General features: G+C 41.0%; 1 protein-coding gene across 1 annotated transcript; it reads right to left on the reverse strand.

Annotated features, from left to right (window-relative positions):
• Positions 1–601: 601 nt before the first annotated feature.
• LOC308370270 (MICAL-like protein 2) lies at positions 602–57,980 on the reverse strand (the record flags this gene model as incomplete). Its single annotated transcript, XM_080844928.1, has 17 exons — positions 602–681; positions 20,257–20,303; positions 20,537–20,651; positions 20,786–20,859; positions 22,516–22,618; positions 32,137–32,260; positions 32,514–32,557; positions 33,800–33,969; positions 38,534–38,594; positions 38,813–38,940; positions 41,677–42,247; positions 42,392–42,600; positions 51,686–51,816; positions 52,792–52,964; positions 53,367–53,508; positions 57,371–57,419; positions 57,838–57,980. 17 exons carry the CDS (start codon positions 57,978–57,980, stop codon positions 602–604), a joined length of 2,364 nt encoding a protein of 787 aa, XP_080701054.1.
• Positions 57,981–72,089: the final 14,109 nt, after the last annotated feature.

Genomic DNA, 72,089 nt, shown 5'->3' on the forward strand with positions numbered 1-72,089 from the left:
TTTGTTTGTCAACACATGTCCCTGAAGATCTGGAACACTCTGACCCTCTGATGTACTGATCACAGATAAAGAAGAGGAACTGTGTATGTGTCTGTGTGTGAGTTCATGCATGTGAGTGGTGTATGAGCTGGAGCTCAAGTACCTGTAACAGAATCAGTTACACAGCGCCCTCTGTTGCCCGCACATCTTAAGTGCACTGCTCTCGTCCTCTACCTTCAAAATGTCATAAAATACTTAGTACTAAGTATGCCAATAATGACACTTATAGCATCAAGGTGTAGTGTAAGGCACATGTGTGTAAAACGCTTCTAAGAGCAGCTGTTTAAGGGGGTTATATCTGTCTATTGTTAGCACAGACAGTTCACTGGGACTTATCCATTTGGTGGGCTCAGGGCAAAGTCCAATAGGGATTGGGATATGGGATTGCAGATCCAATATGGATAACCAGCTCTCAACCCATCTTATTTACATCATCCTACATAAGACGACAGGAAAAAAATTAAAAATAAACAGACAAACAAACACTCTGGGAGACAAAAACCAGCACCAGCACTCACACAAGTGCACACACACGCACAGACACAAATGGTACTCTCTGAGATCAAGACTCAATTCCATCCTTTTTGGACTTCCAGCTAAACCACTTCGACTTAGGAGACTTCTTCCTGTCCTTCTTTGAATCTGAGAGAAAGAAAACGGAAGATATTACACCTTAAATCTTAGATGTATTTTGCTAATGGAAAAACTATTTTGAAAAAAAATTTGATTCGAAGTGCCTAGGACCAAGAGAGATAGAGAGAGAAGACCGTGTGTATGTACAAAATATAAAGTGTTTGAATATGTCGCTTTATTTCTATACTGCATTTCTCCCCCTTTGACAAAATAGACGTTTTGCAAGCATTGCAAGTGGCCCTGTGGTCATCTTTTGCGTGAAATATAACCACACTTCTTAACGCCTCTGCCTAGATGCCATGTTGGCTGCGGTCTAAACTAAACAAGGCTGCGTTCTGGTGCAGCAATCCTTAAGTTCAATTTAATATCTTTTAATACCTTTTTTTACTACCTTCTGAATTTTTTTAAAACCATCATGACACTTAGTTGCAAGTGTTAATCAGCAATCTTTCTAACGTTTACGCAGATTTTGATATATAACACTATACACAACATAATAGATTTAGAGACTCACTGATGGTGACCACATATTGCACACATTTATTTCATTTTGTGAATACAAATAAAACAAACTATTAAATGTGCAATGGAGAGATAGTTCCAGCACACTGACTGACATTCACTGCATGAACTGTTGATGCATTATCAACTGGCAACTGCTACATGAATTTTTGCTGATATCACATCACAAACAGGCATCCACTGGTGAACTGCTATGATTAGATGTTCAACATAAACCTGTGCTATAGGCCTTATATGAGCTCATGTGTTATAGGCCTTATATGAACTCATGGGCAAACATCAACACGAATGGCCCAGCCTTATTGAAGCCATCAACAAGCTGTTTTTTGAAGAACGATGTTAATCCATATTTGATGATGTAGCCAGTTTTGTCTTTACCACACGAGACTTGGCGATGTCAGAGTCGGGAAATATTTCTTCGAACATTGCTCCGAAATTCCTTCGTTGGAGCTCAACTGCAGTGTGTTAACACCACAGAGCCTCAGCCCGCAGTGTTGGTGTGGCGCCCATAGTCAGTGTTGGGAAAGTTCACTTTCTACATGAACTAGTTCAGTTCATAGTTCACAATTTTTAAAATGAACTAATTCAGTTCATAATTCAAAATTAAAAAGTTCACAGCTCCAAGTTCAGTTCTTTTTTTCAATATGTTGCAAGATATATTTTTTTCTAACTTATTTCCACAGCCCATATAGAACCACAGACAGCAATTATTGTATTAGTTTATGTGTCTGCAATACCTCTCTCGGCCTCTACGCAACTTCGGCGCCCTCAAACTTGCCAGGCATAGACCGTAGAAGAAAATACACGCAGCGATTGACAACACTGGATATAGGACTGTTAACGATTATTGAACTAAATTAAAAAGAGTGAACATGCCGTTGACAGACACCAGAATGAACGGGTTCATAGTATCATTCATCAGGCAGTAATACAGTACGTCCAGTTCACCACCAAAATTATGAACAAGTTCATGAACTTTCGTAGAATGATCTGCTCTCGTCGACCACGCATTCCATGTTAAGTGGATTGCATATGCGACCGAAGTGCATTAGCTCCCATCCAGTTGACGTTGATGTTTTTAATTTTTTTTAAACAAACAATAAGCCTGCCGGTTATTCCCTACTACAGGCCTGAGCCAGTCCATAAACGCTGGGTCTTGTCAGAAAACTTGAATTTGCCCATTGACGACGTGTTGGCTGTCGGGACGTTGAAGATATGCCTAATTATAAAACAATTGGGTCCTAGCGCGTTATTGAGCTGTTTCTGATTGGACGAGAGACGTTCCATGCCATGGATTATCCCAGAACAACCCAACGGGGACTTTTCACAGCAAATAATAAATCACTTTGCGATGAAACATTCTATAGAGCATTGATGATAACCGTTAATTCCAAATTCTTATAATTCCAAACCACGACGTTGACAATGGAACTATTTTTTGTTGCGGAGAAACAATGGCGAAATACATTTTTTTTAAATCAATAACTTTGTGTTGAAATGTTAATGTTAATTGGTTGACTATAGAATTGTTTTATAAAAGCAATAAAGCACTCGTGGGAGTGGGGTAGGTAAGGGATAATCCCACGTGTGTTGTTGCCTACGCCACTTGGCCTCCGGCCTCGGTGGCTACGGCCAAACACCACCCGTGGGATTATCCCTTACCTACCCCACTCCCACGAGTGCTATATTGCTTAAGCAAGTCAAAAACGTAAACCAGCCAGTTGGCTACCCAGTTGAAGCGTGCAAAGTGTTTGAGATGTCGAACGAACACTGAATATGACGTCAGCATCAAACATACAACGTTTAGACTAATGCGGAAGATCTTTCATTATGTACCCAGCTTTGCTAAAGCCCGCATGTAAACGAACTAACGTGAATTTAAGCAGATATAATTCCAATCACAATAGGACACTTGATAGTCTGAAATAATAATACCTATTTACAAAAAAAAAATACCTCTAAAATAACATTTAACACTTTTAATGGCCTTACATTTGGCCATTTTGATTTATCACCTTTTAATACTTTTTAAAACCCGCGGACACCCTGCAGTGACATAATCGTGCATTGGAATCGATAGCGGAAGGACTTTAGCTAATGGTTCCAAGGATCCGATCTACTAGGAACCGGTTGTCAACAAGAACTGGTTCTCGATTTTAATCCCTAAGGAAGTAATTAGGAAAGGTTCCATGAAGCACTCTGTGTGTGTGTGTGTGTGTGTGTGTGTGTGTGTGTTTGTGCACGAAGGTTCATGCGCCTGTGTGTGTGTATGTATGTGTACGACTGTTCTGACCATTTGATTCAGATTCCATTGACCACCATTTGCTAATGAAAACACTCTTTGCCCTACATAGCTCTACCAAAACTATTCAAAGTAGTTCAAACCATTCAAACCATTACCAAATATAGCTGCAGGCAGCGATGTGGTGGCCAAGCAGGTCAGATGACCCAGAAGAAGCCTTTGATACACTCAGAAGAGGCTTTTGATATACTCAGCAGAGGCTGGATTCGAACCGATGAGGCTGCCAACTACAGGGCACCAATCACCAACCCACTTACCTAGTGAGCTATTGTCGGTGATGGAAATCACAGAGTTCAGTTACTGTGTCAAAATAGAAGCGGTTTTTCCTGTGGCAATTGTTGTCAAATTTGGACCAAGTTTAAACATTTGAACAGCTGTAATTCAATCCTATTTTGACAAGTCGAGGTGATTGTGGTCTGAAGATAATCTGTGCCGAATTTGGTGAATATTTGATATTCACTAAAAACGTTATATTCATTCATTCAAAATGGCGGCCACATCAATTCGGCCACATCAAATTGATTGACTGTAACTAACAAACGGTTGCGAAAATCAAAACGCCAGGGGATAACTTTTGTGAGGCTTGGTCTGAAGATCATGTGTGGCAATTTTGAAGAAGATTCGACAAGAATTGTAGGAGGAGTCGCGAAAAAACGCTTTTCCTTATCATTCAAACTAGCGGAAAATCTATATAATTGGGTATTATGTCATAGAGTGCGTTGAATTAGTCTCTATCCAGGGAATCCAATGATATCTCATTTTGGAAAATGGGGCATATGGTTCAAAAGTAACATGTGCAAACACATCTTTAACTTTGACCCATTGGTGGCGCTAAGGGGTTTAAGTGGGAGACATGAAAGTTGGTGAGATTGATGAGGGGACTAGTCCCAAAGAGTGTGCCAAATTTCGCAATCTTTGACCATGCGATTCAAAAGTAACGTGTGTAAACACATCTTCAACTTTGACCCATTGGTGGCGGAAGAGGGTTCAAATAGGAGACATGAAACTTGATGAAAATGATAAGGGGACTGGTACCAAAGAGTGTGCCAAATTTCACAACTTTTGACCATGCGCTTCAAAAGTAACGTGTGTAAACACATCTTCAACTTTGACCCATTGGTGGCGCTAGAGGGTTCAAATGGGAAACATGAAACTTGGTGAAATTGATGAGGGGACTGGTTCCAAAGAGTGTGCCAAATTTGGTGACTATTTGATATTCACCAAAAACTTAATGTTCATTTATTCAAAATGGCAGCCAAATCAATTCGGCCACATCAATTTGATTGACTGTAACTAACAAACGGTTGCGAAAATCAAAACGCCAGGGGTTAACTTTTGTGAGGCTTGGTCTAAAGATGATGTGTGGCAATTTTGAAGAAAATTCGACAAGAATTGTAGGAGGAGTTGCGAAAAAATGCTTTTCCTTAACATTGGAATTAGCAGAACATTTATATAACTGTTTATGATGTCATAGAGTGCGTTGAACTCGTCTTGATCCAGGGAATCCAACGATACCTCATTTTGGGAAATGTGGCAAATGGCTCAAAAGAAGCGTGTGTAAATACATCTTCAACTTTGACCCATTGGTGGCGCTAGAGGGTTGGAGTGGGAGACATGAAACTTGGTGAAATTGATGAGGGGACTGGTCCCAATAAGTGTGCCAAATTTCACAACTTTTGACCATGCAGTTTTAGGGGCTGCCATAGACTCCCATGGCAGGAGAAGATGATGCGTAATAATAATAAATAGAAAACCACTAGGTGGCTTCGCAGCTTCACTGCTTGGCCACCAAATATAGCTGCAAGCAGCGATGTGGTGGCCAAGCTGTTCAAGATGACCCAGAAGAATCCTTCGAAACACTCAGAAGAGGCTTTTGATATACACAGCAGAGGGTGGATTCGAACCGATAAGCTGCCTACGACAGGACACCAATCACCAACTCACTTACCTAGTGAGCTATTGTCGGTGAGGGAAATCACAGAGTTCATTTACTGTGTCAAAATAGAAGCGGGTTGCCTGTGGCAATGGTTGTCAAATTTGGACCAAGTTTGAACAGCTGTAACTCAGTCCTATTTTGACAAGTCGAGGTGATTGTGGTCTGAAGATAATCTGTGCCAAATTTGGTGAATATTTGATATTCACCAAAAACGTTATATTCATTCAGTCAAAATGGCAGCCACATCAATTCGGCCACATCAATTTGATTGACTGTAACTAACAAACGGTTGCGAAAATCAAAACGCCAGGGGATAACTTTTGTGAGGCTTGGTCTGAAGATCATGTGTGGCAATTTTGAAGAAGATTCGACCAAAATTGTAGGAGGATTCGCGAAAAAACGCTTTTCCTTAACATTCGAACTAGTGGAAAATCTATATAACTGGGTATTATGTCATAGAGTGCGTTGAATTAGTCTCTATCCAGGGAATCCAATGATATCTCATTTTGAAAAATGGGCTTATGGTTCAAAAGTAACGTGTGTAAACACATCTTCAACTTTGACCCATTGGTGGCGCTAGAGGGTTTGAGTGGGAGACATGAAAGTTGGTGAGATTGATGAGGGGACTAGTCCCAAAGAGTGTGCCAAATTTTGCAACCTTTGACAATGCGGTTCAAAAGTAACGTGTGTAAACATATCTTCAACTTTGACCCATTGGTAGCGCTAGAGCAGGGGTGGGGAACGTACGGCCCGCCAAAGCCTTTAGTCCGGACCGCGGAGGCAAGGCAAGGCAAAAAAAAAAAGCAGCGCAAGAAACCCATAAATAGGCTATATGTATGTATATTTTTATAATACCCTCTGTACCCCGTAGTGGCCGTGAACGGCCGCTCTCTATTCTCCTGTAATGGCCGTCGCCGGCCGGTATGTTATAATGACCAAACACAAGCGAACAAGTTATTTCTGAATGTTACCTTCAAGCCTAATACACACTTTTGACTCTTGACAACATATATTCATGATTATAACCATATGTTTGTATTGAGCGATTTTGGGATAATTTCGTTTTCTTATGAGTTATGTCAGTGTCCACCACGGAGGGAGCCGGAGTTCGCCTTAAGTCACTGGCTATCTTATATCTACCTACCCAATAAAAGTAATTTGTTCCAGCTAATTCTTTGAAACACAAGCTATATTATTTGTTACATATGACTCACTTTCCCGCTGCAAAGAATGTAACTTTGTAGCCTCTGATATCATTACCTCAGCTCAAGACTTCATCACATAATAAGTAATTTCGTCAATATGTCAGCACCAAAAAGATCGCGAATTTTCAGCCTTGAAGAAACCATAATGATGTGTACCAACGACAACTCACATGAGTTAGGACATGGATTTCCCATGTTGGATGACATAGATGTAAGTGCCTGGTAAACTAATCATTTTCAATAAATACACACTGAACAAATACATCGCTAGTCTCATCAGTGGCTGTCACCAACGAAAGTTGATAGGTTTAGCTATTTGTGCTAACTTTCGAGCACAGCTTATAAGTTTCAAGCAGTACGATGGGGTGGGCTAGCTAGCGGTGTATCGTACCTGCTCGCAATTGATGACTCAAAGATAACGTGTTAACTGTCTTTATACTGTAATCACATCCTCGGTTATCCATATATGATATTGGAATGAGTGTAGGGGCATATGTCCAGGTGTATAGCCAACTTCGTCAGTTAGGTTATCCAGTTGGGGCGACTAGCTCAAAAAAAAATGCGACGGTCTCACGATAACTCGGATTTGTTGAAACTTTTATTGGCCAACCGATGGGTACAGAAAGATAAACTTTACATTTTTGGTCAACAACCTGACAGTCATACAGGCCTTGGCTAGATTATCAACAGGTTACGTGATATCCTCCATCCGTCTTCCAGAATCACTGCGAGTGAACTAATGAGGGGTGAGGGAGGAACCTGACATTTTGTAGCTAACGTCACGTGATCCCACGGGCACATTATATTGGATGCGTGGATGGATGAATAGATATGAACACATCTATAAGTATATAGATAGATTCATGCTCCCTGTTATTGTAGGCCTACACATTATGTGATTAACAAGACTACAAGCCCATGTTGGATGCCACACCTTTTTTTGTTTTGTTTACTAAGTGTTGTTAATTATCATTAAGAAAATCTAAGCAATTATCACTGACATCTGCCCCTAGATTTAATAGGCCACTTTCACTTCTCTCACATCTGCCTCATTAGCAATAGTACCCTCCTTTTTATCATGTATTGCCATAATGTTTATACTATTTTGGTGAGGCTATCATTTCCTCATATTTCTGTATTTTTTTGTTCTTAGATTAATCTATCTGAAGTGTCAGATAGCTCAGGAGATGAGAGTGAAGTGGAAGGAGTGGAAATGAATGAGGAGGAAGAGGAAGTAGAGATGTTGGAAGTGGTAGGAGAGGTGGAGGAGGTTGAAGAGAAAATGGTGGAAATGACAGGGAGAGTTAGGAGGGGAAGAGGACAATGGCAAGGGAGGAGAGGGAGAAGAGGGGCAAGAGCAAGAGGGGGTGCATGGGCAAGAGGTGGGGTGGGCAGGGAGAGGAGAGGAAGAGGACCAAGAGCAGTGCAAGGAGAACTGGATGAAGAACTTTGGTCGCAAACTCTGACATCTCCCTCCATCGAGCCATGTGATGTCCAACCTGGCCCAAAATCTGCTGTGACTAATGTCCTGGACATTTTGCTTCAGCTTGTGGGAATGTGTTTCCTTACAAATTTGTGTATATGTACCAACATGTGTGCATCTCTCTATCCCTCCGCCACATGGTACGATGTGACGGAGGACGAGATGAGAGCGTTTATTGGCCTAAATATTTTAATGGGCATCCACCGCGTGCCATGTCTGGCGGATTATTGGAGCACGGATCTTGCTGTCCGTGTGCCTTTTGTTGCTGACAGAATGTCCCGCAACCGTTTTGAGGCCATCTGCCAGTATTTTCAGTGCAGTGGTGTGTCAGACACCACTGACAAATTGACAAAGGTCCGGCCATTTATTGAGATCCTACAGAGAAACTTCCCAAAAATGTTCAGTCCCTGGCCATCCTTATCTGTAGATGAGGCAATGATCAAATTTGATGGCAGGCTTCGCTGGAAGCAGTATATGCCCAAAAAAACAGTGAAGTGGGGAATTAAAATATGGTGCCTGTGCGCACCGCTGGATTGGCCATAGGGCATGGCGGGCAAATGCCCGGTGGCCTGAAGCTTTTTATTATTTTTTTTTATTCATGCCAAACTCGCGTCTAACAGAGCAGGCCACGTTACCTTCAATGCAGGCCACATTAACGCCAATTTAAGTTAAACAGGCGGTTGTGCACGCGGGCCCTGGCCTTCAATTACTCTAGCTAAAGTTTTCAGCGCTAACTTCCTCAGTTACAGACGTGAAAGTCTCGACAACGATTTATATTCCAATAATACCGTAAGTATCTTCATCATGGTAGGTATTATTTTTGCAAAAAAAATAGTAGCAATTTAGAACAACAGCACATGATTAACCTACATACACTGAAGAAACAATAAAGAAAAACGATTCAATGAAACGAATAAGTTATTTTCTTTGGTATTTTGTCATTCAGAATTTCAGATTTGCAATGGGGATTTCTGGGTAACATGTTTAACACTGTTAATGGACCAGATCATTTAAATATTCGTCTCGCGAGAAAGGTAACAGATTGACATTAAGGCTGCTAACTGTCAATAGCAAAGGAGCAAGACTGCTATACCCTATTGTGAAGGCTACACGAGTCTATTGAAAATGTCTTATAAACACAAAAATGGCAGTAAAAAAAGGCAAGAGAGAAACGAGCTGCAGGAGAAGGTGGCAAAGCTACACAAATTAGATTATTTAGATTTTTCAACAAACGTTCGCCAGTCCGTGGAGTCTGCTAGTACTACGGACGACCCTCCTCCTCCTGCTAGCACGACCCTCCTGCTAGCACGCAAGGCTTGTCGAAATGCCATTCAAATAGGTGAGTAGTACAAGGGTATTTGATGGGCTGCCATGCCCCCTTTAACAAGTCGCAGTGGAGCACCCGTTTCATTATGTGTTTTTCAGATGTGGGTAAAGCAGGTGTGTCGCTTGTCATCCGTGTTTTAAGAACGCTTTAGCACACTTTGACCCTGTGTTTACGTTACCGCGAGTCCGAGCGCGTCCTGTCTACTTTCAAAGAGCAAGAGGACTTTGAGTGTGAGAGGTGTCGGGCCATCCATGGCCGCACCATTGCCAGGAGGATGGAAAACAGAACGTGTGTGTCTGTGTTTAATAATTTAGTTAGTTTCATCGTGTCTGCGTTGCTAGTATACACAATTTAAATATCCTATTGAAACTTCTTCTTGTAAATATTGTTAATACATTGTTTGCTGTTCCTCTTAATAAATGAGTTAATTACGTTATGTGGGACGTCTGTCATTTTTAAGATCAGGGTTATGTAAACAGTGCTATCTAGGCTACTTTCTGACCATTTCTAACGAGTTAAACAAGATTTCGTTCTTTGTGTACACACCTGTCAAAATCATATCGATTACAAACATCTTTGTTTAGCGTAATAGGGAACGCCAAAGTAACTATAGGGCCCGTCAAAATAGCGTGCACCGGGGCCCGTCGTAACCACGTTACGCCACTGTACAGATGTCATCATTGACAGGGTAGTCGAGAAGAGCGATCTAATGAAAAGGCTGCTTTTGTGATGAGGTAAAATAATACGCTGACTTGAAACACTCATAGTGGATCAGATTAAGTTAATGAATATGTTTTAATATAATTCCTTTACTTAAATTTAAGTAACAAGGTTGAAAGAAATTACATGTCTAAATAGTAATGTGACCTACGGTCAATAGATCATACTTATAAGCCTACGATAACAGTATTTTGGGAGAACTTTTCATAAAGCTTCTCATAGTGTTAAAATGTTTGTGTCTCCTAGTGCACATTGATCGTTTAAGTCAGTGATTCCCAACAAGGGGTAAGTGGTACATACCACCTGAGGTGCGCAAGCAAACTGCAGGGGGTATGTGGATAAATTAACGAATGTGTGCAGCATAGTCACTGCATGAGTGAAGGGGTACTCATGGTGTGACAAAAAGGCTTAAGGGGTACGCATGTCAAAAGCAGTTGTGGAAAAAACCCACGCTGTCACACAGAGCGCTTACATTTTTCCCCGTCAATACCTGGTGGTGGCCTGCTCTTGGTTAAAAATGCCCGGCCTGAAAAATGTCCCCAGTCCAGCCCTGCCTGTGCGACTCCCTGACAGGGTACTGTCTTTCATTCCAAATTTACACAGGCAAGGATGGCACAAGCGGGAAAGGGTTGGCCCACAGGGTTGTTATGGATTTGTTGCAGGGTTACCTGGGGGCATATTATCATGTCAATGCAGACAATTTTTCACTTCCCTTGGTGACAGAGCTTCTTGATAATAAAACATATTACTGTGGCACTATCCGAAAAACATCGAAGGGCTTTCCAAAGCACATCTTGGAAGCCAAACTGGCGATAGGGGAGAATATTAAAGAAATGAAAGAAAGTATGATGGTTTGTCCCTGGATGGACAAGAGGGATGTCTATCTCATCAGTACAAACAGTTCCGGGCAAGATACATTGAAGCCTCGCAGTAGATATAGCCAGGGGCGTAGCACCATATTCTGGGCCCTATGCACAGTAGGTTCCTAGGCCCCCCCCCCCCAATTTTTTTTTCACACCATCCTTGCTGTTGAGAGCACTTCTAGATGGCTTTTTCAGCTTGTGAGAAAACAGAAGGCATGGGATGCAATACAGAGCCTAGGCACTTTCACTACAGATTAGCCAATCTCGTTTGATTTTCTCACGGCCATTGGCCGACTTTGCAAATTGAAGGTAGTTAGGAAATCGCTTCCCTTTCTTGTTTTTTGCTGTCATTTTATTTGTTTTTATGTTGCTTGCCAGTCTGTGAACAATTGTGTCTCTCTCTTCATTAGTTAATTTCTCTGTCCATAGTGCTGGATCTTCTGGCATACACTCCCTGGCGCTGCTCTGACTACTTTCTGACCTCTCTTCATCCCTTTCACTTTTCTCAGAATCTTCTCTGCTATCACTTCCTTCACTTGTGTCATCCTCTACCACATTTTCTCCATCTTCCTGGACAGAACCCTCTACAAGCATGAAGCAAATGATAGATATTACTGTAACAGGCAATTCCAATGTAGTCTAATTTGTGTGACTGAACATGTTTAAAGGTAGAGTATGGGATGTTTTCCTGGAACACTTTTTACTATATTGCTTAAAATCCCCTTCACACCCTGATTGCAACAAAAAAAGTCACCTTTGGATGGAACAGCCTGTGTTGCTAAACACATTAAGCCTACAGTATAGCTAAAATGATGTACTTTCATTTTAAACTGCTCACCTTGCCTCAAGACCACAGTGTCAGAGGATGAGGGGTCTGCATCACCAGCTGCTTCTGAAACTGAGTGCCATGTTTCTCAAGTTAACTTTGCTAGCCAACTAATTTGACAGCCTAACCTTATGAACCTATTGAGCCTAGACTAGCCCTACTAAATAAGGCTATTAGCCTAATTATGTTATGGCCAATAACAAATATTAATTTAGCCAAATGTTCTAATTAATATAGACCTACTATTGCAATGGTGTGGTAGGCTATGCATAAAAATGAAAGAATACCCGCACACTGTTGCTGCAGCTCCCGTGTATTTTATTGGCACAACGTTTCGACCACTGTTGGTCTTCGTCAGGTGTCAGCAGCACAGTGTGGGTATTCTTTCATTTTTACGGATCTCTTTTTACCCTGCACCTGGATTGGATGTGTGTGCAACACACTCTGCAACTGTGGTAGGCTATGCAAACAAACATGTATTTGGGGTTTACCTCAAATTACAGATAGGGCATGTTATTTCTAATTTTGTGTTATGCCGTTTTTAGCAATGACAATCGCGGTGGTATTGGTTCGTTTTATTACCACATCATGAGTTAATTTAATATAGGGTGTTTGCTTTCACATTTGGGCTCACCTTTCTTAGGAAAGAAGTCTGTTAGTAGTTGCTTTCCCTCGTCTCTTTTTCTCTCTCTTGCCTGCCTTTCTTTTCTTTTCTGAAACCCGGATTTAACGTTCTTGGACATCTTCAATGCGCACCGTTGCTTCAGCCGAATGAACGTTAACGTTCGTCAAATGCGCCTATAGGTAAAAAGCCCACTAAAGGCGGACTAAACCATTTTGTGCGTGGGCTGGGGGGGTGAGCGTCTCCAGACATTATATGTAGACTAGGACACACAATTCAATCCATCATTCAACCAATTTATTTACCCAAAACATTAAAATTATATTAGTTAGCAAGAAAATTGTGACCTTTAAATTATATTAATATTTAAAGGAAAAATAAAATTCCACACTCCTCAAGGGCCCTCCCCCACATGGGGCCCTGGTAACTCAGTCCCCTTCCCCCCCCCCCCCCCCCCCCTACGACGCCACTGGATATAGCACCGATCTAATAACTGTACCTGATGTAGTCTCAGACTACAACAGGAAAATGGGAGGGGTTCACCACTTGGACCAGTTCAGAAGCTACTACAATGTTGGCCGTACTGGAAAAAAATGGTGGAAGTACATCTTTTGGGGCATGTTAAATATTTCAATAATTAATTCATACATAATCTGGATGCTGCAGCAGAAGCCACTGCCCAAAAACAGAAGGTCATGGTCCCTTAATTACAACCATGGCCTTTAAATTACAACTTGTCCATGCAATGTGTGATGAATTCTCTGGGAGGAAGCGGGGTGTCCAGGGAATGCACACAGGAGGGGTAGACTTTGTTGTGTCACGGAATTTAAAAGAGGGGCACTCATTGGCTCATTTTGAGGGGAGGAAGAAAGGGTGCTCAAGCTGCATCAGAGCGGGACGGCACACTAAGCAGGGTTGCAAACACATGTATGGTCAAAAAAGAGAGAGGTAATCGAAGCCCTCGCCCCGCGGCAAATATCCATATAATTACATTGCCACCGACCCCCGACATCCCCTGCCCACTCCTATAGGCACATAGAGTAAAATTAAATTCTGAAAATCAACATACACCAACACTAATTTGGAATATTCAATATCATTTTTTATTCCGAAACATAAACTCTTATTGAAATTGTTCCAATGAAATTGCAGGAGCAAGTGGAAGTTGTGATAGGGTTGCGAATTTACCTCTGTTATACTATGAGTTATTTGTTGAAAAATAAGTTATTAATAAACAAACATTAATTAAAGAAAAATACAGTACCATTGAGAAATGGTCCTCTAAGTAACTTCACCAACATGCCAAACAAAAGTTTACATGGACTACAAAAATGTTGCAAAAATAGTCTGTTCTGTCCTCTGCTTATTCAGGTCAACAAATGTATATTTAATTGAAATGTATTATTATTCCTGTTACCCAGCAAAACTAGGGGGGTCTGGGGGCATGCTCCCCCATAAGATTTTTTTGAAAATATTCTTTTAAATAGTGTCCTCTAGTGGGTTTTAGGAAGAGAAATTAACACATTTATAACAATAAACATATTGAAGACATCTGCTGAGATAGGTGCTAATTATACTGTAGCATGGTAGGAATTTGTAGCACAAGTGAGTAGGTTAACATTTTAGGCTAGAGTTCACTAGCTAGTTATAGCTGGTGGAGCTACTAAATAGGGTGGCATAACCACAGGATCAATGAACCAGCATGATAAAATAGAGCCACGATATCTACCAATAACTCGTGATGATTTAACCATTTCGTTTCGTTTACTATTTTAAGCTATACCTTTATATCTAGCAGCTGATTATGGCAGCTTTCACCAGCTTGGGTCGGACAGTTGCTCCAAGTCTGTTATCAATGTCTGTCTGCACACTCGCGAGGCTCACTCACTCAATACCAAACAGAGCCGTGCACTTGCCACAACAGTCTCATACAGATGGGAGTCCTGTGCTACTCGAGACAATTTTCTTTCTAACTCCAAAAAATGTAACAAAATAAGTTCACTTAATCGGTTGCAAGGTGTGAATTTGACAATCTCAAAATAAAGCCCCCCCAAAATAGGGCTTGATATGCCACTGTCTAGAAACATAGTTATGATATGTCATGCTAAACACGTAGTGAAAACAGTAGGCTTTACGTATCCACAACGAAAGGACCACCAGTAAGACTGAATAAAACGTTATGAATATCTCAGCCATCCCCCCCCCCCCTAAAAAAAACTCTTTGGATCTGCACAAAGTCACCCAAACTGACGTGAAAAAAGCAGAGCGCCGAAAAGCGCCGTGTTTGCATCCATGACTAAGAGTGCGAGATGCATAGAAACATCTTTTGGCTGCTCCACGTGTTTAGTGCCCTTGTGCAAAATGGGACCATGTTTCCAAGAGTTCCATGGCATGTTGTAGTGAACTCGGTGGCTACGGCCGAACACCACCCTTACCTATTTATTATCCCTTACCTACCCCACTCCCACTCGTGCTATATTGCTTAAATATAATATATAAATAAATGATTGTTATTATTATTTCAATTACAGTTATAGTTGTTGTTTCTTTTTAGTTGTTGCACAGTATTTATTTTATACTCTGATTCAGTGTGAATGTGATATAATTGACTAACAATTAAAATCTCATATTATTCTACAATAAGACAAATAAATATTATTAGTGCTCTCCTATCTCAGTGTTGTATTTAATGACATGGTAATTCACACTGACTGATGGCGCAAGTGAAAGTGTCAAACCTTTGTGCCATATGCCATGCTTTGCCGTGCTATGCGAACTGAACAAAATTAGAGGTTAAAACAAACACCTCAATCACCTGAGATGTTGATATGTTATCCAAAACAATACCTCTATATGCCTAAAGTACATTTTGTATTGTAACTTACTACTTTAACTATTTTTTATCAGGTTAAAAAGCAGAGTGAATACTTGTTTTGTCACAAAATATCCTTTTTGATACAATTCAATTCAATGGTCATCTATGGAAAACACATATCATTTGAAAGAGTTAGTTTTTAAGTTATTCTTGGTTATTTGAAATGTTTCTCAAATTGCCTTTTTCTTTCGGAATTCCCAGGAATCAGGAGCATTGTTGTAAAATTCTATTGGGCTATAAAGGGTTAAATAAAATCAAATATGAAATAAAATGTTAACAAATTACCAGCATAAGTGACAACGTTTGTACGAAATGAAGGAAAAAAAGGATATTTATTTTTTTGTTTGGAATGTTGAGGGTCGCGTGAGGTTACCTAAACAACCACTTGTCACAGTTCCATTTGTAACAGCTACTGAATCTGACAGCTAGCATGGCATCAGCAAAGAAAAGAAAAGTTGACAGTGAATGTCGTGTTTTTCAAGAGAAGTGGGCTGATGATTACTTCTTCGTTGAAGTAAGGGGCAGGCCAGTTTGCCTTGTGTTCGGAGAGTCGCTCGCTGTAATGAAAAAGACCAACCTGGAACGTCATTGCAGTACAAAACATGCTAGGCTAAGTGAATTGCTGGGGCAGTTACGCTCTGACAAGATAAACGCACTTAAGCAAAGTTTGGGTGCCCAAATGATGAGGGGACTGGTCCCAAAGAGAGTGCCAAATTTCACAACTTTTGACCATGCGCTTCAAAAGTAACGCGTGTTAACACATCTTCAACTTTGACCCATTGGTGGCGCTAGAGGGTTCAAATGGGAGACATGAAACTTTGTGAAATTGATGAGAGGATTGGTCCCAAAGAGTGTGCCAAATTTGGTGACTATTTGATATTCACCAAAAACGTAATATTCATTCATTCAAAATGGCAGCCAAATCAATTCGGCCACATCAATTTGATTGACTGTAACTAACAAACGGTTGCGAAAATCAAAACGCCAGGGGTTAACTTTTGATAGGCTTGGTCTGAAGATGATGGCAATTTTGTGGCAATTTTGAAGAAAGTTAGACAAGAATTGTAGGAAGAGTTGCAAAAAAATGCTTTTCCTAAACATTCACAATAGCTTGAGAATCTATATAATTGTTTATGATATCATGGAGTGCGTTAAACTCGTCTTGATCCAGGGAATCCAAAGATACCTCATTTTGGAAAATGCAGCATATGGTTCAAAAGTAACATGTGTAAACACATCTTCAACTTTGACCCATTGGTGGCACTAGAGGGTTTGAGTGTGAGACATGATACTTGGTGAAATTGATGAGAGGACTGGTCCCAATAAGTGTGCCAAATGTTACAACTTTTGACCATGTGGTTCTAGGGGCTGCCATAGACTCCCCATTGCAGAAGAAGAAACATAATAATAAATAGAAGAACACTAGGTGGCTTCGCTGATTGGCCACCAATAATAAATAGAAAACCAATAGGTGGCTTTCGCATCTTCGCTGCTTGGCCACCAAATATAGCTGCAAGCAGCTATGTGGTGGCCAAGCTGGTCAGATGAACCAGAAGAAGCCTTTGTTTCACTCAGAAGAGGCTTTTGATTTACTTAGCAGAGGCTGGATTCGAACCAATGAGGCTGCCAACTACAGGACACCAGTTCAAAGTTCAGTTACTGTGTCAAAATAGAAGCGGTTTTTCCTGTGGCAATGGTTGTCAAATTTGGACCAAGTTTAAATAGTTTAAACAGCTGTAATTCAGTCCTATTTTGACAAGTCGAGGTAATTGAGGTCTGAAGATAATCTGTTCCAAAATTTGGTGAATATTTGATATTCACCAAAAACGTTATATTCATTCATTCAAAATGGCAGCCACATCTATCCGGCAACATCAATTTGATTGTCTGTAACTAACAAACAGTTGTAAAAAAAATCAAAACGCGAGGGGATAGCTTTTGTGAGGCTTGGTCTGAAGATCATGTGTGGCAATTTTGAAGAATATTCGACAAGAATTGTAGGAGGAGTAGCTAAAAAACGCTTTTCCCTAACATGCGAAATAGAGTAGAATCTGTATAACTGGGTATGATGTGAGAGAGTGTGTTGAACTCGTCTTGATCCAGGGAATCCTCACTTTGGGAAATGCGGCAAATGGCTCAAAAGTAACGGTGTAAACACATCTTCAACTTTGACCCATTGGTGGCGCTAGAGGGTTCAAATGGGAGACATGAAACTTGGTGAAATTGATGAGAGGACTGGTCCCATAGAGTGTGCCAAATTTGGTGACTATTTGATATTCACCAAAAACGTAATATTCATTAATTCAAAATAAATTCGGCCACATCAATTTGATTGACTGTAACTAACAAACGGTTGCGAAAATCAAACGCCAGGGGATCACTTATGTGAGGCTTAGTCTGAAGATTATTTGTGGCAATTTTGAAGAAAATTCGACAAGAATTGAAGGAGGAGTAGCGAAAAAACACTTTTCCTAAACATTCACAATAGCTTGAGAATCTATATAATTGTTAATGATGTCATAGAGTGTGTTCAACTCGTCTTGATCCAGGGAATCCAAAGATACCTTCAGTAAATGTGGCATATGGTTCAAAAGTAACATGTATAAACACATCTTCAACTTTGACCCATTGGTGGCGCTAGAGGGTTTTAGTGGGAGACATGATACTTAGTGAAATTGATGAGAGGACTGGTCCCAATAAGTGTGCCAAATTTCACAACTTTTAACCTAACCAGGGAAAAATGTATTTTTGTGACAATTTGTCACTGTATAGAAAAATCCATGCTGCAGACTTGCCAATGGGATATTAAATTTCAAATCCAACATTTACAATGCTTTTGCCTTGAAGTTTAGACTGAGTGGAGGTTGTGTGTGTGCGCTTACTCTGTGTGTCTGTGAGAATGTATGTGTGTGACACCAAGCTGTGTATCTGTGAGAATGTGTGTGCGTAAAACCAAGACTGCGCATGTGTTAAGGGAAGACTGCGTGTGTGAGATTTAGGAGCCGCGCGGATGAGGAGACAGAGAGACATTCTATAGAGAACCACCCTAGCAAGAAGTCAAGCATGCATGTTTGAAATATTCACCGAAAATCTACTTTTCATCTTACAGTCAACTTTTTTTCAGATTTGTGTACTAAACATTCTCAAGTGTCTTCATATGAACTTGTGATTGAATCAGAGTTTCACTTTTTGACCTGCAGATGTGTAAAGCATTATTTTAGCGTTAACAATGTATCCAGTTTGCTTTAAATCAATCATTTTTGAAGATATGAAGTTGCCTTTGCACATGGGAACATGTTGTAGTGTCTTCCAAGTGACATACCAGTTTGGTGTTGATATCTCAAAGATTAGCTGAGATATGACTTCATTTCCTGTTTGACCGCTTTTCTGCTGAATTTGAGTGGCTGTAACGGACAAACCATATGGTAACTTTTTGTGAAATTTGGCACAATCATTAAAGACAGTCCCTTCTTTATTCATACAAAGTTTCATGTCTCTCGTTATACCACTCTAGCGCCACCAACAGGTCAAAGTTGGACTTGTGTTAACACACGCAACTTTTGAACCGTATGACCGATTTTCAAAAATGCGGTACCATTGGATTCCCTGGATCAAGACGAATTAAACACATCCTGTGGCGTAAATTTCACTCAAATATTTGCTGACATATGACTTAACTTCCTGTTTGGGCGCTTTTCTGCTGAATTTTAATGGCTGTACCGGACAAACAGTTGTGCGGATCAAAATTATTTTGATAACTTTTGTGAGGCATGGACTGAAGATTATCTCTGGTGATTCTGAAGAAGATTTGAGAAAAATTGTAGGAGGAGTAGGCTTTCAAAGGTTTTTCATAAAACCGGAAATTGCGGAAAATCTATATAATCGGAAATTGACGCCATAGGGTCTGTTAAATTTTTCTTGATCCAGGGAATCCAATGGTACCTCATTTTTGAAAATCGGTCATACGGTTCAAAAGTTGTGTGTGTTACCACAAGTCCAACTTTGACCCGTTGGTGGCGCTAGAGTGGTATAATGAGAGACATGAAACTTTGTATGAATAAAGAAGAGACTGTCCTTAATGATTGTGCCAAATTTCACAAAAAGTTACCATATGGTTTGTCTGGTACAGCCACTCAAATTCAGGCTGTACCGGACAAACGGTTGTGAAAATCAAAATTCTTTTCATAACTTTTGTGAAGCATGGTCTGAAGATCATCTCTGGTGATTTTGAAGAAGATTGGCCAAAAATCGTAGGAGGAGTAGGCTTTCAAAGGTTTTTGATAAAACCGGAAATAGCGGAAAATCTATATAACCGGAAGTTGAAGCCATGGGGTGGGTTTAATTCGTCTTGATCCAGGGAATCCAATGGTGCCTCATTTTTGAAAATCGGTCTCACGGTTCAAAAGTTGTGTGTGTTACAAAAGTCTAACTTTGCCCTGTTGGTGGCGCTAGAGTGGTGTAATGAGAGCAATGAAACTTGGTGTGAATGAAGAAGGGACTGTCCTTAATGAGTGTGCCAAATTTCACAAACCGGACAAATGGTGATTTTGAAGAAGATTTGCCAAAAATTGTAGGAGGAGTAGGCTTTCAAAGGTTTTTGATAAAACCGGAAATAGCAGAAAATCTATACACCGGAAGTTGACGCGAAGCAGGGGCTGTTTTATTCGTCTTGATCCAGGGGATCCAGGGAATCCAATGGTACCTCATTTTTGAAAACCTCATAAATAGAAAACCACTAGGTGGCTTTGCAGCTTCGCTGCTTGGCCACCAAAAAGTAAATTAAAGGCACATAGAAAGTTAATGATCACTAAAAATCTCTCTGGTCTGATGCCTAATTGGTTGGTTAGTTTACATCCTGAAGCTTCTGACCTGCTGATTGGCTGCCATAGGTCATGTGACTCACCAAGATTCTCCATCATCTTATTGAGTTGCTCGTCCTCCTCCACCTCCCTGAAGAAATGTTGAGAAAAATAACCAGAAAAAGGTGAGGAGGTACAGCAACCTACTAAAATCACCTAACTAACTAGAGAATAGAAGAACAACAGTATCAGAGTATCAGAGCAAAGATAACTGGGTGGAGATAAATGAGTCTCTCGCACACACGCAGGCTCACACACACACACACACACAGAAACACACGTACACACAGAAACACAAACACACACACACACACACACACACACCTGAGTCTATCCTCATCCAGTCCGTCTACAATGGCGCTCCTGTCATTGACAATCTCCACCAGCCTGGCCAACAGGTCTGCCTCGCGCTTGCGGTCAAATAAAGTCCTCAAGTGCTCTAGACAGGTACACGGGAGAGACAGTTAGAAAGGAAAGACAGCAAAACAGGACAGACAGGACAGGCAGGAAGACAAAGAGACAGACAGGAGGGGATCGTCAAAGTATTTTGCTATCCTTCCTGACATGTGTTACCAGGTTTCATCATCAGCCTCCTGAGTTCGGCTTCAACACTGGGCTGCTGCTCCTCAAGATCCTGACTGGTAGCTCTGTCATAGAAGAACACATAAACACAAAACACACACATAAACACACAAGGATACACAAACTAGGGCTGGGCGATATGGACCAAAAGTCATATCTCGATATTTTCAAGCAAAATGTCGATATAAGATAAATATCGATATTTTTTGACGCAATAATAACATAGTTGCCGTTGGCACGCTCCAACTCGGCATTCTGTGCTCTCTTTTTCAGTGACGTTTTGCTGTGCTTGTTCTCAATCCTAAATTTGTTAAATGAATCAGTCTACCTACATGAAAAGAATCGCGCAAGTTGCTGATGTGCCTGTTATATTTTTGTGATTTCATTAACGTATCTCATCAAATTATACAGCTCTTCAGAATGTTCCAAAAAGTTCCATTGATTATTTGATTAACACCGGCGTAAAGTTAATTGACTGCTGTCATTTGCAACGGTTTTTGTGCTTCACATCTTTCATAGCAAGTAGTCTGGTCAACTTGTATTGAAACTTACGGCTGACGAACTGTGTTCCTGGTAAGTGTCAATAGTTATCATCTATGTCTTACACTATGTAACCTTTTAGCCTATTTAAATCACATGTATGTACAATTTGCAACAAAGTTTGCGTCAACAATGGATCTGTCAGTCAGGTGTCAGCCACAGATAGCCTACTTGCTAACTAACTAACATTAGCAGATGCTACTTAAACCGTACTATGCCTGATCAAGTTAGAGAGGAAGAGACCGACCAAGCAGCTGCAGCAAGTTGCAAAGTTCGCAATCCTGGTGAGACAACGGGCGGTGCAGAGTGTAACCAAGATTTTCAATGAGTCGCAGCATAACCATTAACTTACGTGACGGCAGCTGCATTAAAATAGGCAAATTCATAAATCGTCCCGACCTACCGAAACTGCACGTAGCCTCGCCATAGGGATCTTTACCGTCCGCTCATTTGATATTTGAGGTAATCGGGCCTACGTGTCGTTTAGATTCGATGTAGCCAGCGAAAGCGCAGTTGCGCATGAGTTGCCTGCCAGTCTTTATTTGGCCCATGACAGAAAGACGCATCTGCAACGTTTCAGTCAAAGCCACACGTTGTGTGATGTTATTTAATTGAATTAAATGTAACTTAAAACATTACAGAAATCTCAAACATAACAGAAAATGATTTTCGCGCTGTAGGGGATTTAAAAAAAGTGACGTGAGTGGGGGCGGGGCTGTGTGTGTGTGAGCCGGAGGCAGAGCGGGAGACAGAAGCAGAGTAGGAGGCGGCAGCCGCGGCTCGAAATGGCTGTTATTCGGAACAAATGTGCTGTACTTTAAACGGAAATGAAACTATATCGATGTTGACGATAGCGTCTCATTCCATATCTCGTTTTTAAAAATATCGATACATCTCAAATATCGATATACCGCCCAGCCCTAACACAAACACACAAGAACACACATAAACACAACCACACAAGGACTCACACAAACACAAACACACAAGGCCACACACAAACACACAAGGACACACATAAACACACCAAGTATTTTGAGCAAGTTCTTTATGGATGAAAAAGAAGATTGTTTATGCGTTTTAACCATGAAAACAAAAACACGCCAACAAAAGTCACAAACACACACACAAACAAAGTGAGTACATTGATGTTGTCAGAGCCTAAAATAACACACACTCACATGTAGACAAGCTCAGATTCACGCCGCATGTAGACCTGTTTCTGTCTGATGAGGGTAAACCATTCCACCATGAGTTCATCCTGCAACACATCCTCCTTACACTCTGTCTCACACACACACACACACACACACACACACACACACACACACAGCAAATGTTATATTTGTGTGCCCTCTAGTGGTAATTCAAACGAATGACAATATTCAGAGTTTAGCCTGACTGTGCAGATCAAAAGGGTCTAGTGTGTGTCTGTGTGTATGAGAGAAAGAATGTGAATGTGTGTGTGTGTGTGTGTAGATTAGAGAGAGAGATAGTCTGTATGAGAGAGAGAGATAGAGAGAGAGTGTGTGTATGAGAGAGATAGAGTGTTAGAGTGAGTGTGTGTATGAGAGCGAGAGAGAGATAGTTTGAGTGAGTGAATGTGTGTATGAGAGAGAGAGAGAGTGTGAGTGAGTGTGTGTATGGGAGAAAGAGAGAGAGTGTGATTGAGTGTGTGTATGAGAGAGAGAGTATGTGAGTGTGTATATGAGAGAGAGTGTGTGCAAATGAGAGAGTGTGAGTGAGTGTGTGTATGAGAGAAAGAGAGAGAGAGTGTGATTGAGTGTGTGTATGAGAGAAAGAGAGAGAGAGTGAGTGTGTGTATGAGAGTGAGTGTGTGTGAGAGCGAGAGAAAGATAGTTTGAGTGAGTGAATGTGTGTATGAGAGAGAGAGAAAGTGTGATTGAGTGTGTGTATGAGAGTGTGTGTGTGTGTGTGTATGTATATGAGAGAGAGTGTGTGCATATGAGAGAGTATGAGTGAGTGTGTGTATGAGAGAAAGAGAGAGAGAGTGTGAGTGAGTGTGTGTATGAGAGAAAGAGAGAGAGAGAGAGTGTGATTGAGTGTGTGTATATGAGAGAGAGAGTGTGTGTGTATATGAGAGAGAGAGAGTGTGAGTTAGTGTGTGTATGAGAGAGAGCCACTTCCAAACCCAGGGAAATATCCTAATTATTGGCGATCTAAATGCCCGCACAGCTGCAGAGCCAGACACTACCAATACAAACGGAGATAAATACATTAATTACAAAACCAACACCAGTCTAATTATTCCCTTAAGGAATAACTATGACAAATTAACAAATAGAAATGGGAAAGAATTACTGCAACTCTGCCGATCCCTCAGTCTATACATAGCCAATGGTCGTCTAATAGGGGACTCCTTTGGCCGTTACACCTACAACTCCTCTCTTGGCAGTAGCCATTGGCGCCGGAACCATAGAGGCCGCACGGCCAATGGCCCCCCCACTTTTCGGGATTTTTTTTTTTTTTTTTTTGTATTGGTTGCACACGTCATTCCTAAGCCATTCATTGACATTACATTTCTGCTAACCTGAAGATACTCAAAGTTCAAAAGTTCAAAGTTCAAAGTACTTTATTTGTCATTGCCACAAAGACAAAGAGACAGTGGGGGGGCCATTAGAAGTGCCAGGCCCAGTGGCGTAACCATCGGTAAGCAGGGTATGCGGGCGCGTACGGGCCCGGGCCAATCAGGGGCCCGTCGGTCTTCGAAATGTTCCACTCACGTCGGCAATATCATGTCCCCTGCCAGGGCCCCTTCATTGAGATTGAAAACATTACGGATTAACTTGAACAGTTTGGTATTAATATTGTAAATACATGCCTACATCAGAGACATACCAAATCGGAATGTATATAAAGTCATTAAAGTCTTACACTTCTTTACCATGGTGGCCCTGGAAGAGTATCCATCCAAATAATAGCATGCTATATAAAGTAATTACACAAACATATTTGAAGTAATATTGACAACTTTTTTTATATTTTAGGGATCATTCAATATTTTTCGAAGCTACCAACGATGTATTTTGGTGTATTTATTTTAAAATTGTGACTGGGGATTGTGGGATATGATATTGAACGTGTATTGCGTAGCTTAGGCAACCATTAAACAACTAAAAGTTTAACCCGAGCGAGTGATAGAGATGGAGTCGAATTCGCAATACAAACATATAAGTGGTTCTCAAAAACGAAAACAAAAAGAAAAATTGGACAAAGACAGGAATAAGTTGCCAAAAATCAGATTTTTTTTCCAAAGGATTCCTAAGGGGGAGATCGAAATTGAGCGGGAGCAAGAGAGATCTGAGGCAATAGTAGCAGCAGCTCGCTGGCTAGCACCAGCCCAAACATCAATGGAGAGGGTGGAAATATGGAAGAGAGCGAGGTAGATGAAAATATGGAACAGAGCGAGGTAGATGCCATGCCAATCGTATCGACTCTCCTTGAGTATCCGACTGACATTGGACATTTTCCCTGAGAGTCTAGACTCAAATGTCAAACATTATATAGTCTCCATGGGGTCATGCAAACCTACTGGCCCCTTCCCACGGAATACCGAGGATAGCCGCTGCTTTACAAGAGCATATTTCGTTTGCAAAATCAAGTCTGACTTGGAGTTACCAAAGACATGGCTATGCTACTCACCCAAACTAAATGTAGCCTACTGTGAGCCCTGCTGGCTGTTTGCTTTGCTAACATGGAAGACAAATAACTGGTGAAATGTGTCCAGGAAAATTCAGCTATGATGTAAGTAAGCACATTTTTATCTATTTAAATTATCATTTTTATTGTGTCTTTGGTCTTTTGGTGTGCAGTTTGGAGTTTGTTAATTTTGGTGCGCCGTCACCAGTTTTTTATTTGTTGTGGTGCTCTTGCAAGTCGTCTAATTTCTACTATGCCGTGGGCCTAATTACCAATTGCGTCGTTTCCACGCTGTCTTTAAGTGTTTGGCTTAATTTTCAGTACCATGGTGAGAGACCTATAGTCAGTAATAACTCCGAAACCTGTATACAACATGAGCATGGTACGCACTTCAAACTACATGAATTGGAACACATTGACATAATAACAGGAAGGCTTAAACACAAACCACACATCTTTTTGATGAATACAACACACATATTCTTAGAATTTAAGCTAACCGTCACAGTGTAGTGCTCCTGCTCCCACACTGCACTGCGGTCCCACAACAACTCAAGTTCGAAGACGCGGCGTGGTCGGCAAGACCATAGACGTAGAATAGAATAGCGGCAGCGAAGACCATAGACCTAATCATGTCTATGGCGAAGACCGCTAAACAGGGGGACCTGACTGCTCCCATATTCGGGAGAGGGAGACTTAATGCTCTCTTGAGATGGCGAGAGATTTGGACTTTAGCGAGGGCCTTACAATACAAAGACTAGCCTATTTCGCGGTATAGATAAACATCGGACAAAAAGTAAGGAAATGTGTGTTTGGTAGATTGTTTCTTTTTGTATCAATGCCTCTGGGCAATACCTATTATACCATTGGAAAGCCTGTTTAAATTTGTGCCGCATAAGGAACATGTATTTATAGGATGAGTAGCAGAGTTGAGTAGATGTAGGTTGCGTTCATGAAAATGTTATCAAACTGCTTAGCGCCTGGCTGCCTGCATGCGCACGATTGATATAGCAAAAATTAAGGAGAGTGACACATGCATTCGCATTTGGCCCCCCCACCACTGAAATCATTCCGGCGCCACTGGCAGTAGCACAGTAGATTATGCAATAACAGATTTAGACCCATTCTCTCTCAGGCAACAAACCCCCTTTTCAGACCATAACCAGATCAAAATGTACCTAAAAAGACTCCACTATAACCAACCATTCCCCAACTCCAGGTAATTATATAATATAGCAACTAACTATAGATGGGAGCAAAGCAAACTACCTGAATATCAGGAGGCTATGATCAGCCATGAAATCTCAACTCTTTCCTGACCCATTCATATCCCAGCAGTAAAGAGGGAGAAAACCTGGCCACAAAGCACATCAATAATATCTTCCATCATGTGGCACAAAAATCGAACTTACCTTTACAAAAACCAAATGCAAAAATAGAAAAGCAAGAAAAATGGTTCGACTTAGAATGCAAAATAATTCAGAAAAAACTGAGACAATTATCTAACCAAAAGCACAGGGCTCCAAACAATCAGGACCGACGTATTCGGAGACACACTCAAAAAAAATATAAAGAGACACTAAGAACAAAGAAAGAGCACCACCTCAAAAATCAAGTCAACCTAATTGAAGACTCAATCAATTCAAACAGTTTCTGGGACCACTGGAGGGCCTTAAACAGCAATAATAATACAAATAATAATCTGGCCATTCAAGATGGAGCTATATGGTTCAACCACTTCAAAGATCTATACCAAGAAACCCATATCACATCAAAACGTCACCAAATACAAGGCAAATTGAATAAATTAGAAACGATCTTTAAATTAAGGACTACCAGAACCCTTTAGATTATGAAATTACAGAAAACGAATTAGATCAAAAACTGAAAAAACTTAAAGTGTAGAAAAGCTTGTGGACCGGACGGCATCCTCAAAGAGATGCTCAAACACACAGACGATAAATGCAAATCAGCCATCCTAAAATGTTTAAATTTAGTACTTAGAGCTGGCTTCTTTCCTGATATACAGTGCCCTCCACAATTATTGGCACCCTTAGTGAATGTGACCAAAACAGGCTATGAAAAAATATATCTTTGCTATTTGTCATCTTGGTCTTTCCCTCAAAATATTCACAAAAATCTTACCTTTTCATCGAAGTAAAATTCTTGAAAGAAATAATCATTTTGACATTACATAAAATATTTTTCTCCAAAACATGGGTGCCACAATTATTGGCACCCCTAGAAAATCCTATAATTAAAATCTAACTGAAGTATATTACCAGTCATGTTTTACATTTTTGAGTTCACCTGTTTCATTAGCAACTCTTAAGTGGTCAACCATGGCTTCCTGCTTCACTGAGGTATAAATATGAGGTGACCCATGCCAAATACCCTTAGTCATTCATCAAGATGGGAAAGACAAAAGAACTCAGTGTCAAAGTGCGACAAAAAGTTGTTGAGCTGCTGAAATCCGGATTTAGGGAAATAAGAAAATATCTAAACAGTTGGAAATACCCACTTCCACAATCAGGGCAATAGTTAAGAAGTTAAAAGCGACAGGAGATGTCAGGAATCAGCCTGGAAGAGGATCTATCTGTAAATTAACCCCACGCACCGTGAGGAGGATGGTTCGACTGGTAAAAGAATCTCCAAGGATCACAGCTGGATAATTGCAGAGGTTAGTTAAGTCCTGGGGTCAGAAAGTCTCCAAACTACCATCAGACTGTACCTACATCACCACAAGTTGTTTTGAGGGTTATCAGAAAAAAGCCTCTGCTGTCAATCAACAACAAACTAAAGTGCCTACAGTTTGCCAAATGTAAGGGGTGCAAACTCATCAGGGATGGAAAAGGTGACGGACGATGCGAACCCCCCTGGGAGGGTCCGTGGCATACTCCCCGGGGAATATATTTTGCACATTTTAAAGTTCAATGCATCAATCTGGTGCACTTTGACAGCTTAATTAAGAGGCTAGATCTATGAAGAACTTTGTGCTGTTGTAAACAATTTTGTGCTCTGGTAGCAGTTTAATCATAAACATTACTGAGTTGAATGTTGCACGGGCACAGGCCAACCCAGCCACATTACATACACACGTGCAGTCAGGAGAGGCAGAGCCTCATGAAAAGTTAAAAACAAAATGTTGAAAAGTTAAAAAACAAATAATGATAAGATAAAATAAATATTGAAATGTATCAACTGATCTCTGATTTAAATGTAATATTTGTATGATTCTGATCATTTTTATAATCAAAATCGCTGAATTTAAGCATGTCCTGTTCAAACAGAGAGGCGACTCGCGAGGACAGGCAGCGACGAGCTGCACCTCATCCCAGTCACAGACTGGGTTGAGCGCATGCCTTTTGCTTTCTCATTGTTTGTCATCACTGAAATAATTGTAGAAACTTATTATATTTCGTTTGTATCCATATAAAAGGTAATGTATTTCACGTATGTGTAGAAGCTATTTAATCTTGCTGATCTGTCAGAAAAACACAAAGGGGAGGCGAATGTATCCTCTGCCTCAATGAAGGGGGCGTGCGAGAAAAAGTGAGCTGGAAAATGGACAGCTAATCTCCGGACCAAACTCGGCTGGCGTAAATTTACATTTTTTGGTGTTTTCATGCTTAGATTTTTCAAAAGTTACAGAGAAATCGAAACTGTACTATCCGGTAACACCGTTATTGTAATCAGCAAAAACGGTAGATGTGAATTGCAATGCGTCTGTCAGCCAAATGTCTGACATTAGCTCGTTAGCCTACGTTAGATAGCATAACGTTCCTGCAGCTTTCCCAACGTCACACGTTACCGTAAATGCCTTAAAAAGCGTGCCTGTCCAGATGACATGGGATGGCCAAACGAACAAGGTTGAAAAAAATATTCAGGACAGCTTGCGTTCGCAGATTACTTGGAGGACCCCCCCAATATTTTTATTGCAGATCTACACGAATCACACAAGTGACCTATTTTGGATTAAAAACTGAGACCAAAATAAGGCTTCTTGGCAACAAACATCAAAGGTGGGTTTGGCGTAGACAGAAAGATAGCCATACAGAAGAGCAATCCATACCCACATTGAAGTATGGTGGCGGATCTCTGATGTTGTTGGGCTTTTTTACTTCCAAAGGCCCTGGACATCTTGTTAGGATACATGGTATCATGTACTCCATCAAATACCAGCAGATATTAAACAAAAACCTAACAGCCCCCCTCTAGGAAGCTTAAAGTGGGCCGTGGTTGCACCTCCCAGCAGGACAATGATCCGAAGCACACCTCAAAATCAACACAAACATTGTTCACCGACAGCAGAATTAAGGCTTTACCATGGCCATCACAGTCCCCAGACCTAAACCCAATAGAAAATCTGTGGGAAGAGCTGAAGCCGAATCTGCAAATGTGTTGACCTCAGAATCTGAAGGATCTGCAGAGATACTGTATGTAGGAATGGTCTCAGGTCTGTGCCATGTGTTCACCAACCTCATCATGCATTATAGGAGAAGACTTGGAGCTGTTATCTTGGCAAAGGGAGGCTGCTCAAAACATTACATTAAGGGGTGCCAATAATTGTGGCACACCTGTTTAGGAGAATGGTATTTATTTAATGAAAAAAAATAAGTTTTCTTTCATTAATTGTATTTCAATGAAAAGGTAAGATTTTTGTTAATAATTTGAGTGAAAGACCAAGAGGATAAACAGTAAACAAATATTTTTTCATAGCCTGTTTTGGGCACATTCACTAAGGGTGCCAATAATTGCGGAGGGCACTGTATGGAATGATGGACTAATAAGTCCCATATTTAAGAGTGGAGACAAGACAGACCCACAAAATTACCGTGGGATCTGTATATATTCATGTGTAGGGAAGGTCTTATGTAGCATCGTTAATTCAAGGATCATAGACTTCATCACATAATATAATTTATTAAGCAACAGCCAAATTGGATTCCTACCTAAATTTAGAACAACAGATTATATATTTCACATTAAATACACTAATTGACAACTATGTGCACAAAAATATTTATGCCTGCTTTGTGGATTTCCAAAAAGCCTTCGATTCAGTCTGGCACAACGGCCTTTTCCTAACATTACTTGAAAGTGGTATCGGAGGGAAAACATATGATCTGATCAAATCAATGTACACTAACGGGAGGTGCTCAATTAAAATTGGAACAAAGAAAACAGAATCTTTCTTTCAGAGACGTGGAGTAAGGCAGGGCTGTAACCTTAGCCCGACACTATTCAGTACATAAATCAATTGTCAAAACAAATAGAGAACTCCACTGCACCTGGCCTGAAACTACAAGACACTGAAATAAAATGTCTATTTTATGCTGACGACCTGGTCCTACTGTCTCCCACAAAAGAGGGATTACAGCAACACCTGACAGAATTAGACAAATACTGTCAAACATGGGCCCTGACTGTAAATCAAACCGAAACAATAAGTACTAATTTTTCAAAAAAGATCCTGGCCACAGAGAGACAACACTATTTTCACACCCTATTACCCTGACAACCGTATTAAAGAAACAACAAATTATACATATTAAGGACTAAATATTTCAAACACAGGTAATTTTAACTTGGCTGTGAATGAACTGAGAGACAAAGCAAAAAGGGCTTTCTATGCCATCAAAAAAATCTATACAAGTTGATCTACAGTAAAAACATGGCTCAAAATGTTCCAATCTATCATTGAACCAATTGCACTATATGGCAGCAAGGTGTGGGGTCCACAAATTCAACATGATTGGACAAAATGGGACAAACACGCAATTTAAATCTTACATACACAGTTCTGCAAGAGTATCCTCCAAGTGCAGAGAAAAGCTCCCAACTCTGCATGTAGAGCTGAATTAGGCCAATACCCTCCAATAATAAATATCCAAAAACGAGCCCTACATTTCGGGAATCATATCAAAACAAGTGACCCACTCTCATATTCCTACTAAGCCCTATGCTGTCAGGAGTTGAACCCACAAGGGAGTCCCCTCTGCTTACTTGTCCAGAGGCTGGGTGAACCATCACCCACCCAGGTCATTACACAACGACAACCTCAGCCTCAAAACTCAGGATCTCTGATAATCAGACCCAATCAAATCATTATGAAAGAAAAAGAAAAATATAGAGATCACTGGGAAAAACTAACAAAATCACAGAACAAATTAGAAACATATGTATCACTAAACAGACAGTACACCGTGGCAAACGGTTTTGTCCAATCAGGTTTTGTCCAATCATGTTGATGTATGAAAAAAAAACTGAGGAAAACTTTAACTAAATACAGACTGAGTGAACACAACCTGGCAGTATAAGTCGGCCGGCACAGACTGACCTGACGGCCCAAAGAGGAGAGGCTGTGCTTCCTCTGTAACCAGGGAACAGTAGAGACAGAGCTATATTTCCTGATCCAGTGCAACCATAACCAAAGTCTTAGAGACCATTATTTAACACAAATATTCCCAGAATTCCACCGTCTAAATGATCTGGACAGACTCTCAGTTCTACTGGGAGAGAGGAAGGACTGCTGTGCATACACACACACACACACACACACACACACACACACACACACACACACACACACACACACACACACACACACACTCTACTGGGAGAGAGGAAGGACTGCTGTAGACTGGCAGCAAAATATGTATCAGCCTGTCATGAGCTCCACAGTAATGTGAACCCCCTGTCTCACATAACCAATATTTCATTTTTTAATAATTGACAATGAACCTTCTATATATTTGTATACCACATTGTTACTATCTATGACTTTTTTTTTTTTTAAATAATAATTATTTATTTGTATTAATTGTGATTGTACATTTTATGTAAACATGCTTTGGCAACGTTGTATTGTATGCAGTCATGCCAATAAAGCTCTTGAATTGAATTGAATCGAGAGAAAGAAAGACTGTAAGTGATTGTGAGTATGGGAGAGAGAGAGAGAGAGAGAGAGAGTGAGAGAGTGTGTGTGTGTGTGTATGAGAGAGAGAGAGAGAGAGAGAGAGAGAGGTGAGTGAGTGAGTGAGTGAGTGAGTGAGTGAGTGAGTGAGTGAGTGAGTGAGTGAGTGAGTGTGTGTGTGTGTGTGTGTGAGAGTGTGTGTGTGAGAGTGGGTGAACTCACTCACCCTCTTCAAACACTCTGAGTTGTTTCTCCATCTCCACTCCTTTCCTTTCCAGGTTATTCAGATTCTTCTCAATCTCATCCAACTCACACAGAATCTGCTCTTTGGGAATATACTCTGGTTTACCCTGCACACACACCAGACACACACAGAAATCTAACACAACACACACAAACACCAGAATATCCTCTTTGGGACTCATATACTCTGGTTTACCCTACACAAGACAAGCATACATAGATAATACACACACACACACACACACACACACAAATCTCATTTTGGGATTATACTCTGGTTTACCCTACACAAAAGAAACACACATTCAATCACCACACACACACACACACACACACACACACACACACACACACACACACCTTTGGTGATTTGGGTGTCTCGGTCATCACTGGTGCTTTGGATCCTTTAAAAAAAGAAAAAACAGACAAGCAAACATAAAAGTCAGTCAAAGCTCATTTGTATCTTTCACTCTCACTCCCTTTTTCATCCCACCTCCATTCTTCCTCCATCTCCCTATCCCTTCCTCCAGTGAGTGGTGTTGTTTACATGATATGCAGGTCTATGCCGTACACCTGCTAAGAAAGCTCCGGGCTTTCCCTACACCCACTTACAAATGTGCAAGGATGCATATAAACACAGTTTTGGGACAGAATGGCCCAATCAGACGGCCCTCTCCCCTCCTCACTCACCCCGAGCACATTTAAACAACAAGTGCAACCACTGCTGCTGTATGTTGTCAAGCTTTCAAATACAATGGAGGTATTCAATTTTAATAAAAATGTCAGCAATAAAACAAAAACAAGTAACATTCTTGGGAATGTATGGATTACATCAATCCAATTCTGACAAATCAATTAAATTCTGAAAAAATAAATCTCATTCTCATACAGATTAGCATTAGCTGATTAGCCCGTATATATTATACTCTAAGGGCAGGTGATGTGCAATATGTGTATTGAATTATATTTCCTGCCATGTCAACTATGCCTGAAGTAAGCCAGTTAGTTTAAACCACAAAATGTAAAGAGAGCTGTTTAGCTAAGTAAATTGGCTTGCTAGCCTTCAAGTTAGCACAGTAGCAGTTTCTCCCTCCTTCTCTTCACCCGGTGTTCGTCCAACCAGTCAAACCTTCCTCTTTCGGGGTACTAAAACATCACCATAAGAAAACCTAGCTAGATAGATAAATGAGCAAATGATGGTGCTCAGAGATGAAAAGCTTTGGTAAACTTGTATTATTGTACTCACATGTACGCTAGTAGATAAGAAAGTACTTAAAGCTGAAACTACTCAACTATGCATATCTTATTATTGCACTGAAGTTGAAGTACTACGTTACATACTTAATAGTAATGATAATGAATTTTATTTATATAGCACACTTCAACAAACAGAAAAGTCTCAAGGTGCTTTAAAAGTGCTACATTCTACCTCCCATGTCCCTCTTCTTCCACACTTGATATTGCCTCATCACTTTTAGGACTTTCTTACAGTATGTGGTTATGGGGTGTTGCATGGAGGGAGGGGTCATGACATTATACCCACTACTGCAAACTAGACTACAACACTGCTTCTCTCTCTCCATCCCTCCACTACTGCAAACAAGACTACACCACTGCTTCTCTCTCTCCATCCCTCCCGGTCTTACCCTTGCTGGTTGGAGTAGTGGAAGAGGCAGGAGCAGCAGGACTTGTGCTGGTGGTCAGGCTGGAGGTAGGCCCTGAAACCTGAGGCTTTCCTGCACTGCCTCCCCATAAACGAGAAGGGGACTTAGGTCTCTGGGTCTCAGTGCTGCTGGGTAAGACTAGGTCTATGGAGCTGTTAGAGCAAAAATGAGAGAGAGAGAGAGAGAGAGAGAGAGAGAGAGAGAGAGAGAGACAGACAGACAGACAGACAGATCTTTAACCATGTTCCTCCTGTGTCGTATGAAACCCCTGATAGTCTCCTCTCCTCTCACCTCAGACAGAATAGAACAGAGAGGGGAACTGAAGTTCACTGGGCTCGTGCTCTCCGGGGAACACATTTAGATGTGACCCACACCCCGTCTCAGGGGCCTCACCCATAGACATGTATAGATAGACGCCACCTCCACTGCTTCAGCCCGTTGCCTCGGCGAAACGCGTCACCGCCATTTTGGGAAAGGAGCTCTCTGCCGTCAGAGGTCTGTCAGACGTGTCAAATAAGCGCAAGTTGCCAGGATAACCTTTTACATTTCGCAACCAATTTCATGGAGTATTCAAGGGTTTATGCTCTACGTGAAGTGTGTGAAAAAGATTTGCCTCTACGTTACTTTGAATCTCGCTAGTTAAATCGCCAGTCATAGGCTACATGTGCATGGGTCTATGATAAACGCTCACTTTTCTTGCAAAGCTCGTGCATTTTGAAAATACTGAGAAGATCTATAAACTATCGAAATAGTGCTTCTTTAGTTACTAGTATTGACCATCATTAAGAGAAAGAGCATACATCAAATAGTGAGAAACTGGCAGTCAGTGTGTTTTTCATAGTTTAATAGTTCCTTTTCAAGTATGTGCATTAAGAAACCTTGAACAGTGCAATTGGCAATACACAGTTATTTCACAATTATATATTGTGTCAATTGCACTGCATAGATCTGAAAATGTTAAGAGCATGATTGTATATTATGTCAAATTGTACAAATGTACAAATATATATATATACAGCCGCGGAAAAAATTAAGAGACCACTTCAAAATTATCAGTTTCTCTGGTTTTACTATTTATTGGTATGTGTTAAAGTAAAATGTACATTTTTGTTTTATTCTATAACCTACTGGCAACATTCCTACCAAATTTCAAATAAAAATATTGTCATTTAGATCATTTATTTGCAGAAAAATGACAATTGGTCAAAATTGCAAAAAAGATGCAGTGTCTTCAGATCTTGAATAATGCAAAGAAAACAAGCTCATATTCATTTTTAAACTAAACAATACTAATGCTTTAACTTAGGAAGAGTTCAGAAATCAATATTTGGTGGAATAACCTTGATTTAAAATCACAACTTTCATGTGTCTTGGCATGCTCTCCACCAGTCTTTCACATTGCCGTTGGGTGACTTTATGCTACTCCTGGCGCAAGAATTCAAGCAGCTCGGCTTCTTTTCATGGCTTGTGACCATCCATCTTCCTCTTGATCACATTTCAGAGGTTTTTGATGGGATTCAGGTCTCGAAATTGGGCTGGCCATGACAGGGTCCTGATCTGGTGGTACTCCATCCACACCTTTACTGGCCTGGCTGTGTGGCATGGAGCATTGCCCTGCTGGAAAAAACATTTCTCAGAGTTGGGAAACATTGTCAGAGCTAAAGGAAGCAAGTTTTTCTTCCGGGACAACGTTGTACTTTGCCTGGCTGAGGTTTGTAAAAGACCATAAGGATTGAAAAAAGCGGACTGGAGGGTCTTCTAGTTCGTCTTCTCTGATGAGTCCAATTTTCAGCTTTGCCCAACACATGGTCGTCTGATGGTTAGACGGAGACCTGGAGAGGCCTACAAGCCAGAGAGTCTTGCACCTACTGTGAAATCGGACTCATCAGAGAAGACGAATTTAGAAGAACCTCCAGTCCGCTTTTTCAATCCTTATGGTCTTTTACAAACCTCAGCCAGGCAAAGTACAACGTTGTCCCGGAAGAAAAACTTGCTTCCTTTTGCTCTGACAATGTTCCCCAACTCTGAGAAGTGTTTTTTCCAGCAGGGCAATGCTCCATGCCACACAGCCAGGCCAGTAAAGGTGTGGATGGAGTACTACCAGATCAGGACCCTGTCATGGCCAGCCCAATTTCGAGACCTGAATCCCATAAAAAACCTCTGAAATGTGATCAAGAGGAAGATGGATGGTCACAAGCCATGAAAAGAAGCCGAGCTGCTTGAATTCTTGCGCCAGGAGTAGCATAAAGTCACCCAACAGCAATGTGAAAGACTGGTGGAGAGCATGCCAAGACACATGAAAGTTGTGATTTTAAATCAAGGTTATTCCACCAAATATTGATTTCTGAACTCTTCCTAAGTGTAAGCATTAGTATTGTGTAGTTTAAAAATGAATATGAGCTTGTTTTCTTTGCATTATTCAAGATCTGAAGACACTGCATCAATTTTGCTATTTTGACCAATTGTCATTTTTCTGCAAATAAATGATCTAAATGACAATATTTTTATTTGAAATTTGGTAGGAATGTTGCCAGTAGGTTATAGAATAAAACTAAAATGTACATTTTACTTTAACACATACCAATAAATAGTAAAACCAGAGAAACTGATAATTTTGAAGTGGTCTCTTAATTTTTTCCGCGGCTGTATATTATAATATGAATATATACTTATACTTAAAATATATTATATTGTATCTAGGGATGCAAATGATTAATCGACTTTAGATTAATTGTCGATTAAGAGGTTGCTCGATCAAAATGTATTAATCACGATTAATCGCTAGAGGGCGCTATCGCGAGAGACCGGTTGAAAACAAATGTTCTCTGTGTAATGCGGTATTGAAATACAATAGTTCCACTAGCTCACTCAGTTACCATTTGAACACCGTGCATGCTTCCAGTTCACCTGGTCAACCTAAAAATCACAGCTACACTGTATTATACCTTCTCTCGCTTACTGCCGCGAGTTATGGCTTATAGTCTTAAAACTCAGGTTAGCTAATAGCTCGTTAGCGGGCTAGCTCACTGAGACTTCATAGAGTTAGCTACCTAGCTCGTTAGCGGGCTAGCTCACCTTGCTATGAATGTGAATATCTCTGTCTACTCCCGCGCTAACGTGTGCCCGTGAGTTTGGCTCATGAGAGTAAGTAAGTAAGTAAGAGTTGAGTTGGCTATTTAGCTTGATAGCGGACTAGCTCACTCAGGCTTAATGATTAGATACCTAGCTCGTTAGCGGGCTAGCTTACCTTTGCCTGATGGCTTGTCATTAAGAATGTAAAGTTACTCTATCCCTCACTACCGTGAGCGCGAGTTAAACTTCAGAGAGTTGTGCTGGCTATTTAGCTTGTAATAGCCTAGATGCAGTTTCTTCATAATCTATAGGCTCAATAATATTCTGTTTGGCTCTATTTAATTTCTTCTATTCTTTTTTGTTTTATGTCTGTTTCAAATGCAAGAACTGAGCCAGTCCATAATTTATTTCTTTTTTTTTTTATTAATGAATGGATTTTGTTATACCATAAAAAAAACTTTTCTGCTTTCTTTTCCTAATGCATAATTACTTGAGGAATGTATAATAGAATATAATAGAATAATCATAATGTAATGTAATATAATAATAATAGGGCCTATTTTTAAAGGCCCTATTGAAGCACTGAAACGCCGCTTATCAATTAATCGAAAGTCGATCGATAAGATTATCAACTAATGATTAATGAATTAATCGATAATTTGAATCCCTAATTGTATCACATATTATATATATCATATATATGTTATTCCATTGCACATTATACTGAGTCATTATATTATATTGTATTTGATATATGCTATGTTATTTATATTACAGTTCAACTATTGAGATGTGTAGGCTATGTATATATTGAGATGTGTATATTTTTACTGCTATAGAAATATATAGCTTTTTTTTGTAATGTTGATTTGTGAAATAACTGTGTATTGCCAATTGCACTGTTCAAGGTTTCTTAATGCACATACTTGAAAAGGAACTATTAAACTATGAAAAACACACTGACTGCCAGTTTCTCACTATTTGATGTATGGTCTTTCTCTTAATGATGGTCAATACGTAGTAACTAAAGAAGCACTATTTCGATAGTTTATAGATCTTCTCAGTATTTTCAAAATGCACGAGCTTTGCAAGAAAAGTGAGCGTTTATCATAGACCCATGCACATGTATGACTGGCGATTAAACTAGCGAGATTCAAAGTAACGTAGAGGCAAATCTTTTTCACACACTTCACGTAGAGCATAAACCCTTGAATACTCCATGAAATTGGTTGCGAAATGTAAAAGGTTATCGTGATTTGTATCCAGATAAACCGCAGCTCCTGGCAACTTGCGCTTGTTTGACACGTCTGACAGACCTCTGACGGCAGAGAGCTCCTTTCCCAAAATGGCGGCGACGCGTTTCGCCGAGAAGCAGTGGAGGCGGCGTCTACCTATACATGTCTATGGCCTCACCCCCACACAGGCAATCAGAGCAGAGAAAGGCAGGGTGGGAGGGGCTGAGTGTCTGGGGGAGAAAATGGTTGAATTTGATAAAAGTTTATGGGTAGTTTGCCCTATATGATGTGGGTGTGTGAGTCCTTGTGAGAGTGTGTGTATCTGTGCACGAGTTTTGATCCATTCCTCAAAGTGAGTGCTCCCACAGATGTGACAGACTGACTGACTGCAGAGGTGAGAGATACTCACTTGGTCTCCCTAGAGACAGGCTTAAGCATTGACCTCCAGCTGGTGGGGGCGGAGTCATTTTCTAAACAAACAAACAAACAAACAAACAAACAAAGTCAGAGGAAGATGTGAATGTCGAGACTTTAATGTCAAGTATAGTATGAGTTCTAATGTGTGTCTCTGTGTGAGTATGAACACAACTTTATTAGTAATGTAGCTTGTGTGTGTGTGTGCGTGTACGTGTGCGTTTTTGTGTGCGTGTGCGCGTGCGCGCGTGTGTGTGTGTGTGTGTGTACGTACCTTTAGACGGTGTGAGGGCTGGTTTACTGGCCTTATTGGTTTTACTCATACAGGCTAGACTTGGCTTGCCTGTTGGAGTTGTATTGGTTGTCAAGGGTACGTCCAATGGCTCTAGCCCAACCTTTTCACTGAGATGGACAGACAGATAGATAGATAGGCAAGATAGATAGATTAACAGCTATATAATAAATGGTTATATAGAACTATATAAAGCTGAACATCATTAACATTCTTTAACTAATGCTTGAGTGGGTCGAATTTTGTGCCGGGAGAGAGAGAGCTACCTTAAAGTATCTCCTTATCCGTCTCCCAAATTGACTATCTACTAACGACTAACTACATGATCCAACTAGCCTGGGTGCCAGACTGAACTTGGCCCTGCCCACAACATTTGAGGTTGGGAAGTCCAGTCTGGCATTGCTCCGTTGGGGAGAAACTATCTCTGATCAAAAATTAGTTCGGACCAATCAAATTGTCAGGGCGGGCTTTATACGATGATGGACAGATAATTCACAGTAACGTAACACCCACGTCACCAAAGAGCGCTTGAGTTGAATTTGTTTTCAACAAACATGGCTGCCTCTGGCGAGCTGATTGGTTGTATGTTTATCCAATTGAGTACAACAAGTATTGTTTCCCTTCCCCTTCCACACAACCCTCCCCCCATCCCCCCCTCCCTATCTCCACCTGGCCGACCCTTAAGCAGATCGGTCCCCCTTGTGTGCCGTAGTTCTGCTCAAGGTTCCTTCCTGAATAACTGGGAGTTTTGCCTTGCCCCTGTTGCCATTGTGCTTGCACCAAGGGGGTTCAGGCTCTGGGCTCTGTAAAGCGCCATTTATTGTTATGGCGCTATATAAATACATTTGTATTAAATTGAATTGAGCTGTCGGGCAGTGGAAGCCACAAGTGTGTGACCTCTCACTGGACTTCTATTGAGCTGAGCTGGGGGGGGGGGGGGGGGGGGGTATTACCATCATGAAAAAAATAAATATGTATGAGTGGGGGGTGGTGGGTGGGTACGTAGCTGGAGATTGAATGTCTGAAGGGGTTTGGGAAACACTGATCTAGTGGAGTCAGACTAAAGTTAGGTATAGTCTTTAAGTGTCTTTTTGTGCATCTTAGTTTTTAGTTTGGTTGACATGTTATTGTATTTCATTGAGTCTTGTGAATAAACAGGCTTTGCCTTGCTTTAATCCAATTGCTGTAAGTCTGTTAAAAAAGGTGCATTGTATTGTGGCATAAAATGGGAACAAACTAACAGAAAAAGTGCTTCAATAGAAACACTGATCAGCTGGGGGTTTAAGGACTAGCAAGTGGTTTAGTGAGGACGTGTGTGTGTGTGTGTGTGTGTGTGGTGTGTGTGTGGTGTTTGTGTGGTATGTGTGCATGTGTGTGTGTATGTGGTGTGTGTGTGTGTGGTGTGTGTGTTAGAGATGTGCGGTTGGCGGTTGCACCCGCGGACTCCGCGGTTAAACCGCGGATCGGGCGGGTGACGTGACAAAAAATAATATTTTAATTAAATTCGGGCGGGTGGCGGTTTACCCAATGAAATTCAAAATATCTACATATTGTTAAATGTCGTTACCTACATCCAAGCACATTTTTAAATAATCAAATTTTCATCAGGCAGTAAATTGGCATAGTTCCGTGTATGCATACAAAGCAAACAAAGGAAGCAAAAAAGTTCAAATTAAGTGACGATCCCTATCATGTCGCGGCTCTTTGCAACGCCGCAAACCTGCAAGCTATGAGTCAGCTGTCAGCATTGGAAGAAGCCTTCACGTGTCGTAGATGAAACTGCCTGGGTTATTTTGTTTCGTTAGGCTATTAGTTATATTTTAAAACAGCCAGTCATTGTAGCCTATCACTCGTGGAATAAGGAATTTCAAAGAGATGATGGAGTGATTTGACTCAGAAGTGACATTGGGCATTGGCAGCGCGAGATTATCAGAACAAGTTAAACTTCTAGCTCAGTAACATCACCAGCTAAGAAAGAAGGTAAGAAAAATAGTCTGAAAACTTTGATTTGCAAGGCAAGCAGGCAAGTGTTGGGGTTGTTACAGTACAAAGCCTACAATGCAGTGAAATTTCAGAATTAGCCTAACAGACTCTGCGTTTCCTTCTAAACTAAAAACAAGGCTATATTACCATATTAAAATGCTGTACCAAACTGCGTTTTATTACAATGATAAAAAAAGTGTAGGCCTACTAGCCTATGGTAAGGTCAGGTTTGCCGATGTGCTTGGCTATTTTAAAGTTTCTCCCTGTGCATCGATCGGAGACAGACGTCACTTCATATTCTGGGGATAGGCTACAACATAGCCAATAGGCTAGGTGCACGAAATATTCAGTGTGGGCTGTTTGTTTCCTGTTTAGCCAGGTGTGTTTGAACCTGCCACTATTCTGAATGTAATTAGTGTCTACACGTCCTTCTTTATCGTAACGCTGATTCACTAGGTGCAACACCTAACCAGGTCCGTGTAGACGCTAATTAGCCTACATTCAGAATAGCAGCAGGTTCAAATACACCTGGCTAAACAGGAAACAAACTGCCCACACTGAGTATTTCGTGCACCTAGCCTATAGGCTTTCATACTAGGGGCTTTATCCTTTAAATATCTTTGCGGCATTGGATCAGTCTCCTTTCAAGAACAGGCAAGAACTTTCTAGCCTCGCGTCAGCAGTGCCTATACCTAAAAACAACAGGCGGATGGCGGGCGGGTGCGGTTTTGAAAATTGGTCAAAAAAATTGGTGCGGATGGATAGCGGACGGATCATGCGTTTTGTGATGCGGTTGCGGATGAAATAATAGCCCATCCGCGCATCTCTAGTGTGTGTGTGTGTGCGTGACTGTGTACACTCACCTGCTGTCACTACTCTTTCCTCCATCTGTTTTCCATGACGGATATGTGCTGCTGCTGTTCTTCTCCTCTACTAGCTTTTTTTCAATCATACCCTTGGCTTTCTCCTTCTCCCTCTCGCTTTTTCTTTCTGCCTCACTCTCTTTCTCTCCTTCCTTCTTCCAGTCCCCCACTTTCAGGAGCACCCTTCTCTTCTTCTCTCCCATGGTTCCGGCGCAACCACTTTCAGTTCCGTTGTTCCTTCCAGTGGGTTCCTCATTGTCAGCGGTCCCAGACAGTGCCTTCATGGTTCCACTTGAGGTTTCAGACTCAAAGAACTGCAGTCGAGCATTCTGGTTCTTGGCAGTTGAGCTACTGAGAGAGGAACCTGGAGTAGAGCTGTGTGTTTCTGTGAAAGAGATGGAGGGAGTGGGTGTCGTGTTACGGTCCAACTTATTGCTAGTGTTAGGGCTAACCATCGCAGTCGTAGCTTGTTGTTGCCGTGGAGATGGCGTAGAGGTCACTGTGCAGTCACTCTTGGTTACGTGCCAGGATGGGCCAGTGGGCTTGGAAGGGGAAGGCGTGGCCCTTGGGCCTAACTCTCCATGACTGGTTGACGTGGCCATTGGGCCTAACTCTCCATGACTGGTTGACGTGGCCATTGGGCCTAACTCTCCATGACTGGTCGACGTGGCCATTGGGCCTAACTCTCCATGACTGGTCGACGTGGCCCTTGGGCCTAACTCTCCATGACTGGTCGACGTGGCGATCCATGGTCTAGGATTTGCGGTGGGAGGGTTCCGTCTGCTGGGATTGGGTGAGGGAGGATTCCGAGGGCTCAGACTGGATGGGGGACTGAATGTGTTGTGTGTTGTGCAGATGAAGGTTCCTGGTTTAACTCCTGGTTTGTAGGTGCCAGAGAGAAGAATGATGAAGCACTCACTGCACCTAAAGGGTTAAATTGCAGTTAGTCCACTAATATCACTGCACCTAAAAGGGTTAAACTGCAGTTAGTCCACTAATATCATTGTGCCTAAAAGGGTTAAACTACAGTCATTCCACTAATATCACTGTGCCTAAGGGGTTAACCTGCAGTTAGTCCACTAATATCACTGTGCCTAAAAGGGTTAACCTGCAGTTAGTCCACTAATATCACTGTGCCTAAAAGAGTTAAACTACAGTTAGTCCACTAATACCACTGTGCCTAAGGGGTTAAACTGCATTTAGTCCACTAATATCACTGTGCATACTGCAGTTGGTTTACTGATCTCGCACGTGAAAGGGTTAAAATCCAGTTAGTCCTACAAGGACCGAAAAGTCAGAGTTAATATGTAGAGTGTGGTAAGTAATGTGTTAATAACTTAATATATAGAGCAGTGGTTCTCAAAGTGGGGGGCGGAAACACTCTGCAGGGGGGGCACGATGTCACAGACGGAGAAAAAAACACCGGCGACCTGTCACTGGTTAGTGAAAACTGTATCGTTCCTGATCCACTAATCAAAACGGAGTCTTATCATTTGAACGCGAGTTGCGCCGGCGCTTCAGAGTATAAACGTATCTGCAGGCATGGTAAGCGCTCACCCTCACTGACTGAGATTACACTCTGCAGAGTTTGTTCAAGTTCTCTTGATTCCTTTAAAATTAAGATATTCATTGCTTTATAAACAGTCTTTTTAAAGACTCACGCTTTCCTAAGTAATACCTTACTGCACTTGCAGTAGCTCTATTCTATTAGCCTATTCTAAGGAGTAATTTTCTCCAGTCTTTTTAAAAAGCTCGTAGCCTCGAGAGTTAGCCTTCTAGCTAACTAACTTCTTCCGAATGCAGCTAGCCCTTTCTTCTTTACACCTTATCGTTACATTTTTTTGAACATCCACTGTGTTGCGACAAATAAAACAGTATCTACTAATCAAGACCATCTCCCCATGGCTCGCTGCTGTAGTCTCTCCACCTGTTCTACCTGGAGAAACCCTCGGCCAATTGCACCCACCGCCACTGCATTGCCGTACACCTACTCTACCCCATACCCTATGCTAGCATTTATATACAATATACATTATTGCCACCACTGAATTGTTTCTCTGTCCCTACGTCCCCTACCCCTGTAACAGTTACCCTATTAGTACAGTAAACCGGTCTTGCCTGTATCATGTATTTTACCACCGGATGTCTGTGTATATACTATGTCCCGCGACCAAATGCTGGCTGTGTACAACCCCTGTTGTCTCCTTTCCCCTTCTGCCACACAACTTCCCCCCTTCCCACCTTCCTATCTCCACCCGGCCGACCTCAAGCAGATGAGTCCCCCCTTATGTGCCGTGGTTCTGCTTAAGGTTTCTTCCTGCCTAACAGGGAGTTTTTTCTTGCCCCTGTTGCCATTGTGCATGCACTAAGGGGGTCTAGGCTCTGGGCTCTGTTAAGCGCCTAGAGCCAATTGTATTGTTATGGCGCTATACAAATAAAATTGAATTGAATTAAATTGAATCTTAATGATAGCAATAATAACACTTATTATTATCATGACTATATTATGATTATGATAGTAATAATACAAAAATAATAATTGTTCGATAATCATTAATTATAATAATAATGATGGTGATAATAATGATGATTATTATAATAAGAAAGCATGCAGGCTCACCTAGCTGCTAATATATTAATATTAATAGCCTACTTATAGGCCTGCTCCTGCTGAAAATAATAACAATAATACTTATAAATAGTTATAACTAGACGTAACGCAAAGCGTTACAAAATGACCGCCGAACTGTTCAGTAGGTTTTGGCACAGAATGAGTCATGGTTGTCAGTGTGTTTTTGTGTTTTTTTGTGTTTTGTGTGTGTAAATTGGTTTGTGTTTCATTTTTATGTATTAAAGGAATTATTTGTGATAGATTTTGATGATTTGGTTATGTAATGTTTTGTGTACTACTTTTTTGTGGATTTTTACCTCCAGCAAGGAGGTTATGCGATCGGGTCCGTTAATTTATTACCTCCAGCAAGATTTCTCAGAAACTACTGGGCGGATCTGTCTGAAATTTTCACCAGAGGTGGATCTTGGTCCTGGGACATCCCCATTAAAATGGATCCGGATTTGTGTACCTCCTTGCTGGAGGTCAGAAATCTCGGATTGCTCTTGTTTTGGTATATTTTTCTTTTGCAATGTAGTTTGTTAAAACAGGTCACATAAAATAAAGAAAAGTTGAATTGACCCAAACACAATATGTTGTTTTCAGAATTGTACTATCTATTTTAAACTGTTCACACACCCATCAAAAGCAGACATTCCCTTAAAATCTCTTATGTTTGGACAATGGTAAATGTATGTATTGTCATTTGTTGTCAGGCCACATTCAGGCCAGTTGGTGTACAGTCACATAAAAAAAAAAATATTGTATGGCCCCCCATGGACAAAATTGCACGAAACTTGGCATGCATTCAGAGGGTCTCATAATGATCCACCACTTTCAATTTCGTGCACTTTCGACAATATATGTATACGTTTTAAGTGACTGGAGTTGTGAAGAGTGCATAGTTTGAGGGTCTGCCACACCCACACCCTTCAAACTTTGTAAAAGATTCTCATAACTTTTAATTCCCCATTGCTGAAGAGTAACCTGACCACGTTTGAAGGCATTACCATTCAGTGGAGGTTGGTGGTTTTTAAAGTGAGGGAGGAAGGACTGTGCGCCTGGTTGCCATTGCCCTGCTTATTCCGTTGGTGGCATAAGTATGTGAGATACAAGTTGTTTCAGGGTGTTTTTGTGGACTACAGTCCTACAAAATAGCAGGCAGGGATACAATTGATACAAAGCCACCAGTGTGGCACCATTGTACTTAAAAAGCTGGTGGACAGCATGTCTTTGGACTAGACAAGGCCAGAAGGAAAGGATGCAAAGCCAATTAGTCAAATCAGGCCTACTCTTGATTTTAAAAACTACATTCTAAATGTTGGGCCTACCATTTGGCCTTTTTTCCCCCTCAATTACTAAAGCTATTGGTTACTATTTGACTAAATTTCAGCCACAATTGTTTTAAGAAAAATTAAGACACAAGACCAAAAGTGATGCATCAGGCTCTGAATCATTCACTAACATCCTTTCCAAAATATTAAACAACAAGTAAAAAAGGCAACAAGTACGAGAACATTATTTTTCACTAACTATAACATGGGCTGTTAGCCTAACATTGTTTGTGGCAAATGTGGATGTTTCAGAATGTTGGTCAATGTTCATTGATCACTTAGGGGTGGACTGACTTTGACTAAATTATGTATTAAACAGAAATATATTTTTATGCTTGGCTATGTGTCTGTTTTAGCAGATGCTTTAAGCTTATATTAAACAAATAAACCTATGGAAAAAGAACAAACCCTGAGTAAATTACCTTTGTTCTCTAAAATTGCAAAAACAAAAACTTCCTATAATTGCTGCTCAGATTATGGCAGATTATTACAGCTATCACTCAAAGTAGCCAAGTATGAGGCCAATGCCCAAGTGACAAGTAGGCTAATTAGAATAGATACGAAACACATCGCGTTCTGAAACATTCATTAACAATTTCCATTCAGAATGTCAGCTGAACGTGAACAGTCAGACTAACAATAGGGGTATGAACGATTTAAACAAAACAGTACAGCCGATTGTTTTTGTATGGTACCAGTGAGCTATAAGTATTTTGCATACCATTTAGTATTAACGGAAGCGGTTTTACCATTGGGTTTAGTGACTTGCATTTTTGGAACAGGTTTCCCTGTTGTTTTGATACTAACCTTCTCTCTGTAGCTCAATGAATGAAACGGTTTGTTCAATAAAACATGAACAATATCTTCGTTCTCCATTGCACATCCTCTTTATTTGCAATCTTTCTACAACAATCTTTAAAGGTGACTTGTTATCGATATCCTTCTGCAGAATGGTTGAAGAGGGAAACTTCGTTCGGTATTAATATCTAATCCCCTCCCTTCAACACCAAATCCGTTGTTCATTGGTTAAGCGATATGGGCGCAGACTCAGACTCTAGGGAGGTCTTTCCTCCCCTGGGAAATGTAAGTGAATGAGCCCCACGAGCCGCCAGTATCAGAGACAGATCCCATTGATCTCAATGGGAGCCAAGGGGAGGACGTCCTCCGTGCAGTAATTTCTTGTTACGATAGGGGGTGCTAATGTTATTTTAACTCAGGGAAACAAATTATAATATTCATAGTATTAAAAACTGATATCAAACTGCATTTTTAAAGGAGTTTAGTCAGTTCAATTACAAAAATACATTTTCAAAAAGTTTGAGGAGGTTCTTCCTCCGTTTCCTCAATGGAAGAGCCTCCTCTGTCCATTAAATCTGTAGGAGGAGTTCAATCACATGCGAGGTGTGGAAACAAAGTAAAGTTTCCAAACATCAACAGGTGGCGCTATAGGTGATATCAGTCAGGCATATGTACGCGTTCGGGCCGGACCAGCGTCCACCCTAAGACATTGTCTCTGGATCAAACAATGTACGCAACAGTAATAAGAGACTTTGTGTTGTGGCAAGCACTAACAAGTTGGCAAAGTTTGAGGGTCTGCCACGCCCACACCTTCCGACTAATGAGAAAATCCATTATAACTTTTAGTCGCCCATGGCTGAAGAGTAGCCGGACCACATTTCAAGGCGTTACCATTAAAGCTGTCGGAGGAGTTCGATCAGATGCGAGGTGTGCAAACTTTGTCAAAACGCATCTTCCACTCAAAATGGCCGACTTCCTGTGGACCTGCCACCATGGCGTCAAGAGACTTTTTGGTGCGTCCAAGCATGATGAAGACGTGTACCGAATTCCGTCAAGCTACACCAAAATAACCCCAATGTACAGGTTTTTTTGCAATGTTCTAGGGGGCGCTACAGAGCTATTTTGCTCCATCCATGAACAAAAACTCTACAGAAGATGGACGGTTACAGGCTTGATGTCCCTGGCAAATTTGGTAATTTTTAGAGCACTTTGACATACATGCGATTGAGTTATAAGAGACTTTGTGTTTTGTGGCAAGCACTAACAAGTTGGCAAAGTTTGAGGGTCTGCCACGCCCACACCTTTCGACTAATAAGAAAATCCAATATAACTTTTAGTCGCCCATGGCTGAAGAGTAGCCGGACCACATTTCAAGGCGTTACCATTAAAGCTGTCGGAGGAGTTCAATCAGATGCGAGGTGTGCAAACGCGTTCTATCAGATGCAAGGTGTGCAAACGCTGTCAAAACGCATCTTCCACTCAAAATGGCCGACTTCCTGTGGACCTGCCACCATGGCGCAGAGAGACTTTTTGGTGCGTCCAAGCATGATGAAGGCCAATGTTGATGGTAAGCCTAGACCAGTGACCATTCGTTCATGCATCTACTGACGCAATGAGAGGTTTTCAGATGTGTCCCGATGTATCTGTTGTAATTCGTGTTTAGACTTTGTTTTCTCATTATTGCAATATTATAAACCTCAGTCTGCATTTACCCTGGCTGGGAGAGGCTGTCATTCGGAAGATACTGTGTGTGATCGCCTTTGCTCTGTGTTCATTAAACCTGTCAGAGTGTATGAATAAACGGCTGGGTGCCAATCAAAATCACAACGCAAGAGTGGCCGCTACAAATGGTAGCTTATATTGATAAGCCTCTGAGGCTTTCAGATTGTACATTGCTTTCCCATCTGTTGCTATGGAGTCCACGAAATACGCGCAATTCTTGCTGTAAGTTATGTCGGGCCACGTCGTCATGTTATCCTCCCAGTTCTGCACTGAACAACAGCTAGCCTACAGCTACGTCTGCTAACACTACAGAATGCATAATTCCTACGGACACTGCACTAGTACCAATAAATAGTTAAACCAGAGAAACTGATAATTTTGAAGTGGTCTCTTCATTTTTTCCGCGGATACCAGCCCAAACCCCGCCCACAAAATTTTTGGTCAGGGAGATTTGGTCTGGCTCTGAGCTAGTTGGGAGAAAGTTTCATCGGACGGATAACGCCGGACCAATCAAATTGTCAGGACGGGCTTTATACGATGATGGACAGATGATCAAGCGGTAGATTCGAAATCCTCCCAAGATGGCGGCGTATCCGGCTTGTAAGTGGGACATATTTTATGTAAATTATGCTATCTACACGACTTTTTTATGTCTATTGACTCGGTTAGTTGTATATGTGCAACACGAATGTTGCCGAGGATTGTATGTCTTAACTGAAGCGCTCTAGACCATTATTGTTAGGTCATTGCTAACGCTTACACCAAAAATCCATTGAAACGCATGGTAGCTAGGGTTAGCCTTGCTGCTAATTAGTAACGTGAGCAGGCATATCTCAACAGATATTGACAGCACATTAATTTTGAAAGAGGAACAGAGAAACGTGATCAAGGCATTTGTCGATCGAAAAGATGTTTTTGCCGTCCTTCCTACGAGATCAGGTTAAAGTTTTAATGTATCAGTAGGGTCAATAGTTTTCCGCGAAAACGGAAAACGGACGGAATACACGGAATGGACCATCTGAAACGGAATGGACTATTGAAAACGGAATTGCAACTTTTCAAACGGAAACATAATTTTGTGCATCAAAATCGCCCAAAACCCCCTGCATTTTACCCTGTAAGACTGAATTTCTTTCAAATAAACACAACAACGATTGCAACAATGAACAAACATTAATTAAAGAACAAAAGCAGTCAGAAAATGTCACGTCTGCACTGAACTCTGCTCCGGCCACGCCCCCCTTTTTCAACGGTAGTCACGTTAATTTGCTCGTCTTCCCAATCACATTAAAACAATAAATGTTAAGTCTTCTGTTCTGTTGATGGCTGGCAAACAACAATCTAAGAAGGGCACGTATTAATCACTGAGTTACCAAAGCAGTCTTTTTTATGGGGAATAATTAGCACTGCACTGAATTACATTAACATGAGTTATTGCTACACAATAACAATAACACAACTAATATTACTAGATACATATAAACGTGGACATTACACTACGGCAACATGGATCTCATTCATATCTCACCCAGTCGAAATCTTAACAGGATTGAACCCATCTTTATTACAGCGTATCAACATAAGAACAGAATGTTAGCTAAATCTCCGCTTAGCATGCATGCTAACACTAGCAGGTAGCCCAAAATTTGGTATTTAATACACGATCTATCACAGTAGCAACTTAATGAAAACCCTTACTTTCATTGGGTATGCACATAATGCCTCACATACAGGTTGAACAATGATGATTTAAGCATTGGAAATGTATAAGGCACAGTACGGTCAACTACTTGGCGACAAACCGAACTCTCACTATCTAAACTGAGAGAGCTGCAGGCACGCAAACAGCGTTGCTAGGCAACATCACTATCAACAGAGTTTTTCATTCAGTTAACGTGCAGAAAGGCATTTTACGGCTGTTTTTTTTTTTCTGACGCGGAAACACGGAATCATCAAAAACGTGACACGGAATTTGCTTTTTTTGGACGCGGAAAACTATTGGCCCTATATCAGATGGTCATACTACGTTGCTCTGATTGGTTCTAGGTATCCAATTGAGCGAAGAGGCATTTTTTTCCCCTGGCTCGTTGAAACACGCCCCATAATCACAGCCCAATGGTTCAGTATCAGACTCATATTCTGACTAGAATTATGAGTATGACATCGTCAGGCTAACATTTAAGTGGAACTTCATTGAAAGAAAAATGCTAATGCAGTGCTTTAAAATAAATAAAGTAATTCTGGTGTAATTTTTCCTAAAGGTAGCCTTTATAAATAATTTAATAACTGGAGTGGTTTGCAACAAACTAAGCTACAAAACATGTCATTTGAATTACATTGAGGCCTATCTGGCTCTCTGGTTCATCTTGTCTGCAGGCCTATGGAAGACACATCTTTCTGACTAAACATATATCAAAATGTTGTTGCAATTATCAAGATCACTTTGAATAAGGCCTAATAGGTCTTAATGAAAACATTGGAAATTTCTACCTTAAATCTTCTCGCCTCACGATTTTATCTTAGTGGCATTCATTAGACTGAAACCGCGTTCACAGTCGGCGCTAAATGCTTGGACTGTGCCACAAATGTCAGAAGTTGTACCAGATCTGGAAAATGCTCACTTTTCAGCGTCCACCTTTTTTCATAAACCATGAACTTGAATTCGTTGTATTGTTGACAAATGCATCCCGGGACCGCATATTATACTTCCTCCAGAAGCGCTTCGAACCTGATCATTCAGCCCATGATCAAATTCACTAACTGCACGATCCAACGTGTCCGACTCAAAGGCAGCCCACTCAGCTCATTTTACAGGGAAGCGGGCATCCAAGTGCTCACAACTTTAAGGACAAACAGAATAATGTCACTTTATTTCACTGCACTGTTTTCGAGCGAACTCTTTTCGCGTTTGCGTCCAAGTATATTATGTAAATATGTCTGAAAGTTTTATCCTACCTGTGTCAGTTTGGACTATTTCATCTAGCCGCTCATGTATTTAAACAGGCAGTTAGGCAGACCTTTTTCTGGGGCACCTGCTCTGCCTTTCTTTTCGCCATGATAGCCTATAACTGCTGGAGCAGAGCCCGGCAAGAGAGCTAAAGGATACTTTGTATGTAAACATTCTAACGCACATCCGGCTTGGTTGTCAGACATGTCAGTATTTTAAATGTTTATTACCTAGCATACATCCGCTTTGATGCTCATATTTTTAAACCCTAAAAATCGTTTGTACGGTCTGAAAAATGAGCGCGGTCTGAAAAAGCTTAGAGGGAACATTGGTGTTAGGTATTGTGTTAATATGTACAGGGTGGTAAGTATTGTGTTAATATGTACAGGGTGGTACGTATTGTGTTAATATGTAGAGGGTGGTAATTCTTGTGTTAATATCAAGAGGGTGGTAGGTATTGTGTTAATATGTAAACCAGTGGGGTTAGTGAAAGTGAAAGAGAAATAAAGAAAAGAGCATGTAGGTGTGTGTCCCTGATGAAGCAATAGCTGTGGCACAAGCTCCCTTGTACTAGGTAGACAGAGTGTGTGTGTATCTTACTTGAAGCAGTTTCTGTGGTAGAGGCTCCCCTCCACTAGGTGACGCTGTATCAGGTGGACGTGTTTGTTGCAGACACTGCAGCTGCTGCTTAGTGCGCCAGTCTTATTGGTGCGCTCAGACAACACTTCTCTCTGGAACACACACACACACACACACACACACACACACAAAAAAAAACGTACTCTCTCTTGATTCACACCCCAAGAGACTATGCTGGAATAAATAACATAAGTCTCAGTCATTGCCCATGTTCTGTTGTCTTTGTTCAAAACCTTTGTGCCTGTGTGTGTTTGTGTGTTTGAGAGTGTCAGCGTGCGTGTATGTGTGTGTGTGTGTGTGTGTGTATGTGTGTGTGTGTGTGTGTGTGTGTGTGTGTGTGTGTGTGTGTGTGAGAGAGTGTGAGTGTGTGTTTATGTGGTGTGCCATTGTGTTTGTTCAAACCCTGATACTTTAAGTGTGACGAAATAGGAACTCTTCTGTGTGTGTTGAGTAGTGTCTGTGTTTGAGTATGCATGTGTGTATGCCTGGGTACAAATATAGCATCTTTTCCTTAATGAAAAACGCTGTTCAGTTGAGAGCATCTTTTGCCATCATAAAAACTTTAACAGTAACCATTTTTTTTTAAAAAAGCTAGTTTTGCTAGCAACTACAATAAACAGACACTAACAAGAAACTCTTAGGACCCATTCAGTTTTACTCCACAAATGAATATAGGTGGTAAGGTCGAGTCTTGTTCACTGTGCTCCGAGTCAAACACAATAGGTTTCTCTACTGATAAATTCTCTATTTCTGGTGGTTGTTATGGGAAACGAGTGAGTGAGTGTGTGAGTGTGAGTGTGAGTAGGTGGGTGAGTGTATGTGAGAGAGAGAGTGAGTGAGTGTATGTGAGAGAGTGAGTGGGTGTATGTGAGAGAGTGAGTGGGTGTATGTGAGTGAGTGAGTGAGTGGGTGTATGTGAGAGAGTGAGTGGGTGTATGTGAGTGAGTGGGTGTATGTATGTGAGTGAGTGCTACCTGGCTTGGTGTGGGCGGGGTAGCAGGAGTGTGTGTGTGTGTGAGTGAGTGAGTGATTGTGTGTGTGAGTGCATGACAAGAAGTGGGTGCTACCTGGCTTGGTGTGGGCGGGGTAGCCGGAGTGTATGTCTTAGCTGTGATTGGCTGGTTCTGTGTTGATGGGGCATCTGGAGAGTAGGTCTTGGCTGTGATTGGTAGGTTCTTCTTCCCTGAGGGCTGATCGCCAGAGTTTTCAGCAGGCCTCTTGATGCCTGCCATACCCCCAACTACACACAGAAGCACACACACGAACACACAGAGAAGTGGGTGAACAAACACACACACACACACACACACACACACACACACACACACACACACGCGCGCGTGCACGCGCCCACACACACACACAGAAGTGTGTGTGCGCACACACACACACACACACACACACACACACACACACACACACACACACACACACACACACACACACACAGGAAGAGTCAATCAGTTCCAAGATTAAACAACTTAAAATGTTGCAACTACAAATATAATAAGACTGGACCAGGCTGTCAGAATAAGAGGCTCTGTGTGTGTGTGTGTGTGTGTGTGTGTGTGTGTGTGTGTGTGTGTGTGTGTGTGTGTATGTGTGTGTGTGTGTGTGTGTGTGTGTGTGTGTGTGTGCTCACTAGGTGATTTGCCATGGAAGTAGTTGTAGTACTGGGACATGTAAGTTAGGATGCTGAGGCGATCAGGAATCTTCAGGGCCACCATGTCCTCTGCATCCAACAGGGCAGGAATACCCAACTGCTCCTCAGCCACACGAAATGCCTAAACACACACACACACACACACACAGGGTTGTAAAAACATCAAATTAAAGGGGCAGCACAAATATAGATACATACAAACATTTGCTACTCCAAACATATTCATATTAATTCTCTCTTTCTCACACACACACACACACTTCCTGTCTGGGATTGTTCTTAACAATAGCCAACTAAGCCAACATCAACAGTTCACACACACACACACACGATCGGCAGCCGTTAAGACAAGCCTTGACCTGACCCTATAGATGGGGGAACCCTGCAAGAGTTCACACGCACACACATCAGATAAAATACACTTTCCTAGATTGAGGCTGCTGGTTGCAATATGACACTGCCTTGCCACTTTCATTTTTGTGGGTTCCTGCCCAGTTCCATGTACTGCTTCTTTTTCTATGCAGTTTTTCTTGGAAAACTAACTCTCACCAACTGGTAGTGGTGTGCTTTTGGTAACCCCATCTGACTACAAATGACCCTCAGGTCACAGTCAAAACGTACCCAGGATCAGCAGCTTAAAGCAGCAATAAGGAGCTTGTTCCAAAAGTATCAAGCTAACTACCTAAAAGGCATGCAAAAAAACTTAAAAACACTACCAACAGCCCACTTCACACTGATAGAAGCTTGCAAACACACTAACTGGTGTATTTTGGCAGTATAGCTGGCATTGTCATGCTGTGAAAGCTTTTCTTCCATTTTTGCAGGGTATTCCAGCCCGGTATACAGAACTACATAGGGCCAGGATGGCTAGTGGGAAAGACACGGGTGTTTAGCTGTCCTTCACATGACCATATGCCATCAAAATGAATTAGAGGATGGTACCAATACCAACACTAGTTGCCTATAAAACCATACCTCAAAAAGTGGCAAATTGTTGCATATTGTTTAGTCAAGGTAGGCTAAGTCTGGTCACACAGGAACCAAGACTGACCCCAGATCAACTGTTAGAGGCGACCACAGATCAAACTAACTACTGACCCAGGTAAGAACTAGTATTCAATAAGAGGAGTAGCGCACGATGCGAGTCGCCTCACCTGGTGAATATTGCATGCGATCTGAGGCGTAGCGCACGAAGCGAGTCGCTCGAGGCGCATTGCGCGCATTGCATTGACTCTTATTAAAGCTCGTAGCCTACTCATTATCACAGAGACAAAACAAATAGCTAAACGGTCAAGAAATGTCATTTATTTCTTTAAAGAAACAAAACAAATAGCTACACGGTCAAGCAATGTCATTTATTTCCACGAAAAAAACGAAAACGAATAAAACTTACATTACCACTGCACACTCACAACCTTACAGATAATGCATAGAAGTTGTACTATAGCATTTGTATTCAAAGTTTACACTTTAATCTACCAAAGTACTCACCGTTTAACAATACAACTCCCACAAGTTGACAATGATAACAAGACGCAAATGGCAACTTTATTGTCATTGCAAGTATTGAGGCAAGTATTGAGTACAAGTATTGAGGCAACGGATTCTAACCAGAACTACAGATAGCAGAAGAGTGCAGAGTAGGCTATTCTATATTCTATAGTGGTAATATAAAAATAAATAGATGGGCTATATACAGTATGACAGTACAAAATATATGGGGTATGAGCAGTAGTAACATTGGCAGCAATAGTTGGTCATTCGTGCAGATGTGATATAGGTATATGCAAAGTGCTGATACAGGAGTACATGTGAAGGTATCAATAGAAGTTATGAATGAGGTAAGAGGCATAATAAGATATAAGTACAATGATTATGAGGTAAGAGGCATGATATGATATACAGTACTGTGCAAAAGTTTTAGGCAGGTGTGAAAAAATGCTGTAAACTAAGAATGCTTTCAAAAATGGAAGTGTTAACAGTTTATTTTCATCAATTCTTCATGAATTAACAAAATGCAGTGAAGGAACAGAAACAAATTCAAAATTAAATCAATATTTGGTGTGACCACCCTTTGCCTTCAAAATAGCATCAATTCTTCCAGATACACTTGCGCACAGTTTTTGAAGGAACTCGGCTGGTAAATTGTTCCAAACATCTTGGAGAACTAACCACAGATCTTCTGTGGATGTAGGCTTCCTAAAATTCTTCTGTCTCTTCATGTAAACCCAGACAGACTCGATGATGTAGAGATCAGGGCTCTGTGGGGGTCAAACCATCACTTGCAGGACTTTCTGTTCTTCTTTAAGCTGAAGATAGTTTTTAATGACATTGGCTGTTTGTTTGGGGTTATGTTCCTGCTGCAGAATACATTTGGTGCCAATCATACGCCTCCCTGATGGTATTGCATGATGGATTAGTATCTGCCTGTATTTCTCAGCATTGAAGACACCATTCATCCTGACCAAATCTCCAACTCCACTTGCAGAAATGCAGCCCCAAACTGGAAAGGAACCTCTACCATGCTTCACTGTTGCCTGCAGACTCTCATAATTGTACCTCTCTCCAGCCCTTCGGCGAACAAACTGCCTTCTTCTACAGCCAAATATTTCTAACTTTGACTCATCAGTCCAGAGCACCTTCTGCCATGTTTCTGCACCCCAGTTTCTATGTTTTCGTGCTAAGTTCAGTCACTTGGCCTTGTTTCCTTGTCGGGGTTGAGCTTTTTGGCTGCAACTCTTCCATGAAGACCACTTCTGGCCAGACTTCCCCGGACAGTAAATATCTGTACCTGGGTACCACTGGTATCTGCCAGTTCTGAGCTGATGCCACTGCTTGAAATCTTCCGATTTCAAAGGTAAATAAGCTTGATGTGTTTTTCATCAGCTGTATTAAGTTTCCTTGGCTGACCACTCCGTCTACGATCCTCAACGTCTTCTTAAAAAGAGCTTGAACTGCACATTTTGAAACCCCTGTCTGCTTTGAAATCTTTGTCTGGGAGAGACCCTGCTGATGCAGTATAACTATGTTGTGTCTTGTTGCTGTGCTTAGTCTTACCATGGAAATGGATACAAAACAAACATTTATTGTTAACATTTTTCAAAGCATTCTTAGTTCATAGCATTTTTTCACACCTGCCTAAAACTTTTGCACAGTACTGTACATACAATGAATATGAGGTAAGAGGCATGATATGATATATACAACGAATATGAGGTGAGGCATGATAAGATATAAGTGCAATGAATATGAGGTAAGAGGCATGATATGATATATACAATGAATATGAGGTAAGAGGCATGATAAGATATAAGTACAATGAATATGAGGTAAGAGGCATGATATGATATACAATGAATATGAGGTAAGAGGTATGATATGAATACAATGAATAGGGACAACAATTTTAAATAAGTAGATATAGATATGAATACACTAGAACAACTCAGCAATAATACAATGGCAGTAAAAGGAATGTAGTAAAAAAGTGTTTTAATAAAATGAATAAATGAATACTCTAGAACACCTCAGCCGACTTTCAACCACGAGAATGAGTAAGATCTTTAATAAGTGTCTCAACAACGTTTATCGTGACTTGTTACCGACTTTCAACCACGAGAATGAGTAAGAGGTTTACTAAGAGTCTCAACCACGTTTATAGTAGGCTATATGCGCCGTCTCAACCACGTTTATTATAGTATAGGCTATGCGCCTCGAGCGACTCGCTTCGTGCGCTACACCTCAGATCGCATGCAATGCGCGTCTCATTCACCAGGTGAGGCGACTCGCATCTTGCGCTACTCCTCTTATTGAATACCGGAACTTATCTCACTGACCACCTGGATCAGAATCCCAGAACCAGTGGCCTTTTTCCCTCTCTCTCTCTTTTTGTTGTTATCCCCCCCACCCCATCTCATCCCACAAGAGTCAAGACTGACCCAGAACCAGCTGTGACCTCAGTGTAATCTAAGCTAATTACTCACCAAGTGGTTGTTCTGATAAATGTTCTCCTTCCGCAAAGAGTCAAAGTCTCTAAACACACAGGGAGAGATAGAGATACACTTATGTAAGTCATCTTTCATGAAATCTTAGATCAACTAAATCATGTGTGCAATCACAATGTTCTCTCTTGCAACTCTGTTCAATTTTAAATTGCTGTTTTGTATAGATTACATTGTGAAGTTAGCTAGCAACGTGTACGTCTCTAGACAAACATCAACACGTCAATACATGATGAAAGCAAGGAACTTCCCACAGCACCCTTTCGCGTTCGTGTAATTGAATGAATTGAATACATTTGTCTAATCTGTTTGGTTAGCAACGATTTGATACCGAATGTTCGGTTCGGAACCTGACTTACTAAACAGCCGGCTTGTTTTCATCAAGCACGAACTTTAACCGGCGCCCCAAGGCGCACGGCTCGAGTAACCGGTTTGTTGAGGCAACTCACATTAAATCTGGCCGGTGCTTATGAATGACCGCACAGAAGGCGAGACCGTCCCGAAATGAGGTCGTCATGTTTGTGATGACTACATCCTGGTAGCCCTCGCACTGGATCTTACACCATTTATGAAGGGCTTTCACGGCTGCCATCCCAGTCACCAGTCACCTGCCCAGTCACCACCAGCGTAGCCTTCTATTCAGACAGTGAAACAAACAAGCTGGATCACTGGCCGTTCGTTGAAAGAGGGCGAAGGAGTTTCGCTCACTTCCAGACCTCACCAGAAAACTCGAAACCAAAACGTAAAGTGCTCCCTGTTCAGAGGCGTGTGTCTATGAGTCAATGTCCTTTCAAATGACTGCGTGGAAACGAAATCTGAACTCGATACCTGAGGGGGATGACGTTCCAACCAAGAACGTTCTGCTGACGCGGCTGGAGGCTGTACCGACAGAGCTCTACAAGGATAATTAAGCCACGTTTATGATAGCATCACGACAATGCTTTGTTGAGTGTGTGTTTATACATATTTATAAACTGTACTTTATGAGACACAAACACATATACACACACACCAAGCCTTAATGAGAGGGAGTGTCTCAAAACGGAGGAGCAGGTAATCATTTTCAACTGCAACTAGAAAATGCATTTCCTGAAGGAAATACCAGTGCATGAAATGCAAAGGTTAAGAAAGGAAGAAGAAAAGAAAGAAGAGTGAAAGAAGGAAAGAAGAAAGGAAAGAAGAGTGGAAGAAGGAAAGACAAAAGGAAAGAAGAGTGAAGAAAGGAGAGAAGAGTGGAAGGAGGAAAGAAGAAAGGAAAGAAGAGTGAAAGAAGGAAAGAAGAAAAGAAAGAAGAGTGAAGAAAGGAGAGTGGAAGAAGGAAAGAAGAAAGGAAAGAAGAGTGAAGGAAGGAAAGAAGAGTGGAAGAAGGAAATAAGAGTGAAGGAAGGAAAGAATAAAGGAAAGAAGAGTGTAAGAAGGAAAGAAGAGTGAAGAAAGGGAAGAAGGAAAGAAGAGTGGATGAAGGAAAAAAGAAAGGCAAGAAGAGTGGAAGAAGGAAAGAAAAATGGAAGAAGGAAATAAGAAAGGAAAGAAGAGTGGAAGAAGGAAAGAAGAGTGAACAAGAGTGGCTCTGGATGAAGAGATAAAGAGAGAGTGAAAATATTGAAAAAAGGAGATAAAAATGGAGTGAAGAAGAGAGATTGAGTGTGAGAGAAAGTTGACTGAGAGAAAGATGGAGAGATGGAGAGAAAAAAAATAGAGAATGGATGGTGTCTTAATGTTCCTAGTTACAGTTAAATTGAGAGGGACAGAGAGAGAAGAGGTTCCTTTGATTTGGCACAGGTGTCAGTAAAGCACAGGTGCAAGCCAGTTTAAAGACCCTATTATGATGTCATAATGGCCCAATGTAAGTCAATGGGAGAAATTTATATTCGTTTTTCTTTAATATTTTAAAAAGTATAAAGTTTAGAAAAGTGAAAAATACATAGCATAAGTGTCGTTTACAAGACCTACGCGACAAAGTTTGAATGAAGTTTCTACGTTAAGCGGTTCGGGCTGAATTAATCGCAGAAAAAGGTAACAAGAATAAGAAGAAGAAGAAGAAGAAGAAGAAGCCTAGGAATAACAATACAGGGCATTTCATGCACTGTAATAAGTAGTTCTGTTCCAAAACTAGCAAGCTAACTAAAAACTGCGGTCAAGTCAGCCGACACTCGCGATTTCTTGGTCAAGCCAGCCGACACTCCAGCCGACACTTGCGTTTCGTTTCTTTCCGTATTCTAAAAATTACGATAATTGCATACACGAAGTGCTAGTCCAGTCTGACAAGAGTTTCTCTGCTTGCTTGCTTCCTTGATTTTGATCATTTCCATGATTGAGTTACTGTTACAATTAATACATACATTATTCCCAACTATGTATGGTACAGTTGAGTTTACCACCAACCTCACTTAACACACACTGAATATCAAACATATTTACTGTACAAAATTGGAGGAATTCATCTCTAAACATCGTATTTACACCCTAAAAAGGCATTTTTCCCAACTTTGAGATACTGTCAAAATGAAATACTCAATTTTTCCCGACTATGACTGGTACACTTGTGTTCAGCACCACCCTGACTACACACACACTGAATATCAGACATTTTTACTGTACAAAATTGGAGAAATTCATCTCTAAACATCGTATTTACACCCTAAAATGGCATTTTTTCCCAACTTTGAGATACTGTAAAACTGAAATACTCAATTGTTCCCGAATATGACAGATACACTTGTGTTCACCACCACCCTGACTACACACACACGGAATATCAGACATTTTTACTGTACAAAATTGGAAAACTTCTTCTCTAAAGATCCCATATTCCACATTGAGAAGATACATATTTTCGATATTTGAGTTAGTTAAAAAGGCTTTTTCCACACTTTGAGATACTGTCAAAATGAAATACTCAATTGTTCCCGAATATGACTGATATACTTGTGTTCACCACCACCCTGACTACACACACACTAAATATCAGACATTTTTACTGTACAAAATTGGAGAAATTCATCTCTAAACATTGTATTTACACCCTAAAATGGCATTTTTCCCAACTTTGAGATACTGTCAAAATGAAAGACTCAATTGTTCCCGAATATGACTGATACACTTGTGTTCACCACCACCCTGTCTACACACACACACTGAATATCAGACATTTTTACTGTACGAAATTGGAGAAATCCATCTCTAAAGATCCCATATTCCACATTGAGAAGATATATTTTCCATATTTGAGTTACTGTTAAAAGGCATTTTTCCCAACTTTGAGACTGATACACTTGTGTTCACCACTACCCTGACTACACACACACTGATTATCAGACATTTTCACTGTACAAAATTGGAGAAATTCATCTCTAAACATTGTATTTACACCCTAAAATGGCATTTTCCCCTGAAGTTTTCCAATTTTGTACAGTAAAAATGTCTGATATTCCGTGTGTGTGTAGTCAGGGTGGTGGTGAACACAAGTGTATCAGTCATATTCGGGAACAATTGAGTATTTCATTTTGACAGTATCTCAAAGTTGGGAAAAATGCCATTTTAGGGTGTAAATACAATGTTTAGAGATGAATTTCTCCAATTTTGTAAAGTAAAAATGTCTGATATTCAGTGTGTGTGTAGTCAGGGTGGTGGTGTACACAAGTGTATCAGTCATATTCGGAAACAATTGAGTATTTCATTTTGACAGTATCTCAAAGTTGGGAAAAATGCCATTTTAGGGTGTAAATACAATGTTTAGAGATGAATTTCTCCAATTTTGTACAGTAAAAATGTCTGATATTCAGTGTGTGTGTGTGTGTAGACAGGGTGGTGGTGAACACAAGTGTATCAGTCATATTCGGGAACAATTGAGTATTTCATTTTGACAGTATCTCAAAGTTGGGAAAAATGCCATTTTAGGGTGTAAATACGATGTTTAGAGATGAAGTTTTCCAATTTTGTACAGTAAAAATGTCTGATATACAGTGTGTGTGTCGTCAGGGTGGTGGTGAACACAACTGTACCAGTCATAGTCGGGAACAATCGAGTATTTCATTTTTACAGTATCTCAAAGTTGGGAAAAATGCCTTTTAACAGTAACTCAAATATGGAAAATATATCTTCTCAATGTGGAATATGGGATCTTTAGAGATGAATGTCTCCAATTTTGTACAGTGAAAATGTCTGATATTCAGTGTCTGTGTAGTCAGGTTGGTGGTGAACACAAGTGTATCAGTCATAGTCGGGAATAATTGAGTATTTCATTTTGACAGTATCTTAAAGTTGGCAAAAATGCCATTTTAGGGTGTAAATACGATGTTTAGAGATGAATTTCTCCAATTTTGTACAGTAAAAACAGGAATAAATGAGTACTTCATTTTAACAGTATCTCAAAGTTGGGAAATATGCCTTTTTAGGGTGTAAATACGATGTTTAGAGATTCATTTCTCCAGTTTGTACAGTAAACATGTTTGATATTGAGTGTGTGTGAAGTCAGTGTGCTGGTGAACTCAACTGTATCATAGATAGTTGGGAATAATTTATTTATTTATTTTTTATAGTATCTCAAACATGGAAATGATCAAAATCAAGGAACAAAGCAGCGTAACTTCTGTCAGACTGGACTAGTAGCCTGCTTCGTGTACATGCAATTACCGTAATTTTTAGAATACGGGTGCATTAAAAAGAAAGGAAACGCGAGTGTCGGCTGGAGTGTCGGCTGGAGTGTCGGCTGGCTTGACCAAGAAATCGCGAGTGTCGGCTGACTTGACCGCAGTAACTAAAAATGCATGCAAAAACCTTGCAAACACCACCAGCAGCCCAGTTGGCACTGATAGAGGCTTGGCAACCCACTAACTGGAGTCTTTTGGCAGTATAGCTGGCAATGTCACAAACACACACAAACACAGGGTAGTGGGTGCTCCACAGGTTTTGGACGCCCCCTTCCAACCAAAAGCCATGTTTGAGGAGATGACCCCACAGCCCATAAAATGTATGTCACACACTGTCTCTGTTTCATTAAGTATTTTCCAGTAGATTAGAAACCTCTCTTTCTCTGTCTCGTTTTCTCCTGGTTAAATAACCTGTCTCCCTCTCACTGTGTCTTTTTCTCTCCTTGTCCTGGTTTAGTAATCTGTATCTTTCCGTCTCATGTTCCTTATTTTTCTCCTGGTTTAGTAACCTTTCTCTCTCCCTCTTATAGTCATGTTCCCTATTTTTCTCCTGGTTTAGTAACCTTTCTCTCTCTCTGTCTTGTTTAAGCCCCTCCAACTCCTCTCTCCTTATTGTCAGTCTCCTCTCTTTCTCTCTCTCTCTCTCTGTGTAAGGACTCCCACACATGGCTATACCGCCCACATTTGGGATACCTCCTGTATTCTGCACTTTGCCTTTGTTCAGCCTGTATGCGTGTGTCAAGTGGGCCATCTACTTGCTACTCCACATAACTCCTACTAAAGACTTGAATTCCAAGTTTACAAAGGTAGACATAATATCTCTGCAGATGGGAAATAGGCTGTTTTGTCCGGTTGAAGCCAAAGACCTTAGATGAGCTTAGATGAGATCCACTGTGTGTGCCTGTGGCTTGTCCTGTACTGCCCATATTTTGTAAGTGCTGTGTCTCCATAAAGGAAGAGGTCTGTCCAGACTTATTTTTTGGAGAAAACACCAAATGTTGCTTTTAATGTAAACTGTATGATTGTTAAGTCTGCCACCGCCAATCTACGAATGGCGTTAATCGTGCTCACGCTCAACTCGCTGCTTGGCTGCAAATGTGCTAAAAGCAACATAGACATATCCACTTTATTTTGTATTAAATTCAACATTTGGTAACATGTTTTGGGTAAATGTGAATGCCTCTCTGGTAGTGTTGGACAGACCTCTTAAATAGAGTACTAAGCAGGAAAGGGGAGAATCAACAGAATCCACTCTCGACTCGCCTCACCTGACACATGCACACAGCACACACAGCTTACACTCGTTTAACCTGACACATGCACACAGCACGCACAGCTCACACTCGTTTAACCTGACACATGCACACAGCACACACAGCTCACACTCGTTTAACCTGACACATGCACACAGTACACACAGCTCACACTCGTTTAACCTGACACATGCACACAGTACACTCCTTTAAACTCTCCCCTAACCTAACGCATGCACAGAGTACACTCTCAAACACTCGCCTAACCCGACACATGCACACTCTCAAACACTCGCCTAACCTGACACATGCACAGAGTACTCTCCTTTAAAACACTCTCCTTACCTAACACATGCTCACAGTACACCCTCAAACACTCGTCTAACCTGACACATGCAAACACCTTAAACAGAAAACAATATATTAATGGACCACAGAATGGACATAATAAACTATCAAGAGGGGACATCCGACAATGGAATGTTTTGAAAAAGATTTTCTTTCCTGTCCATTTTAAAATGTCACATTTTTTGCATAACCTATTCTAGAAGTTATAGCCTACTACTAAACACGATTATTATCAAAGCAATAGCACCACGAGACAAGATCAATCATTTATTTGTCAACGTCAGCAAAAAGTGGTTTGGGATAACATCATTTCCACAGTGAAGCGAACTTACCCTGCTTAAGGTTGCTAGCATTTGGCGTCAATTTATATGAGAATCAGAATCATGTTTATTGGCCAAGTACAAGGAATTTGTTCTGGGTTTAGTTGCTCTCAATGTACTTAAACTGAAAATATACAGTATAGCACAACAGTTTAGGAAAATTAAATACATATAATATATAATATAATAATAAAATAAAACTAGAAAATGCATTTCCTGAAGGAAATACCAGTGCATGAAATGCAAAGGTTAAGAAAGGAAGAAGAAAAGAAAGAAGAGTGAAAGAAGGAAAGAAGAAAGGAAAGAAGAGTATAAGAAGGAAAGAAGAGTGAAGAAAGGAAAGAAAAGTGGAAGAAGGAAAGAAGAGTGGATGAAGGAAAAAAGAAAGGCAAGAAGAGTGGAAGAAGGAAAGACAAAAGGAAAGAAGAGTGAAGAAAGGAGAGAAGAGTGGAAGAGGGAAAGAAGAAAGGAAAGAAGAGTGAAAGAAGGAAAGAAGAAAAGAAAGAAGAGTGAAGAAAGGAAAGAAGAGTGGAAGAAGGAAAGAAGAAAAGAAAGAAGAGTGAAATAATGAAAGAAGAAAGGAAAGAAGAGTGAAGGAAGGAAAGAAGAGTGGAAGAAGGAAATAAGGAAAGAAAGAAGAGTGAAAGAAGGAAAGAAGAAAGGAAAGAAGAGTGTAAGAAGGAAAGAAGAGTGAAGAAAGGAAAGAAAAGTGGAAGAAGGAAAGAAGAGTGGATGAAGGAAAAAAGAAAGGCAAGAAGAGTGGAAGAAGGAAAGAAAAATGGAAGAAGAAAATAAGAAAGGAAAGAAGAGTGGAAGAAGGAAAGAAGAGTGAACAAGAGTGGCTCTGGATGAAGAGATAAAGAGAGAGTGAAAATATTGAAAAAAGGAGATAAAAATGGAGTGAAGAAGAGAGATTGAGTGTGAGAGAAAGTTGACAGAGAGAAAGATGGAGAGATGGAGAGAAAAAAAAATAGAGAATGGATGGTGTCTTAATGTTCCTAGTTACAGTTAAATTGAGAGGGACAGAGAGAGAAGAGGTTCTTTGGATTTGGCACAGGTGTCAGTGAAGCATACTAAGGCAGAAGGCAGTAACTTCTATGTTAAAGCTCAGTGGTATGATAACAATGGAATAATGACCCTATTAATTAATCAGTAGTAATACTATTTCATTTATCACAATTACCAATACAATGATTATCACACACACACACACACACACACACACACACCATTGAATTATCACATTAAGCACATAAAACAATGAACTTGAATTGTCACATGAAACACATAAAACATCTATGTCAGTCCATTGGGGTGTGTGTGTGTGTGTGTGTGTGTGTGAGAGAGAGAGAGAGAGAGAGAGAGAACGATAGAGAATGAGGCCCATTTTCCCCCTCCACATGCCCCCGCTCGCCAAGCGAAGTTACCCGATTTAGATGCACCTTTTTCGGACTAGCCACAGGCACTGGGTGGGGGAATAGCCCGATAGCTTAGCATATCTGCCATGCAATTCTAATGGTAATGCTACCTAGCTTGGTATGCTAACTGTCGGTAGCCTATACATCGTGAAATCAACCAAAATACTGATGTCACTGGCTTTAATTTGATAATGGCATGTTAGTAGTACATTTAATATCAGTACATTTGTTTAATTACTGCTGATATTTTACAAATACGTCAAAAACTCATTTTTGACCAAACTTGAAGTTACGGTCTTTTGCCTTAGCACGGCAGAGTAAAGCACAGGTGCAAGCCAGTTTAAAGACCCTATTATGATGTCATAATGGCCCAATGTAAGTCAATGGGAGAAATTTATATTCGTTTTTCTTTAATATCTTAAAAAGTATAAAGTTTAGAAAAGTGAAAAATACATAGCATAAGTGTCGTTTACAAGACCTACGCGACAAAGTTTGAATGAAGTTTCTACGTTAAGTGGTTCGGGCTGAATTAATCGCAGAAAAAGGTAACAAGAATAAGAAGAAGAAGAAGAAGAAGAAGAAGAAGAAGAAGAAGAAGAAGCCTAGGAATAACAATACAGGGCATTTCATGCACTGTAATAATTTGTCAACTGTTCATTACAGTGACGGAAAGGGGGAAAAAACTGTTCCTGTGTCTGGTGGTTTTGGTGTAATATTTATATCATGGTGTATATAAATCAAATCCAGAAAATGAGAACCACTCATGCTTTACCTGGCAGATTTACTGCATTTCCCCCAAAAATATTTCCAATATTAACCGCAGGGTTGAAAAAGTGAGCAAGATAAATGTTTACCACCAGCAAAACTCTGTGCAACTACAGAAATGTATTTAGATACTCTGTTCAAAACAGTTCACTTTTAGTTCAAAACCAGACAAAATTGAAATCATTGTAGATGAAAATATGCTATATTTTTACAGACAAATGTAATTGTATACTTAAAATATGTAATAGTAAACTATAAGTTTAGCTGAAAATGTATTCATTTTTGTGCTTTGTTTTGTATGTTTGCAGCCTTGTTACCAACTATACTATACAAAAGTGGTGCTGTACAGCCTTTGCATTGCAATGTTGTCACGTCTGTGCTGAACCCTGCTCCGGCAACACCCCCTTTGAAGTCACACACCCTGTACAGCCTTTCACACTCCCAGCTGCACTTCAAATCCATTCACACTCGCCTGATCGCATTCAGCTCAATTCATTCATTCACCTGATCCCACACACCTGGCACTCACACAATCACACGCACCTGTTTCCCTCATACACTCCTCCCTTCCCCGTCAGAACTCGTCAAACCACGCACTAGAGCTCCTGACCGGTTTCTCCACCATGCTGCGACTCCCAGGCTGCTTTGTTCCCTCGATCCAGTTTGGTGATTTCTGCATCACCACCACAGCCTTGAAATTGCGACACCCAGGTTGTTTTAAGTTCTTTCGTTTAGTTTATTTTTTTTCTCGCGCACTCTTTGTTTTCGTGCAACGCTCCGGCCTCACGTGATTGTTTATTTTCTCTTTAGTTTAAATATCTTCTGTGTTTTTCCAGTTTTGGACTTATCTTCGGTGCTTCAGTATCTTGTATTTGTTTTGTCTTTTTCCCCCCTGTTCCCCCGGCTCTGGCTTCTCTCAAACTCCATCTCCCAGCATTTCCGGTGTCGTCCGACATTCCATGACAAATGTGCATGTATGACGTTTTTTCTTTTCTTTTCAATTCAATTTTATTTGTATAGCGCCATAACAATACAATGCCTCTCGGCGCTTAACAGAGCCCAGAGCCTGAACCCCCTAAGTGCATGCACAACGGCAACAGGGGAAAGGAAAAACTCCCTGTTAGGCAGGAAGAAACCTTAAGCAGAACCACGGCACATAAGGGGGGACCCATCTGCTTGAGGTCGGCCGGGTGGAGACAGGAAGGTGGGACGGGGGGAAGGGGGGAAGGGGAAGGGTTGTGTGGCAGAAGGGGAAAGGAAGCAACAGGGCCAATACACAGCCAGCATTTGGTCACTGGACATATGTATACATACATCTGGTGGTAAATACATGATACAGACAAGACCAGATCACTAAACTGTGCAAAAAGTAAAGGATACATCAACACACAATACATCAGGGACGTGCAGTCATAGGAGGCAGGGGAGGCAGAGCATCACCTGTCATTTTGAAAAGTTAAAAAAAAAAAGTATTTAAAAAAATTATAATAATCAAATATATTTATGTATTATAAAATAAATATTCATATTTCTCTAGTTATCTGTGTTACGAGTGTCATTTCTGCATGATTCCGATCATTTCGAGCATTTTTATCATCAAAATCGCTGAATTTGAGCATTTCCGGTTCCCAGTGACAGTGATCAGCCAATGAACAGCGGACGTGCCGTCAGGGGAGGCAGATGCATTGGAGTCTATGAGCAGGGTAGGCAGTGCCTCCCCTAGGATTGCGCAATCACTCCAAACTGGGTTTTACGCATGCGTGCGCAAGCGTAGAACCTTTTGAGTTGATCTGACAAAGTTAACATTGGGAGATGGGGCAGTTTTAAATGTGACCCACAAAATATGCCTGGCAACAAAATAAAAAATAATTCATACAGATCATACTCATACAAACATACGCCACTCACGTTACTGCTAGTTAGCTATCGCTAGTTTTCTACTGTTTTGGAACCAGCCTCCGTGTTTCATGTTGCAGCCTGAAATAATTCCTGTTTATAAGACAACATTTTACGTAAGTTTTGTTCATTTACCTGCATGACTTGTTGCTGTTATTCATTTCAATCGGCTCAGGCACCGAAAGGAAGCAGCGAAATCTGCGTGACATTTCGGTCCGGGTAGGTACCGGTTGTATAGTCCCGGTGCCATATTGGTACCGGTTCTCGATACCCAACCCTACTTATAACACACACACACACACACACACTGTCACGTCAGAGCCCGGACCTGCACCAGCCACGCCCACCTCCGCGCTCTCTCGCTCACATTCACCGGTGTACTGATCACTCACACCTGCACTCTCACTCACCTGCATCGCATTAAGCATTCACGAGGACTAATCACATACACCTGTCACAGTCCCTTCTTATACTCCACTCACCTCACACTCGGTGCCTGGTATCGCACATCATAGGTTGCCAAACGTTTCCCAACATCTTGCTGACCGTAAAGATTCCTATCTTCGCTTGTTCTTCCCGTTTATGCCTGGGTCTGTTTTTGTCACTTTTTGGTTTGTACTGTCCGAGTTAGACTCGTGTTTTGTTTGCCCTCCTGGTTTTTGTAAGTTGCGATCTTTTCTTTCAGAGCTTGGCTCTTTGTTTTGTTTTCCGTGTTCTTGTGAACCCGTTCCTTGTTTTCAGCAGTGCTACGAGCCTGCGCCCCTCCTGGGCTGGACTATCCCTGTGGAGCGAACGCGCCCTGTACTGCCGTTCGGTATCCCTGTTTTGTGCTGTCAATCCATTCGCGAAATAAAACAGTCATTCACGAAAACTTGCAGTCGTCGTGTTAAGTTCCTTGACACACACACACTCTCTGTCCTTCTCTACAACTTTTTCCGGCCCCTGGCTTCTTCAGGAAGGAGAAAAGCTGACTCCTCCTTTCCAACCCAGGTGGAGGTGGACCGGAGGTGTACACGGGCTGAACCAAGCATGATGAATATGTATGGAGTATGGTTTCACTTCTACAGATATTAATATCTGATATCACTTTCAGCATGAACCATACCTGATGAGGGAGCTGGAATCAATTCAATTCAATTCAATTCAATTCAATTTTATTTGTAAAGCGCCATAACAATACATAACATAACAATTATAATAGGTACGGTGTCTGCATCTCGGATGGAGGCAGGGAGATTATTCCAGAGGAGGGGGGCTCGGTAGCTAAAGGCTCTGCCTCCTATTGTGGTTTTTGATGTTCTTGGAATTACCAGGAGGCCTGCACTCTGGGAACGGAGCAGGAACCGGATTGGAAGGTTTCTTCAATTTTGTTTTGTTGTAGAAAGGAAGTAAGTTGCTTAGCTACTAGTTTTTCAAGTATTTTTGACAAGAAAGGGAGGTTAGATATGGGTCTATAGTTAGCGAGATTATCGGGATCAAGGTTAGGTTTTTTAAGAGATGGTTATATCACTGCTATTTTGAATGATTGTGGGACGTATCCTGAAATTAGTGAATTATTCATTACATTGAGTAATGTCTCACTTAATAAGGGAAGTGCATGTTTAAGTCATTTTGTGGGGATAGGGTCTAGTAGGCACGTCGATGATTTAGATGAGAGGATCAAGGACTTTAGTTCAGGGAGGTCGGTGGGTGCGAAGAATTCAAGAGATCACCCTGTTGAGGGGGTGTTATTACTATCAATCAATGAAGAATAGTAAGCTGATTTCGCCTCAGAGAGTACTCGTTTATATCTTAGAAGACTATCCTTCCATGCAGTGGCGGACCTAGTCATTTGGGGGCCTAAGGCGAACATAGCCAGGGGCCCTCTTCATCCGTCCTTTTAATGCAAAAAAAAGAGGGCCACCTCAGAGCAGGGGCGGACTGGGGGGAAAAAGTGGCCCGGGAGTTGTCTGTCAGAGCGGCCCACTTAATATACGACGCGTTGCCCGCTCAATGTATGCAAAATACCCATACACTTAACATAATTTTGGATGATTACAAAGAAATAACATTATATATGTTTTTTAATAACATTTGGATCCACAAATTTGCCTGGATGGACACATGGAATAAAATGATACTGGCTATTGTAACCCCGCAAACAGGGAACGTCCCCAGGACGTTAACAGGACATTCGCAAGGTCCCCAATCGTCCCCAATTGGTCCCCGCCACAACGTTCGCTAGAGGACGTTACCAGAACGTTTTTGACGTTCGTAGCAAGTCTACGTTTGGTCCTTCTGTGACGTTCGCATGAGTCTTAAATCGGACTTTTAGGGAACCTTATAAATTGGTCTGTCAGCACACCTCCCCAGGACGTCATTTAAAAACGTCCCCATAACCTTTACCTGTAGGTCCTCTGCGTAACGTTCGCATGAGCCTTAAAACGGACTATTAAGGAACGTTATAATTTGGTCACTTAGCACACGTCCCCAGGACGTCATTTAAAAACGTCCCGTAACCTTTACCTGCAGGTCCTCTGCGTGACGTTCGCATGAGCCTTAAAACGGACTATTAAGGAACGTTATAATTTGGTCACTCAGCACACGTCCCCAGGACGTCATTTAAAAACGTCCCGTAACCTTTACCTGCAGGTCCTCTGCGTGACGTTAGCATGAGCCTTAAAACGGACTATTAAGGAACGTTATAATTTGGTAACTCAGCACACATCCCCAGGACGTCATTTAAAAACGTCCCGTAACCTTTACCTGCAGGTCCTCTGCGTGACGTTCGCATGAGCCTTAAAACGGACTATTAAGGAACGTTATAATTTGGTCACTCAGCACACGTCCCCAGGACGTCATTTAATGACGTCCCGTAACCTTTACCTGCAGGTCCTCTGCGTGACGTTCGCATGAGCCTTAAAACGGACTATTAAGGAACGTTATAATTTGGTAACTCAGCACACATCCCCAGGACGTCATTTAAAAACGTCCCGTAACCTTTACCTGCAGGTCCTCTGCGTGACGTTCGCATGAGCCTTAAAACGGACTTTTAGGGACCGTTCTTATTTGGTCCTCTGATGGTCCTCTCTGAACCAGAAGTTCCGCTAGAGAAAAATGATTTTCATTTGCCCGACATTTTAATGATAAGCCGGCCAAATATCTAGCCTATTTCTGCTTCTAAATTAGCCCATTGAAGAAAACTGACGGCCTGCATAGCTTAAATAATAACATAATCAGGTAGTTTAGAATGCAACATGTTTATTTTCCTAAGTTTACAATGGGAAACAAAAACATTTATGTCTGATGCGCGTCAATAAGTGGCCTTTAACATGGTCATTGCTCTGTTCAATGAGAGCAGAGATTCTTAAATTATTCGACCCTCTTGTGAATCCTTTGCACATTTTACTGTGACTATCAATTACCTCGCACCTGAGCCAAGAGAACTTGTCTCTCCATAACGACATAAACGCCCGACATTTCAGCTTTTTCTTTGGTGATGCTGTTCGAACATCTAGGGCTTCAGGTATTCAGTGTTTTGAAAGTTCACTTTCTACATGAACTTGCTCAGTTCATTGTTGATAATTCATAATTTTGAACTACGTTCACAGCTCCAATTTTCAATATGAGGCGAGTGCTATAATTTTTCAAAATCTCTGTCTGCAATACCGCTCTCGGCTCTTCCGCGCGCTCACGCACGGTAATAAAAGGAAACGCGCAACACTGCAGGTATTACAGGTTCATCCTCGTCAGAAGGTTTACCCTCATCAGATGTTTTTGGCCTCTGAAAAAAAGCTTTTAAGGCTAGTCTGCTTGGCCATGTTGGATCCTTCTCACTCAGTTCGCTCCTCGTTTGAAACCGAGGGTTTGCGCTTTAAAATGCAGCATATGCGTGTTGTTAAATAACTTTCTAACGGCAGATTAGCCTGTTCCTTTTAAACTTAATAAGGCGGGCAGTGCACGTTTGCTTTATAGGCCTTACGTAATATTAGGATTGTTGTCAAAATTGTGTTTGCGAGACGGGATTTTTAAAGAAATTCCAATCAGACAATTTGACCGGTGAGCTCTTC

The sequence above is a fragment of the Sprattus sprattus genome (genome assembly GCF_963457725.1).
Source record: "Sprattus sprattus genome assembly, chromosome: 9".
In the NCBI taxonomy this organism is placed as follows: Eukaryota; Metazoa; Chordata; class Actinopteri; order Clupeiformes; family Clupeidae; genus Sprattus; species Sprattus sprattus.